At 33.7% G+C, this 72089-nt stretch overlaps 2 protein-coding genes across 3 annotated transcripts in view; one reads left to right on the top strand and one right to left on the bottom strand.

Annotated features, from left to right (window-relative positions):
- Positions 1-23279, top strand: part of LOC129216998 (ankyrin repeat and fibronectin type-III domain-containing protein 1-like) — a 168590-nt gene extending 145311 nt beyond the window's left edge. Inside the window, exons 13-18 of the mRNA XM_054851228.1 lie at positions 1390-1617; positions 4236-4402; positions 4724-4876; positions 4971-5125; positions 18931-19031; positions 19806-23279. Of these exons, the coding sequence (XP_054707203.1) occupies positions 1390-1617; positions 4236-4402; positions 4724-4876; positions 4971-5125; positions 18931-19031; positions 19806-20765 (1764 nt within the window). The 3' untranslated portion in view covers positions 20766-23279. The remainder of the gene's footprint in view (positions 1-1389; positions 1618-4235; positions 4403-4723; positions 4877-4970; positions 5126-18930; positions 19032-19805) is intronic.
- Positions 23280-46502: 23223 nt separating this feature from the next.
- Positions 46503-71743, bottom strand: LOC129222870 (protein disulfide-isomerase-like). 2 transcript variants are annotated; one of them, XM_054857439.1, is made up of 9 exons: positions 71499-71743; positions 70865-71062; positions 66706-66977; positions 66518-66622; positions 63250-63576; positions 60754-60874; positions 55631-55809; positions 51067-51156; positions 46503-46760 (listed from the first exon to the last, which is right to left on the bottom strand). In XM_054857439.1, the coding sequence occupies exons 1-9, from the start codon at positions 71638-71640 to the stop codon at positions 46704-46706; spliced, it is 1491 nt and encodes a 496-aa protein (XP_054713414.1). In that variant the 5' UTR covers positions 71641-71743; the 3' UTR covers positions 46503-46703. The 2 variants fall into 2 exon arrangements, with proteins under 2 accessions (XP_054713414.1, XP_054713407.1); XM_054857432.1 differs by lacking the exon at positions 51067-51156 and adding an exon at positions 50923-51012 and having other exon boundaries at positions 71499-71742.
- Positions 71744-72089: the final 346 nt, after the last annotated feature.

Here is a 72089-nt window from a genome sequence, read left to right as displayed (position 1 = left end):
AATACTTTTTTTTCTATATATTAGATATATAGAAGAAAGTAAAAAGGTGTGAAGCCATACTTCTTGTTACACAGTCCCTCCCCCTTTTCAAACTCATAATTTACCGAATCTTCGTAAAAGCGTGACATGATTTATGGACGCCCCTTTGCAGTTTTGAAGAGTGTGGAAACTCGAATGACAAATAAATGAAACTACAGTTTGGCTTTGATAAGTTAAACTCGAATGAACGAACAATTCCATTTGTTTTGATATAGGTGACGAAAGCCGGTTTGCTTTGCCAATAACGTACTGTAGTGGCTATTTCCTTTTTGTCAATATAACAATTCATCCTATTTCTCCCCCAGCAGAAATGAACTCGTCCAATGTCAGAAGCTACCAAAATACCAATTGAAAAGGAATTTTCATAAAATAATTGTTTTAACTGAAAAACAATTACCTTGAATCCATAATTTCTTAAATTGTGCCGCTTTCATGTAATAGTGAATTTCGTACTAAATTTCAAACACACTGATTTCCTCTAACTATCCGATTTAATCTAAATTCAATCATCAGGGCCCACGAGAGACCATATCAGCCTTGTCAGAAACTAGAGACGTAATCCTTAGAAGGGCCCCGCTCTTGAAAACTTTTTAGCCAAGGCAAATTAAAATCAAGCTCTCTGAAACGCAACCTACATACATACATACATACATACATAGTATAGTTGTTGATGCGTTGTTTTCACACTAAGATTTCGTCATGCATACATTTTTACCATTACAAGTGTCTTTAATTAGTAAAAAAAAGGTATTAGTCTGAGTTATTCGATATTTTTGATGAAAGCATCCTAAATTCTCCCTTCCTTCATTTATGACGATTTTAATTGGTCTTCGCGTTTTCAATTGAATTTTTAAAGGTTATTTAAAGCATTTTGATTTTCATAACAAGAAATCAGTACAACTCTTCGATAAAATAACAATTTGTCTCAACAATCCCCCCCCCCCCCCCGGAAACACTTCGTTGTTGTCAAAGTTACTCAAAAGTCATTTTTTCCTGAATAACAGCTCTTTTAGAGCCTTATTAACCCTTTTGCTCCCACTATCGGGATCTGTATCAAATTACCAATTGTGCTTCACTGAATTGCAGTAGGTTGATTACCGGTGGTTCTTTCTTGAGTTTATATTCTTTCTGCTATTGCATTCCTGCCTTTGCCTCATCTAATTGCGTTTAAACATTGAACTGTCATAATGTTCTAAGAAATTTTGAAGAATTTTCGACGGGCTACAATTTTAAAAGGTTCAAGTGGACGAGTTTCTGGTAATTTCAGCCGTTACTGCACTGACACAATGTAACAAATATCAAGAAACAAATTACTAATGTTTTTTTTTTCTCTCTCTTTCTCTTTTTTAGGCTGCCTTAGGTCTCCAGGATTTAGGACAATTGTACTACCTCCCTCTTAAGGACAGCGAAGGTACAACAGTACTGTGTACAGTGAAACAGGTTCGTGATCCCAAGACTATGGTCACGCTGTCCGTAAGGTGGATGCCTCTTTATAAAATACAGAGGAAGAGGGCAAACAACTCGGATAGCAACGGTGATAACCCTGGAGTTAGTGATTTGCTGCTGGACTCCCTACAAGTAAGCAAATAAGGCCGTTTTTTACCAACGTTAGGTCAACGAGAAAGTTACATCTGTTCAAGGGGATAAAGAATGCAGTTTTTAATACAACTTACAATACTTACTGCACGACATATTTTTCGTCACTGCTTATGACTTCTTGCCAGCGTGATCACAATTTGAAAATCCAATTTTTAATATAAACCTTGTCTTTGAGGTGGAAAACTCCTATATTTAACCTTTTGGGCTCATATCTGTGTCCTATGCATTCCCACGGTCAATAAACCAGGGCTGCGGAGTCGGAAGGAAAATGGCCGACTCCGACTCCTGGATTTTGAAACGCCCGACTCCGACTCCGACTCCGGATTTTTTTTAAATTGTATTTTTTCAACTCCCTCTCCCCCTTCAGGGGAAGGGGGAAAACCTCTAAACAGAGATTGAAGTATTAATTCCTTTTTATGAAAATTTCGCATTTTGTTTTTTATTGTAAACCCAAGACGCATACAACGTTAGAAATTCAATTTAAAAATCAAATTTTCCAATAGTTACGAGTTAAAAAGTGAGATGACTTAAAAATCCCTTTTAAAAAATTTGAAAAGGATTATCTGTAATTTGCTCCCCTTTAATGTTTAACAAATAGACATTGATCAAATCGTGTGCTTTTAATTTTTGAAGGGAAAACAAAAACCTTTTTTTCTAAATTCAAGTTCTTGAGAGGGGGTGGTTTGCCCCGGGTGACACCCATCTGGTAGATGGTAACCAAAGTTAATTTCAGAGTTTATAAAAAAATATAAATACTTTAATTCTGAAAATTTTCGCGAATATATTTTAAATTATATTTCATCAATAAAATTGCAACGAAAATAGGGCGCATATACATCAGGAGCTAATTTTACGCAAAATGCGGCGGTATACAAGTTTGTACGAATAGCTTTTACTATACCTATGTTTCTCATTCGCAAAATTTTCAATTTAAATTTTATTTGCTGCTTTAAAGTTAACCTTAATATGAAGATTTTAAGATTAACTGCAATTATTGAGTGTTGTAATCAAGAAATCATTTACACTTATTTTGTTCCATACTTTTTAGTGAGAATCAAGCTTATAAATAGTCTTAATAAAGAAAAAACCATTAGATTATTTCGTCGGATCTTTTGGATTCGTGCTTTCGCGCCAGAACTTTTTTGAATTTGCCGTTCACCCTTAAACGTTTCAACATTAGCTACGGGCCTCAACTTACTAATTTGTTATGTTTCTTTTACTATTTTACAACTGAGATCGAACAAAACACTATATTTCTATTTTTATTTGTAAGTGATTACTTGAAAATGTTAGGCAACAAAACCGTTTGCTGACAGTTGCTATTAGTTAAGTTAAAAAGCAAGCAAACTAGGGGACGGCTACAGAAAGTTCTGTAAGCACTCAAGCTAGCTGATTGCCATAATGGCAGTTATTTTCTCATTAGTATCTTTTCATGCATGTAATCGAACCAATTGGAAGTCAGTTTTTAAATAATGCAAGGAGAGTCAGCGAAAGGGAAAGAAAAAAAGAAGCCCGGAGTCGGAGTCGGCATGTTTTCTAACAACTCCGACTCCGACTCCTTAACCTCAAAATCAGTCCGACTCCGACTCTTCGACTCCGACTCCGACTCCACAGCCCTGCAATAAACTAATACATGCATTCAAAAATAACTGATAGAGCCGAAGGACGCTTGCGCGGGTCTTGAGCAAACAATCCGCAGTTGTAAAACTAAATGTTAATCGCAGCGTCAGCTCGGTGTCGAGCTACAGTTTGCTTCGAGCCATGCCGTCCCTTCCGCAAAAGATTAATGTAAATGTCTAAAATGTGTCAGAAAAAAAGTATGCCATGACAACAACATGAAAGGTATTTCTAAAGCTAGAACAAGGAATTAAAACCTTATTTTATGTGTTGTTCTAAACATGTCTTTTTTCATAGTTTGAGATGAAAGTTAAAAGAGATATCGAAATGCGATTTTACGAAAAGACAACCGTCCCGATTAGTTTTGGCGCCCAAAGCAGTATTGATGTTTATTATTCGTTTGGTTTCATTCATTTAATTTTTAGCTGTCATGCAAGGGATACACAAGGCTTGTCCCCGCGCCCCCTTTCTCCAGGAAGTTTTTCTTCCCACTTCTAACTACTAAATCAATAATAGGACTGCAACAGTTCCGTTGGTTTTCCTATTCGTCAGGCATAGGATGATAAAGTTTACGACATGTACGTTGTAAACCAGGAGATATGACTGCTTTTTGAAGTAAATATTGCTAAATTGCAACTACAGTGAAACCTGTGTATAACAATACTGTCTATAACGATAACCTGTCTATAACAGTTTTTTTTTCTTTTTTTTCTTTTTTTTTTTGGCCCCAGCAAAATGCCAGTATGAATAATCAAACTGTCTATAAAGATAACCTGTCTATGGCGAAAATTTTTTTATGTCCTTGCAGTATCGTTGTAGACAGGTTTTACTGTATTTCAAGCTGCATTTTATAGTTTAAAAAGGAAGGAGTTTAAATACTCCTTACTTGATTGCTGTCTCACCAGGGAAATAAGAGTTATGTGCTCAGTGCTCACTGTCCTACATAGGGCATTATGATTTCATGTATATATTTTTTGCAGGAAATGATACTGTACAGTCAAGTCAGTAACAGGTCACTGACGAGAGGTTTGTACGTAGGCTATATGAAGTTAAAAAGCTCCGTTGATGCTATTCGAGTTGTTGTGCCAAGGTTAACACCGAATGTTTTGCCTCATATTAAGATTCGAGATAATCCTCATGTCTCACGGTTAGTAAATATTTTTAAATATATTTTTTCCTTTTTCTCTTGAATAACCATGGAAGTAATTGCAGAAATTCTGCCAATTAAATTCCCTAAAGCAGAATAAGCTTTTTTTTTCTTTTAAATCTTCATTTACTAAACTTCTTAAAATACACTGATTTATCTCCATTCTTTCGATTTCCGTTTTTGCCTGGAATGCAATTAGTTGCCCTACAACTAAAATAATGTTGAAGTTTTCCCTCTGAATTGCGATTAAACTTTGTGATAAGACCTTTCATCCGTCAGGCTACGATCTGTGTTATTCATGTTTCATCTTTTCTCCCACAGTGAAGAATGGCAGTGGTTCAAAAGCCTTGCTGCTGGAAGCTTACCCAGCGGGCCTTCCGAAATTCAAATGAAATTCCAGAAAGCTTTGTCTGTAGCAACAAAGCAGCTACTGGCAGAGCTAGACATTCCAGAAAATGTTTCAGACCTTCACAGGTAGGTATCGCGTTGGATGAATTTCAGCAACCTCATTGCATCTTTTGGTGCGAAATCTTTTTAAAACGCTGTTGATTTTCCATTCCCCTCCTAGGTTCTACGACGTTGAAGTTATAGAATTGAGTAACGACGTTTCTTTTTTACTGGTGCTACCCCCTGTTGATAGCGTTTGTTCCGTTCCTGGTCAATGTGACGAAATAACTTCTAGACCCGACTGCATTCCACTACCAATACAGATATTTGAAATGAGTAAGTGATCAATTCGATCAAACTATCAAGCCCTGTTAGTGTACTTTGATTAATTTTTATAATGCTTCTTCGGCAACTACAACTCGAGTTTGAGCCCGACTAACACAACGAAATACCGAAAGTGCTTAAACCAGTGAAGCAGAAATCAGTAAAACATTAAGTCATATGCATGTAACTTGCAAACTGCAATATTTTTGCCTTTCTACCACACAGTAGCAGACGGTATACTGTGCTTTAATCAAAAAAATAATATAGTATAAGGATATACGCTGAAACTTCAGAGTGAAAGTGATGACATGGCAAATATGGGTAGCTTTGATTAAAATGTAGAAAATGGGGAACAAGCTCTATTTATGATTCTACAGAAGATATTTATTTGAAAAATAGCCGCCTGCGGCGATCAGCTGGTCCGCCTTTTTACTCCATTCGCCTTTTTGCGCCAGAGTTGCCGCCTTCGGCGGCTGCTTAGACAATTTAGCGACGGTATTAATCAATGTTTTTCTCTTTTTTCTCAATATTATCATTCGCCTTTTTACACCGATGTTGCCGCCTTCGGCTGCTGCTTAAACAAATTTCGTGGCGGTATCAATCAATCTATATCTATCTATTTCATTAGTAGTTTGAATGAAATATTTTCTAGATCTATCTCCAGTTCCGTCGTTTGGAATATTTTTAAAGGAGGGGGAGACACAAACGACGTACTCTTCATGCAAGTTTTGTCGAAAAATAACAAAAAGCACTTCCACTTTTATGTGAAAGCATTGTTTTTTCAAAGTCATGGTGTGTGTGGGGGGGGGGCACTAATACCCCGTTGAAATTCCTTAAATGACGGGCATGCCTCTTTCTTGCTGTCCATCTACTATATCGACCTCTATATTTGTCTATCTATCAATCTATACGATCTGTGCATATCTACCTCCTGACAGTACAATCCTTTTTTTATTTATATAATTATTAATTCGAAACCAAAAACATTTTTTGTCCACTCAACCTCTATCTATCTCTGTATCTACCTAACCTAACCGCCAATTCGTAACAGAAACGAAGATCATGCAAAAAATCGCGGGCTTTATTTATTTAATCAAAATAGCCCGCAAAAAAAAAAAAAGGCTCTGTGTTCCCCGTAGTGTTCAAAAAATAGCGCTTGCAAAAAACTTTTTAAAAAAATTTTAAAAAAAAGGTGAAGAGAAGGCAAACGATTTCAGCTGGATCACGTGATGAGGTAAGCTCGGAACTCTGCCGGCAAGCAAACAGCTCGCGTTATGTTCTGCCATTAAAAAAATTGTAAAAAAAAAAAAAAACTATTGCGTATTTTTCAAAACTTTTTTCTTCTGAAGGGGGCAGAATGTTTTTACTATTACCAACTAAAATTTTAGAATTGAGGGTTCAATACTTTTTGCAGGATGGGTTTCGAAAAAAATTAAACCCAGGAAAAAATGTAAAATAAAGGTTTTTCAAAAATTTATAAAAAATACAAAAATTGCTCTATCTTCAAAATGTTTTCATTCATCATATTTAAAATTAAACTTCCTACACTATAGTACAAAAAATATTTGTTTATTGCGATTGGTTCGGGGTCTGTGAGGTAAAAAGTACTAAAAAGTGCAAAAAAACACATAAAACATTAAATCACTTTTTTTCTAATTAAAATATCAAAAATCGAAGCCCGAGGTGCACATTTTCGGCAAAAACTGCATCTGTGTACCAAATTTCTTCTTTCTAGGCCTTACCGTTTTCCCGGGATGCGCACCACACACACACATAAACATCTTATTTTATTATATGTATAGAAGATAGATAGATAGATAGATAGATAGATGATCAGTTGGTGATCCAGTATTAATTAATCGTTCGGGTTGTCGCGCTGATTCGTGTATTTTCCCAATCGTCGTTCCATCTCCATCTAATCCGAGGTGCAGTCTGCTGACGGCACCAATGGTCGACCGATGACCAGGGCCGCCGAAAGACAAGGCAGGCCCCTCGTCAGTTTGATCACCGGACCCCCTCCCACTCCCCATAACATTTATTCAACTCCGAAGTCGAGACAGGCCCCTAGTTTCTAGACTAGACATCGACCCTGCCTGCAAAGACTCGAGTGAGTGTAATGAATAGTTCTATCACAGAACATTTTAAGCTCAGACATTTCTGTGCAATGTTTTAAACAAAATTATTTGAAAAAATATCATAAAAGTAAAGTATAAAATATCAAATTCTTTAAAAAGTAGGTGGCATGCTTTATTTTTCGAAACATACCAGAAGATACACCGTATATCTTCCAAAAGAGCACTGCTATCTGCGCTTGATAAAGTTACTTTGCGCATGCATAAGTCACACGTTAAAAAAATATTTCGAGTTATTTCAAAATAAGGATGTACTTAACATTATGGATCAGGGGCGCCGACTTGCAAAAATTATTGGGGGGGCTGGACATCACCGGGGGTTTAGGGTGTTATGTAATCCCTCGGAGGTCCCCCACTCCAAATAAAGGTCAGATTTTTGTGCCTTGAAAATGCCATATTTTCTAGTGTGTATAATTTTAACAAATAAACAGTATGTGACACGGCGTTTTCGAAGTAAAAGAATCTAAAAATTGGTTTACAAATTTTCTGGTTCAACTTTTAAAGCATATCACTTGTCTTAGTAAGAGATTTTTTTGTTCTATTTTATGGGGAGCCGTGCAGTGCCGTAGCTAAGCATTGATATTATAAGGTAGGAAGGACACTAGACTTGAATGGAAAGGCATTCCCAGAGACGCAGACTTTTTAAAAAATGTGGGAGGGGGGGGTAACCGGGGGAAATTTTCTAAATTTGAGATGAAAAATAGTGAGTTTTAAAGTTTTTTAAAGCATTTTAAAGTCATATATAATCAACATTAGAACCCCAAAAACTCGACAAGCCTGACACATATTTTTTGGCTTTGAAAAAAGGAAAAAATAAATACAAATACGCACAGTATTTTCGTAAAAAGGTAATTTAATTTACGCATGTTTTTTTTAAGACCAGTTTTTTCATTGGTTATACCGGCTAACATATTCAAGTGTAAACGCACTCTCTCAATGTCTAGGTTATTTTTGAAAACTCAATTGATTTTTCAAAATTTGTTTCACCTCTGTTTAATAAAAGCAAGCACTCTTGTTCAACTGCAATGATCTGTGCGAGACAAGTTGATGTAAACCGCCCAATAATGCAAGATTGCACCATTTCACAAACCTCAATGTAAAATGCCTTTGGGATTTTGAAAGCATGCGGTGAGGTGGCTTCGTTGTTTTCATACTTTGGTATACGTCGATTCCGAGGAAGCGAAGGATCATCATTTTGTGAAGGTTTTTCCTTTAAACACAATTCCCAAAAGTACTCAAAACTATCACGCCTCCCATTTAATATACAAATCAAATCCTCATATAATTTTTCCAGATCAGCAACACTTAGATGAGCTCGCCGCAGCGCTGCCCACCGGCAACGGATTTGACCCGTAAGTTCGCGCACTGGGACAAATTTTAAGTGTGCTTGCAGCACTATAACACCATCATTATTCACACTACTCCTTTTCAGTTAACCTGCTTACTACCGTAATAATTATTTGTTTTAACTCATTACTGAATGTATTTTACAAGGTAAACTATTTTCAAACAAGGAAAATAAAAGATAAATTTATGAGTTTAGAAAACATAATATAACTAATACTTTTCTTGATTTATTGGGGGGGCTCTGCCCCCTCAAAAATACTTTTGAGGGGGCTCGGGCCCCCTCAGGCCCCATGGAGTCGGCGCCACTGTTATGGATTCAATTTATTTTTGAAAAGAGAAAACAGCAAAGAAGTGCACATGCCTAAATTGTTTTTAATAAAACAATCCATGAATTGAAGTTTTAATAACATTTTGAATCTAAATACACATTAACAGAAAATATAAAATAATGCGAATTTAAAACAACAAATTGCTTTATAAGGAAGCATCCAAACTAGGATTTTTGACATTCGAAATTTTAGAAACTAAACAATCAATATTAGATACCTGAAATAGCATGCTTACAATTAGTAGTCTAAACTGATGAAAGGACACATATATAACCGTTATCCATCAGTATATGAGCCTGAATCAATGTTCCATATAAATTACAGACAGCGGAATTGTCTTAGTATTTGCGTTATTTACTATAGTAGAAAATAAAATTTATCCTCCGATATTTTGTGTTACTGCTATTATAAAATTCTTTATCAAGTTAATAAATCAATGTATGATGGAATGTATCGCAAATGCTACATTATTTAAAATCACGATTAGCTACTTTTTTATGCTTCAAATAAATGTATAATAAATTACGCATTTTCACGATTCTAAACATTCCTGAGCATTCGTAGCTAAAAGCATAGTAAATCTATAAAACGTGTTATGTGTATTTGATTTACAAGCTAAACCTTTTTACTGAAGCATAACAATTCAGAATTAAATAATTAAAACGATTGTTTAGGGGAGTACCTGGATTTAACAGGTACATTTCTACTTAAACCTTCAAGAATTTAAGCTCTTTTGTCTGAAAATAAAATTTATTTATTTCAAGTAGTTACTATAGGTGAATCAATTGACAGTTCAAACCTGTTTTACGCGTTTCGTGGTTAAGATTTTATATAACTGTTAATCAAAAGAATTTCTGAAACTGCTATTTTCGAACTTAAGATTTTTTAAAGCTCTTACGTGTATGTTTACTCCTCTGCTTATTCGTTAAGCATTTGAAGTAAAGGAACTACTGCGTTTGTATGCATATCTAGAATTTTTCTTTTGCCTTTCATACCCCTGCGCTAATGCTTTCATAAGAGGTATGTAGGAATCATCTGAAGTTTGCAATTGTTTCGCATTACCTTTGAAGGGCACATATAAATGATACTGTTTTCGCATGCATTTTTATCACCTACATAAACTAAGCTTAGAAATTACTTTAAAAACAAACGAATCATCATCTTTACCGTCAAAACTAAGCAACAGTATGTCAGGAAATTGAGTATTTACTTCTTTCTCATTTCATCAGGAATAATATAGGGAGATTTAAATTTATCAGCACATCTAGTGAATGAGTTAATGTCTTAAAGCTTACCTCCAAATCCTTTAGTGCCAAAAGAGATTCACCTTCTTTAGTTCATCATCACTCCAAGAACGGAATAATACTCTTCTTGAAGGCAGTCAGATCTGTTTTAGAGTTTAATCATATCGAAACCCAACCTGTGTCTCTTTTCAGGAAATCAGCTTCAAATCGCGTAAACTTAGCTTGGAACGTACTGCGTGTTTTATCATTTATCTTTCATTATATAGACGAGAACGAATCTGTAGCAGAAATGCAGAGTTTACACAATAATTACGACAATACAGGAAAGAATCTTCCTTTTTTTTCAACGCTTTTGTATAGATTATATAATCATGAATGAAAAATTCAATTTTCTCCACTACACACATCATGCAAGAGATTCAAACTCGAAAGCAACAAGACGTACTAAAAATGGCTGAAAATGACGAAAGGTTGCCAGCCACAAGAGAATTGGCGCCAACCTGGTGGAGCCAAGGAACCATTCTTAACAAATATTTCTTAACCTATAGCAATCCTTGTATATTATTTCTGTAGCCTGTTTTTGGTTTCTACGCCAGATTTTCCTCAATTCTTGATCGATTTCTTTGATTCACGCCTTATTTTAAAGCTTATGGTGCTGGCTACTGACGAAAAATAGACTCACGGTCTAAAAATTGTTTTTTTCAGCCGAAAAACCTGTTTTAAAGAACCAGAATGAGGTTTTTGGTTAAACTTATAACTTTAATTTGCGCTATGACCGACAGAGCTGAATAGCTTGATCAGCAGAGCGTTCTCCTCGTAACCAGGAGAATCCGTGTTCGGGCCCACGTCCGGACAATCTGCAACAAAAAATTAAGAGAAGTATCGCGCATTACATGAACACTTAATTAAGTGAATAACGACTATGAAGGAATAAAATAAATGAGAAGGAAACGCTCCTTGCTGATATGAAAACTTGAACTGACGTTGTGCTAAATTACTTCTGAATTGTACTTTTTTTTTTTTTTTTTTTTGAAGCTTTGGCTCTGGTAAGAAAATTAAAGCATAATGTAAGCGAAAATATAAGTAACAGGTTTAAGATTTCAGACTACAATAGAATTGTTTTTTGTTCAGAGAAAAAATAATAAATCGTATATTGAAATATATATTCTTCTAATGAGTTTTTGACTCTTTGTACAAATAAAAAAATTACTACCTGAATTTGAAGGGTAAAATATATATTTTTTCTTCTTTTTGCAAAAAAGCAAATAGCTTATCACATTTTTACTACATTCGAAAAGCTACGCTTAAAAAAGAGCATAGTTCAATTTATTTTGTATTTTAACCGTTCTGTTAAAGGATGAACACATGCTGCCATCTAAGTCATAACGGTTCAAGCAGCCTGCGGTAACAAATTGTAAAAATTTTCAAGAATAAAAAAGTGTTTCTTCAATGTCTTATCTTATATATTATTCCCTTCTCATTTTAAAACTTATCAGGCTGGCTAATGAAGAAAAATAGACTTATGGTCGAAAAATCAAGTTTTCGAAAACGCCCCTTGCTGTTTCAAAACCTTGATGCTGCCTGTAGTTCTTATTTATTTTTTAAAAGCAAAGTTCTAATGCTTTTTTCCATTTTTTACGTCGCTTTCAGCAAAAAAAAAAAAAAAAATAGCCTGTGTGTGTGTGTTCATATTTTAATAAAGCTTAAAAGCACTGGACTTAGTTGTTCGGTTAAATTGATAAGTTTTTTTCGGTAGAGCGTTCGGCTATAAACTATTCGAACTTCGGGCAAGTTTGGGCTGTCCGAAAGAATATCAAATTTATATTAGTATTACGCATTACATGTACTCATAACATACAAACGTAATAAAATAAATGCAGTGAGATTGCTACTTGGTGTTTCGACACCTTTATGCAGGCTACAGTTATCATTCGGATAAGTTGACTGTTAATCGAAGAGTGTTCTTCCTTTTTTTAAGCTTTGACTACATCCAGACCACTCAACATAATGTAAGCATAAAAAAGTATTAGATTTACTAAAAAGAAATCTTTTTTGTGCAAAAAAACATTTTCATTGTATGCTGAAATGTAGATGTTTCTAATAGCAGTGTTCGACCTTTTATACAAATGAAAAAATACTCCGCCAAATTAAAACTACGAGTTTCACCCAGTAAACCTTCAATTTTTTATTCGCGCGAATACGATAGAAAGCATTAAAATTATTATCAACTTCATTAGCAAGAAATCATTTTCTACTCCTCTGCTTTCTGCTGAAAAAAAAAAATACATTTTGTCTACGTTCGAAAAATTACACTTAAAAAACGGACTCAGTTCAACTGGTTTTGGTTTTGAATTTTAAGTGTTTGATTAAAAGAGAAACATGTGCGGGCATTTAAGCCGTAACTGTTAAAGCAATCTTCTATGTGAAATAGTTCAATATTCAAAGATAAAAACACTTATTTTCAATCTAATTTATTTCTTCTCTAGAATGTTCGTTTCAATCGTTACGTGAGATCTTCGTCATTCTTTAATCAAATTCCATGCTTTTCGAATAATTTTAAATCGTATCATGCTGGTTAATGACAAAACATAGAAGCATGATCTTATTATTATTATTATTATCCTTATATATTATTTCTGTAGCCTGTTTTTGGTTTCTACGCGAGATTTTACTCAATTCTTGATCGATTTCTTTGATTTACACCTTATTGTAAAGCTTATCGTGCAGGCTACTGACGAAAAATAGACCCACGGTCTAAAAATTGTTTTTTCGAGCAAAAAACCTGTTTAAAGAACCAGAATGAGGTTTTCGGTTAAATTTATAACTGTAACTTGCACTGTTGCTGACAGAGCTAAATAGCTTGATCGGCAGAGCGTTCGACTGGTAACCAGGAGAATGCGTGTTCGGGCCCACGTCCGGACAATCTGCATCAAAAAATTAGAAAAATATCGCGCATTACATGAACAATAAATAACAAATATAAGGGAATACATGAGGTAGAAACGCTCCTAGCTGTTATGAAGACTTGCTGCAACACGGAGCTAAATTGATACTCAATTGTAAGGTTTTTTTTTTTTTTTTAAAGCTTTGGCTCCGGGAAGAAAATAAGAAAATTAAAGCATAATGTAAGCGAAAATATAAGTATCAGGTTTAAGATTTCAGACTTCATTGGAATTGTTTTTTGTTCAGTAAAATATAATAAATCGTTTGTTCAAATATAGATTCTTCTAATTAGTTTTTGACCCTTTGTACAAATAAAAAAATACTACCTCAATTTAAAGGGTAATATATATATTTTTCTTCTTTTTGCAAAAAAAAAAAAAACAAATAGCGTATCACATTTTAACTACATTTGAAAAGCTACGCTTAAAAAAGAACTTAGTTCAAATTATTTTGTATTTTAACCGTGCTGTTAAATGATGAACACGTGCTGCCATTTAAGTCATAACGGTTCAAACAGCCTGCGATAACAAATTGTATAAATTTTCAAAAATAAAAACACTTCTCGGCAAGAAAAAAAATTTAAAATTACCTGTGGGGTTTTTTTTTTTTTTTTTTTTTCAGTAAAGCGTTCGGCTATAAACTGTCTGAACTTCGGGCGAGTTCGGGCTGTCCGATATAATAGCAAATTTACAGTAATATTACGCATTACATGCACTCGTAACATACAACAGATAACACACGTAATAAAATAAATGCAGTGGGAATGCTATTTGGTATTTCGACTTCAGATAAGTTGACTGCTAATCGAAGAGTGTTCTTCCCTTTTTTTTTTAAGCTTTGACTCCGTCCAGACCACTGAGCATAATGTAAGCATAAAAAAAAAGTATTAGATATACCTCAAGGGAATCCTTTTTGTGCAGAAAAACATTTTTATTGTATGCTGAAATGTAGATTTTTCTAATAACAGTGTTAGAACTTTTGTACAAATGAAAAAATACTACGCCAAATTAAAACTGCGAGTTTCAACTAGTAAATCTTTAATTATTTATTCGAATACGATATAAAACATTAAAATTATTATCAACTTCATTAGTAAGAAATCATTTTCTACTCCTCTGCTTTCGGCTGAAAAAAAAAAACATTTTGTCTACGTTCAAAAAATTACACCTTAAAAACGGACTCAGTTCCACTGGTTTTGGTTTTGAATTTTAAGTGTTCGATTAAAAGAAAAACAAGTGCGGGCATTTAAGTCGTAACGGTTAAAGCAGCCTGCTATGGGAAATTGTTCAATGTTCAAAAACAAAAACACTTATTTTTTCAACCGAATTTATTACTTCTCTAGAATGTTTGTTTCAATAGCTACGTGAGATCTTCCTCATTCTTTAATCAAATTCCATGTTTTACGAATAATTTTAAATCGTATCATGATGGCTAAAGACAAAACATAGACGCATGATCTTATTATATTTTTTTCGGCGAAAAACGTTTCTACTGTGTTCATTACGCATGCCTTCAATGAGTAGCATTCGAAAAGGAAGGCACAGTTGCTAGGTTTGTTGGAGCGTCGTACTGTTAATCAGAATGGCGCGAGTTCGAATCCGTGCCACTAAATATCTCTTTAATGTTTCTTTTTTTCCCGTTAGATGCTCACATGGGCAGGACTGTATTTGCCACAACCTGTTTTTTCACATGTCACTCAGTCACACTTTTAATGATATTTATATTTGCATTGAAAATACGTACAACCAAAAGGGGAGCGATGATCAAATTATCACAACGTTGTATTTAACGAGGTTTTGTTACTGATGTCTTCAAATTACATGCCTTCTATTGTGCGCTTACATTTTTCCGTTTCCTTTTTTCGGTTTTTCTTCATAATATTTTTTCTTTGAAATTTTTAAAGAGCGAAATGCCTTATGAAACGATTCGAAGTACAGTGCGGAGTTCCGCACGGGTTTCCTAGTAAAGGAATACTTTTGATTGTTTATGACGAATCCCCCCCCCCTCTCACACACACAGCAATTTTAAGCCATTCAATATTTGTCAGCACATCTGGAATAGAAAGATCGACTGACGCAGACCTTCTGTAAAGCAATATAACATACTAATCTACATCCCCTCACCTCCTCCCCACAGAAGCTGGCATGCTAGAAAATATCGTATGCCATAGATAGCATTTATATTGCTTTGGAATGAGCAACTAATACCTGAAGTACGACCAACGTTGAAAATCTTATGAAAAGAAAATATTAATCAAGACATAGAGAAATATGCGTCCAGAGAAAACCTTCAGTATGACCCTACAAGTGCATGTGTGCGTTCAAAAGAAGCTATCGGTGTGGACTATGGACGCAAATGCGTACTCGATGAAGCCTTTGGCCATACGGATTTCTTATTGTTTATCTCGTATGTTATGTATTATTATTAGTAACTATCTAACTATGGCGTATAAAACTTTATTATTGGGGGGGAAAAAGATAGCTTGAAAATAAATTTTTGAATCTGTTTTGGAGTGGACGAAAATATAGCAACTGGATAATCTATATAAATAAAAAATGATGTATGTTGGTGTGTGTGTGTGTGTATGCATGTTCCTTATACAAATCCACAGTTTACGTCGGATCTTTGAAAAATTTGTTAGAGATCCTTTGATGATCAAGAATTCAAATAGAGGGATTTTCTCACCAGAAAATCTATGAACCGGAATATTTGCCTATTAATAACAACGACTAAATTTTTGGGATTTAAAAAAAATTCAAGGTCTAAGTTTGAATTTTGAGTCATAAAATTGTTCTTTTCTACACGTTAAAGGGAAATTGTACACTATTTTTTTTTTCTTTTATTTAAGCCTGATTTTTGAACATGCGTCACTTGAGACAACTTTTAGTTACGAGGTAGACCGTGTAACGCCAGGCAACGCAGCCAGTATATTATATTGTTTTGTAATAACAGTTTAAAGTTAATATGACGACGACAAAATCAGTTTTTGAGCAAAGAAATATAATTGTGTCCACAGCAATCGCTACTGCTGGCTAAGGCTCCTATAGAGGTTCTACTGCCGGCAGCTCACGCGAAGCGTATCAATTTAGGATAGCTAGCAGTCAAAGGGTTAAAATTATACATTTATTGAACTGTTCAAAATAGGAAAACTTTAATCACGCATTTGAAAGGTTTACAATATGTTTGCAGATATTTATTGAAACCTCTACAAAAAATATTAATCAATAAAGTGGAAACAAACCGACTGATGAGCGAGCTCGTATTATCATACATCAACTAAGATTGACTTAATATGTTTAGTAATGTCACGAATTTCACCGTGTGATAGTGAAAGGATATTTTTTAAGCTTGGGTTTAGCAGTATGAGAGCAGTTGGTATGTGTTAATAAAAAACGCACAAGAGCGCACGAACAAAGAAAAAGTATATATGTTACCGTTAAAGTATATAACGCAGTTATTTTATAGAATACTTAGTTATTCCATGAAATAACTTATCGTATCCATTAAAAAGCGTAATATGTTATTAACTTGACACTTTAACTAGTTATTCTATCAAATAACTAGGTATTCTATAAATTAACTAATGAGAGACAAAGAGTAAAGTAAAAATATAAAAAACAATTATTGTACTTTAACGTAAGCAAACTAAACTAACGTAATAACAAATGACTGAATTATAAAACTTAAACAAATAAATATATCTCATTACCTAATACTTGGAAACAGTAGCCAGCAATGTACGTGCAAGCAATCAATTAGTCGGAAAGAACTGGCCCCAACACGCTAAACAAGTTCTCTCCCTATGGCCTGGAATAGTTCATAAATGCAGTAGGAGTGGAAGGTAAATGTATTATTTGTGCAAGATATATGATATTGATTTTTTTGCACTTTAGCGGGCTGCAGATCGTTTTTCTATGAAATAACTACACTGGTGTGCAAAAATTAAGGACGAGACGGTTTTTTCAATAAAACTTTGTTCAAAAGCTTTCCAAATCAACACATTTAATACCGTAAGGTCATGTGTAATGTAAGCAACACTTACTAAAAGAGAAATCAGAGGGATAAAAAGAAGCTTTATTGAAAATGTAGCATGGAGCGCAATGCGACTGAAGGCCGAAGCATCCCTGTGATGGGTAACCAGCAAGAAACATCCAGTCTTTAGTAGGGGATATGATCTCCCCTGACTGCTAGGCAGGTTTCACAGCGTCTGCCCATGCTGAGAATGAGGGTGTCAATGAGTTGTTGAGGCATTGCTGCCCATTCGCCTTGCAGCGCCAATCGAAGCTCCCGAATCGTTACTGGTGGTAAGGTACGAGCTGCCAAGCGTTTGCCTATAAAATCCCATACATGCTCGATGGGATTGAGATCCGGAGATCGTGCCGGCCAATCCATACGTTCAATATCCTCACTCTCTAAGAGCTGTTCGGCAGCTACTGTGCGATGACATGGTGCATTGTCGTCCATGAAAAGGAACTGCGGATCCACAGCGCCTCTAAAAAGACGCACATATGGAAGAAGAATCTCGTTACAATAACGGGTCCCGTTGACTGAACCTGCGTCGAAGATGTGAAGGTCTCTACGACTACCAAGCATGCTGCCTCCCCAAACGAGAACACCGCGACCTCTATACCTGTCCCTTTCAATGATGTTCGAGGGATGATTGCGGCTTCCCCGCTCTTCCCAGATAAGTATGCGATGAAAATCGCTACTCAGACTGAATCTGCTCTCATCTGTAAAGAATACTCGTCCCCATTCATTGTCTCTCCAATTCCGGTGTTCCCGGCACCACAGAGAACGCCTTCTCCGATGGGCTGGCGTTAGAGGTACACACCGTATAGGGTGTCGTGCAAACAGACCACCACCGTGCAGTCTTCTGGCCACGGTAAAACGCGATATCGGTCGTCCAGTCGCCTGTGTCGTGTGTCTAGCGATTTCTCCCGCTGTCTGCCGCCTGTTTCTTCTGGCCTGTAAGACAATATACCGGTCATCTGCGGGTGTGGTTCCTCGTGGACGACCACTACTGAACCCCCGGATAGCTGTTCCTGTAGTTTGAAATTATCTCCAAAGTCGTGAAACGATGCTGTGAGCAATTCCGAACTCTGCAGCCACACTTGTCACACTGCGGCCTTCCTCCAACTTCCCAAGATTCGACCTTGGGTAAAAGCATCCAGATGTCGTCTAACAGATTGATTATTCGCCATTTCTCGCTGAGGCAGCAACTCGGTGTGATTTTAACTGCTATACGGCGTGCAATCTCTTTGCCAGAAATACTGATCTTACACCGACAACATGCTTTATACTACTCAGACACTCCTCCATTACGTCTGCTTGCATATCTGCGCATGTGCTACGTACATCACCTTACTTAATCTCCTGATTGGTCTTTCTGTCCGCTCTGCCTCTTCGTTCAGCTGATATGCTAATTTTTCGACTTCGTCCTTAATTTTTGCACACCAGTGTAGGTATTCTATAAAATAACAGATTTCATACTTTAACGGTGACATATATACCCAAACATATAGTTCAATGAAATGAGTTTGATACTTTACCATGAGAAAGTCATATTGGGCTATATTTCGTCCCCAAAGATCATATTGAACAACCCTCAGTGTGCGAATTTTTCAAGTGCCGCCATGTAGTAAGATGACCGTACGATATTACGTCCGTGGGCAGACAAACGGGAAATCATTCTGCAATCGACCTGTCGATTATCATGTCTGTCTGTGTGTATTTCAGTGTATACTGATTTATCGAATAGTTATTTTTAATGCTATGAAGTGAAAAATTTTGAACATTAATTGAAGACGTCCTTTTCTTTTCAGTACACATGACAACCTATCAGTCCAGCTTCATAACTCGATATTCTCGGCTTTCATCTATATTAGAAATGGACAATATGCTTGCTCATCATGCTCATAGAGAGGTAACCATATTTCAACTTTCGTTTATATGTCTTCTTTCTTTGATTCGCTACTATGAAAATTTATTAGAGCATGGTTACACGAAAAGCTTTATTTTCTCTCTCGTTTATTTGGCTGTTCTCTTATATTGCAGTAGTATCTTGATTATAGAACAGGATTTCAAAATAATTACCGAAATTTCTTGCAACTAAAATATTTCAAGATAATTTATTCATAGGAAGAAAATCGTGGACCTGAGACTTGGAAGGACTATTGGGGAACTATATCTTTTACTTTTTATCTCTAAGCTCGTACAAGCATTTCACAAATGAATCTGTAGAATCAGAGTTAAGTAACACTAAATAAAGAATTTGCAACAACAGAATCTTCATTCTATAGTATATTAACTACACTAAGTTTGCATCACTCTTTATTTGAAATATTTATGTTCGTGCTTAAAATTTTAAATTTCATTCAGTTCTTAGAGCGATAGGAAAATGATTTCTTCTCCGTTGACAGTTCAGTTGATAATGTGAGAAAATGATGATTTTGCATGCATTTCCAATTTTATTTTCAAAAAATGACGAACATTAAGGGTGTTTTTATGCATGAGTTTAGTTTCCATTTTTTCCATTCGAAAAACGCGCTGAAGTTCCAACCGTTAAAAAGTGAATTAGAAGTTTTGGAGGAATTCCTTTTTGTGTGTGAGAAGTTTAAAGTGCAGTCGCGTATCCAATACCAATTAAGGTATTTATCATGAACTAATCATTAAAAATGTGTATATCGTTTTGTTTCAGGCCTTTTCATCGTCCGAACTGTCGGAGGCTAAATCTCGGCTAAGTCAGTTGCAAGAATTTCAGGGCCAAGTCGACAACGTCTGGAGAGCTGTTCGATGGATCATGGATGTGCTCACTTTCGCCCGAGACAAGCAAGGATCTAATGGTGTGCCTTTGAAAGACATCTGGACAAATGCCAGCACGCCGGACTCCCCAAGCATGCCTTTGCCTCCCCTGCTGCAAAAGCAAGTGAAAGAAGGCAGCCGCATCACTACCAGTCTTTCGGTGAGGTTAGCTCACACGGAGCGAAGGCAGATACGACGATGTTCCTCAACTTCCCGCTTGCAGATGAGCTACGCCGATTCCTGCAACGACGTCGACAGTATCCTCAGCGGCTCCAAAGCCCACAGTGCAGAGAGACTGGGAGACACGAACTTTGGAAAAGACCACCACAGAGACAGTATTCGCAGCTCATTCACAGGCAGTCTGAAGTCCTTGTCCTCGGCGGACATTACCCTGGACGACGACAAGCTTAGTATCTACTCGAAAGACAGCGCTTGTTCTAACGACGAGGACTGCCACTGTCACGGAGAAGAGAAAGGTTCTGAAGAAGCTTTGCAGTCGTCGTCTCCGGTTCCCTCGCATTCACACAGTTCCGATATCATCCGAGTGTACGCGGCGTACGACACGGGACTCCCCAGTGGTACGAGCATCAGGCTGCACGTGACGCCACGTACCACTGCTCGCGAAGTGGTGGATCTGGTTGTGAAGCAGCTTAATATGGCAGTGATACTCAAAGGAAGAGGTGGACCTATATATGGTAACAGCCAGCTGCACAATTTCTGTCTTGTTGTGACTGCTGGCGCAAGGGAAAGGTGCCTCAGCGATGACTTTCAACCTATGAAACTTCAAGGTCCATGGCTTAAGGGAAAACTTTTCGTGCGCAGGAAGAACAACTTGTTCAATCATAATGCTGATTAGTGGGAAGAGTAGAAAAAGATTTTAATAACCGGTTATTCGATTATTTTTACTACAAAAATTCAATTGTTTCAATTGCCCGCCGAGTACAAGTAAGAGATATTAATGATTTTTTCGCTTACAATTTTTAATCTGACGTTGGCAAATAGTAGCTGATAATATCTAGAGTAAGACTATGTGTTAGGATACCGAATTTAAAATGTTGAAGATAATAGATATTAACTATTTATTCTTAACTCATTTCTAAATTATGCAGGCTAAAATTTTTTTACAACTAAAAAAATAATTCAGTTATATCATTTTCAAGTATTTGCAACAAATAAACTTCTTTTGTTTCCGTAATTTCTTTCATATTGTCAAAGTTTGTTCCTTCTTCACCATACAAGTTTTTTTTAAATGCCTGCTCTTTGGGGATTACTCTCTCTCTCTCTCATCAAGCCAAAATCATGTATAATTTTGAAATGGTAATCAGTTATTAGAAGTATAATAAGACCGTCCTAGGAAAAATGTGCATAAAGCTACAATTTCTTCGAATCTTTTAAAAACCATAGCCAAAAATAAGGACTGAAATGGAATTAAAATAGCGAAAAATCAACTTTTATACATAATTAACTCGAGGTTACGGATTAAGTGCCTTTACAGCAAAAGTCAACACGGAAGTGAGTTTTTGAAGCTTCTAAGTAAGGAAAATTTACTTACTGAAACATTCTAAAAAGAATTGAAACGTTTTGAAAGTAGTTACAAAACCAATTTTTAGGGTCCAAGTTTGCACTCAAAGTGAAATTGTACGTTTAAGATCTACCTTGCTTTGGTTAAAAAAAAAAAGAAAAAAGAAAGAAAGCACTATCTGCAACAGTAACTATTTATAAAAAAAGAAACTAAAATTTACACCCGAATCCAGTTTTTGTACTTGACAATTTCAAAAGTAAAGGTATGCATGAAACAAAATGTTTGTTCTGACAAAAAAAAAAAAAAAGCTGCAAAGATGTTTTGCAACGATGGGGCATTTTGGATGCTTGCGCATAGCTGGGCAGTAGTTATTAATAGAATTACAGCTGAGTCTTTTCATTTTATGCCAGAGTTAGAAATGGGTACTTGAAGAAGATTAAATGAGTCTTGTTTCTATTTTCTCAAGAGGATTATCATATTAGCTAAGCTTACATGATAGCCCTTTATATAAATCTGAAGCTGTTTAGTTTCATTCGTCATCAGAAGTACAATTGACTTAATCTTAATTGAACAATAAATCAAAAACAGCAGCTAACATTTTGATACTTATTTATTTTTCAACCGAGGTTGACTTGAAACATTTTTGCATATCAACCCTTCAGAGGTTTAAAGACTGTAAATAGTTGCATTTAGTATGTCATATTAAGGGTGCATTTATTTTTATGTTCAATGAAGCTTGGAAACGTCATAAGTACGCTAAAATTGCCAAATGAGCTTCTTCTTATCTGTGCATTTTTAAAGTTCATCTAATGTTAATTTTCAGCACAATTAAGCATTCTCAATTATACCTCTGAATACTTAAGAGACTGTAATGTCATTCTTTTAAGTAGTTTGTACATAAGCGATTCTGCACCTCTTTTTTCTAGACATGAATCATTGAAATAAGTTAATACAAGTACATTTTAAATTGAACCAACAGCAGATTCTTTTTGTAGTAGGCAGGTACCAAAATAAACCAAAGCCTTTTATAAATAGTAAATTTGACGTTAAAAATCACTGTCAAAACCAAACTCTAACACAAAAGTTTCCGAAATTATTTTTGCGTTTCGTGCAATCAATACTGCAACACTATTCCATTCAACGCTATTGATTCGAGGAAACGATCAAATAGTTAAATTAGATTTGAACAAAAAAATAGTTCAGATAATCGGCTAACTGGTTAAAATAAAGTCTGCTTGAACATGTTTAGTGAGATGAACTGGAATGTAAATAGAGGAATTAGCAAGCAAAAGTGATACTGATGCCAAATTTTTCAGAACACTATTAGAATTACTTATAAATCAATGTGTACACATTGTGCTTTTCATTTCCTTTTCACTTAGAGCGTCGTATGTTCACTAGTTTGTAACGGCACATTGAGTGTATTATTACTTTTATGTACATTTGTTTCATTTGTAATATTTTCCTTTTTTGGTCATTAATGTCCGAAGTGTATATTTGTTCATAATTTATTTTATATTAAGTTAATCAAAGCTAGTTTTATTTTCAGCTGTCAGAAATAGGAAATTGTCCCATAGTCACGCTAATCTTTATACAAGACTTTCAAGCTGAAAAAAATCAAAACATTTTATTAAGATATTTCATAAAATTTCCTAAAGAGATGAATTAGATTTGAAACATAAGATTTTCTAATGAAGTTTAGTAATATTTAAAACTGCAATATTTCGAAATATTAGATTTTTAGAATGTGAACAAATTGATAAATTTTATGAAAAGAAATTATAAATTAAAACCCTCCATTTATTGTATTTTGCTATGAATCAAAAATATGTACAGCTTGAAATTGAAAATATATTTCATGAAAATATTTGTGAGATTGCTTAATAAAATTATTTAAAATATGTTTCTCTTTTTATAAATTGTTTTGCTTTCTATGATTCTTTACTTAAACTGCACGATAGAAAATCATGTGCATGATGAAACTACTGTAGCAACTTCAGAAAAAATGCATTAGTTCAATAAGTTTAAGATTAATCAACATCAAAAATCAAACGTAAAACAAATCTGCTTATACTTCTAATTGCCTGGAGCAGAATTTGTTCAGCCATCTGCAACTCAGATCAAAAATAGTCTGCAAGAAAAACCGACATTAGATCGCACCCAAGAAATGCTTTAAAATATTATATCACCAGAAAATACGGTACAAACCATCATTAGCTGAAATTTAAGATTTGTTTTCTTTAAAAATTTTGGGGGGGTTCTTGATCCTCGAAGGAATAGTCTGCCGACTCTCAAGCAGGGTTCGTACGCTCCTTAAAAACTCCTCCAATACTCCTTCATTTGGGACATTTTTTGAAGGGCCCTTTAAACTCCTTCATTTTGGTTTGACCTCTTTCTTTTTTAGATGAAGACTACATAGTCTTCCTCTATGGCAGTAATTTAAAATACATTCTTTGATCAACAACTTAACTTTGTCACAAAGGAAGGTATAAGGATGATGAAGGGGTAAAAATATTATTACATTACTAAGACATTTCATAATTGAAGTAAATCATGCTTAAATGGGGCTTGACTATTTTTCAAGTTTTATGATTATTGCATTTCCTTCCACCACACTCTCAGCTGCAAAAGTCGGTTTCTCTAATTATTACTTAAAGATACATAAGCAGATGTATTATATTAAGTGATTGTGTTAAACACATAATTGTGTAGCAAATGGCAGTTATAATATTGTAAAATGTGTCATCTACAAGTGATGACATGCCTTGAGGGGAGACTGATTCACGAAATTGTGACAAGGGGAAGAGAGAGGGTGACAAAAAATGACGTCACACAGCTATTATAACAGTATGTTTATAAAAATGACATGTGACAAGAGGAGGAGTAAGATGAAATGTGACACTTTGTGACAAAGAGGGTAGGGGGTCAAAGATGTTGAAAAAAAATGCGACAACATTTAAGGACAGCCCATTAGTATTTACTCCTTCAAATCCTCATTTTACTCCTTCAAAACTCCTTCATTTAATTTCTGAAATTGAGTACGAACCCTGTCAAGGATCTGCAACGCCGTTTATTCTGAGTTCAAATTATTGATCATTTGCATTTCTTTCGTCTGACATGTTACCTAACATTCACCAACAAGAATGTCCCATTTTAACCAGGGAAGACATAATACACACAGCACCCAGAAACAAACTGAGACCTACCTGGCTACTGGACTCAGGACGACACACAGTGTTTCGATTAGTACAAGCTAGGTGGACAAAAGTCATGTTCAAAATTCTAAACTTTGGTACTGGGATGATGTAAACAACAGCATTTTTTAACATAGGTAGTACGCGACACTAATGTCGCGTAGTGAAAAAATTCTGTCGCCTAGAAGATGCAAAATCAAACTACTGGGCGACAATGGAAAATTCAACAATGATTCCACTCCTCATTTTTGTTAAACCGATTTCAAACCTTTCTTTTTTTTTTCCTCTTGAGCAACAGACATCGGGCATTTTCCAGCGGTCAACCAAAAGCAGTTTTTCTCTTTTTTTCCTACTCGTTTAAAATCGCCCGACTGGGTACAAAAACATGTCATCCCCTGAGGGTTAAGGGGTGCTAATCGTTGTCGCCATCCAGTCATCATTCTACCTCGAGCAGACTCAGTGGTGTAAATTCCAGACTAATCAGTGATTCACTCGCGGTGTGATGATTTTTAGCGGGAACTTGAGGGCTTATAAACAAAATGGGCAGTTTAGAGTATAAGAGTTTAAGAACGAAAGGCGTTTCCGTTGACAGAATTTTTTTTTTTTTTCTCGCCACCACTCAGTATGAAACGTTGTTCTTTCCTTCATCAAAAAGGTAAGGGAAATAAATGATTAGGCTTTGATTTTAATTTGTTATTTAATTCAAATACATTCGCTTTTTGTTTTAATATATGTCTGGATAAATAAGGAGAAGAATGTCGGGATATGGTTTAGAGCGGGGGTTTTCAACCTTTTTTACTCATGGGCCATATTGCAAATTTTTGGAGATGAGGTGGGCCAACAATACTTTAGTTCATGTGGTTTAGTTCGCCCCCCCCCCCCCTCAACCTGTCACATTCATGCGTAATTCTTTCTAGAATAAACGCTCAGTAGCATGGGGTAGGGGCGGATACAGAAAAATCTTTTGAAGGGGCCCGGTAAATTGAATGCCCCTCCCCCACACACACATTCATTCGATGTTTCATAACAAAGTTTTCATGAATTTATTTTAAAATGTTTTATTTATTTATTTGTTTATTTTTTAAATATTCCTTCTGGTCAATATGAATCTACTTCTATAAGTTCATGAATATTATTTGCTAACTAGAAAATCACCCGTCAAGGTATGACGGGTGAAAATTGCTTCTACATTTGAACGAAGCCGATGCCTGTTTGGTGATATTTTGATACTTCAAATTGTAACCCTAACTCCAGTGGAGTAACCCAAAGCTCCAGTAGGTAGCGTTCATTGTTGACCATTTTTTCTTTTCTTTATTCCCCTGAAATGACACAGTCTAACAGTAAAACTGTTAAGTTGCCGGTGCCGGATCGAATTCAGCCTTGTCATAATAAAGTCTTTCCCTGCATGTTAAACATTACCAAAACATATTATCAAATTATCATGCCGTGGCGCAAGTTTCATTGTTGAAACACGCGGGTTACTCGATCATTTGCTATTATATATATGAGGATATGATCCCTCCGAAACTGAAAGCTGGATAAAACCATGCATTTATTTGACTTCTAGAAAGTGGTAAATGCTAGCCAAACGTTCGCTTGTATCGCGACTCGACAGATTTAAAAAATACTAATTGTTCTATGTTCCTATTTGTAACAAGCACATCTGTTTCGTTTCAAATGTGCATATTTGATGCGTCTGTTCTTTGTTATGCATAAATAAATCACCAGGGTCATTTTCCAAACTTTTGCCTGAACAACATTTGAAAAATTTCAAACCTAAATATCATCAACTGTTTTATTTCTTTCGGGAAAAATTTCTCGTAATACATAGTTTATTTTTAAGGGTACAATCATATTTGAGGCAGTGAAAAGCAAAGGGGTGCAAGTGGCAAAATTAAAAATTTGGAGATAACCAGTGCAAATGGTAGGTGAACCCCTTCTGTGTCTTCTCGCAAGAGATGGTACTAGTAGAGTACCCTGGTAGGTGCTGCTGTATAGCATGATTTAGAAAAAAAAAACTCAATGAAAGCCTACCTAGGACGTCATCTTTATACGTGCTTTACTCGAAACTTGAAAATGTCCACGTGGATCCTTTTGCTTCTCACTGCCTCATTTGAGCTTAGTATTTCATGAAACTAGAGATATTTTACTTTAAAAGTAAATTTTTCACCTTCAATGTCATGAATGTTACTGGACAACATGACAGTATTTCTACGAAGTATTTAAGTGTTTATTTTTACAAAAATCATACATTTTATGAATAAATTTGTCCCTTGAATCGCATTAAAAAAAAATAATTTTTTTTAAATAAAAATGCACAATATTCATCATCATGAGTGTTACCAAGTATCATATTTTCACTTCCTGTCAAAATTATAAATGAAACGAAAAAAATATTTTAAAATAATATGGTTAGAAAGATAATATTGCTTTTAAGTAAGCTACAAATTTTTATAGAGTTATTTTACATTTCTTTTGTTTTTTTTGAATTGAATTTTAGAACTTGTTTTCTAGGTAACACTCACGACACATATGGTTAGACTTTGTTAAGATGTGCCGTTTCCGTTCATAATTGTGGTTTCTCCAAGAAACTGCCATATGATTTCTTTCATTTTAACTACACATTAAAAAATAAATAAAAAATATATTATTGATTCCATCAAAGAAAAATTAGTGAACGAATCGCGATAATACGTTCCTTTGAGTTCGAAACCAGTGAGTTAAATGTATTCTGCCACTCTGGGCATCTGACTCCAGCATTACTTCTTTAGCAAACAAAACTGCTTTTGTTCAAAATATGTTGTGTGTTTTGTGTTCATTTTAATTATCTATATCCCTAACCTTACCAAAGATAGTCTAGAATGCGATTTTATGTTTACAAATTAGAAAATTTTCTTGAGATGGGAAATCTTCTGGGATGGGAGGCCTTTCAATCTCTCCTCCTCTTAAATCACCATATATCGTTTAAAACAGCATTTTCAGAGTTACAATTTCAAACAATTTCTGAGGGAGCTCTCCAAACCTCTTCTCCCCTACCATTACCAAAGATAATTAGAATGCATTTTTAAGGCAGTAAGTTAGAAAAAAAATTTCCTAGTGTGGGGCTTCTAGTCTTTCCTTCACGTAACATCATGAAAATACGGTATTAACCTGCGTTTTTAGCACTACAATTGCAAAAAAAATTCCGCCGGAGAACCCCCGAACCTCACTCTTCTTTACATAATTGGAGGTAATATTTGCATTTTTAAAAGGTTTCAATTTTGAAAAAGGAGCGAGAGAGGGACGTGGGGTTCTCCGACCCCTTAATATTACGAAAGACAGTTAGAGTGCATTTCTAAGATTACAAATGAGAAAAATTTACAGGGAAGGGCCTTGAAATCTCCCCAAAGACAGGGGAGCGCCACCAAGCCACTTCTCCCCTAACATTACCAAAGATCGTCTAAAATGAGTTTTTAAGACTACAAACTTGAAAAATTTCCGGGGGAGAAACCCCCAGACCCACTTATTTCGGAGTTAATATTATAAAGCAACATATTCTCTTTTCCCGGTAATCTAATAAGCGAGCTCGACTACTTACAATCAGGATCTTTTTGTCAATATTTAGATCTATTAAAGGTTTACTCATAAACCAGAAGCTGAAACTATTCTCTTTGTATGTATTTAAGATACGCTTGAAATAATTAAAGGGCCGTTAAATCCATACGTTCTCTACGTTTTTGATCTCACGACGGATATAAAAAGATATTATAGCAACAGTTAGACATTTAATTATTTTCAACTTATGTCGCCTAGTGAAAATTCTTTAAAAAATGCTCTGGTAAACAATAAACCAAAGCATGATACTTAGTTGTTTGTTTATGTCTAACTTCCTTCCGTCACGTGAGTAATAAGGTTCAAAGATACGTATTCGTTTGTAATTGAATAAATTAGTTGAGTTCCAGACGTCATTTCATCACACAAAATTAAAGTGTTCCTAATTTCATATGATTTTATTGTTCAAGATGAGTATATTTTATGCTAGTAAATGCTTTTTTTCCCTAATTTAATTAATCTATGTGATAGTTGAACAATATTAAAAAATTTTTTGTCTGCAATATAAATGGGTTGGAGAAGTCCTGTGCGTGTAAAACTGGCTTACTGGAAAGTTTTTCTTTTAGCAAGTTAAATGATTTATTACATTCCTCACTCCAAACATTTTTTCCCCTTTTACACTTCCCTTCAAATAGATCTGTCAGTGGAGCCGCTATGATAGAGAACAAGGGTACATACTGCCGATAATAACCAGCCGAACCTAAGAAAGCTCTAATTTCTGTTTTCGTACTAGGAACAGGGAAGGTTTGAATAGCTTTAATTTTTAGTTCAGCTGGCGAACGCTTCCCTCTTCCTACTATGTGACTTAGGTACTGTACCTCTTCCTGAACAAACTTCCACTAAGATGGTTTGATGGTCAATTTTGCCCTTTTTATCCGCTCCAGTATGTCTAGCAAATGTTCTAAATGCTCCTCCCATGTGTCAGAAAAAATTGCTACATCATCTAGATACGGCATGGCATATTTTTCGCACCCTGATAAGATTTCATTCATCATTTTACTAAAATAAAATGGCGCGTTTTTAAGCCCAAAGGGCATACGCAAAAGTCTATATACTCCGGAATTTGTTGAAAAAGCAGCGAATTTCTGGGTTTTTTGACTCAGTGGTATTTGCCAATAACCCTTAGTCAGATCTATCAGAGTGATAAATTTGGCTGCCGCCACAGTTTCTACCCGTTGTTCTATATTGGGTATAGGGATAAAATTGGGTGCGCGTTATTTCGTTCAACTTTCTGTAGTCGATGCATGGCCTAGGGTCCCTACCAGGTGTCTCAATAAGGATCAAAGGTGAAGTATATTCTGATGACCCTGGCTCTATAATATTGTATTTTAACATTTTTTTCGATCTCAGCCTTTAATATTTCGTTCTGCCTATTAGTCATCCTATATGGTTTACTTTGGATGAGTTTATCACTAATTAATTCTATATCATGTTCAACTAAATTTGTTTTCCCCGGAATATTAGAAAATATTGCAGAAAACTTAACCAACAATTTTTTTAGTTGCAGGATTTGCTCGTCATTCAATCTTTGTCTTAGGCCATTTTGTTCAATGATGTCATTGAAATCAAAAACATTGGGGTCAATTAACATGTAAGGGAAATCCTCCTCAATTTCTGATGGTTCAGATAGCTCCTCTTCAACTAGTTCTATTATGTTTAGAAGTTCAACCCTTCTGTGATATGGTTTTAACATGTTAATGTGATAGACTTTATTTCCCTCCTGATTCTCTTGAAAACTTACTACATAATTAGTTTCTGATAATTTTTTCTCAATTTTTCCTGGTCCTTTTCATTTTGGAGCTAATTTATGTGGCTGGTTTACTGACAAAACCAACACTGCATCACCCTCCTGAAATTCTCTTTTGATGGCATTTTTGTCATACCATTTTTTTCTTTTGTCTCGTTTTTCTTCCATTGTTTGAACCGCTAGTTCCCTACTACGTCTTAACCTATTTATTAAATCAAATACGTATTCTACAACCGTATTGCCTCCCTCTGGTGGTTCCAACCATTTTTCGTACAATAATACAGAAATATCAACCGGCGGTAATATTTCCTCAACCTTGGAACTTTCCTCTTGTTCCCCTTCATTAGCTTCTAAATCGGTTAATTCATGTTCTGAACCCACTTTGTTCAAATTTTCGGTTTCCATCTGCTGTCGAGCTACCGATCGCGTAACAACAACATTAACAGTCTCTACTGGTGAAAGACATTTTCCCCCAACTTCTTTGAGAAGCTCGGCAGTCTGATTTCCCAAAATATATCTCCCTTGGTCCAAGTGGTTCCCAATAACAGCTGCTTTGGTTGTTACCATGCCCAGCTCACATTCCACATCAATTTCGGCCACAGGTAAGCAGGTCATGTGATCATCCAGCAAATGTTTAACCCACACGTGCTCACCCTTCATCCTACTTTGATCTACGTATTTTTGGGAAACTACATCCACAGTTGCACCGGTGTCCCGAAGAATAGGCAATTTAAAACCATTAATTTTCCCACTAATGGTATAGGGATCTAACACTTTTTTCCGAAGTTCTCCCGATTCGATTTATTTCCGATTTTGGCTCTCTATGTTTAGGACTTTGGAGATGAAAGTTGGGGCACTGTGGACGCAAATGATTGTATGAACCGCATTCATAACATTGTAATCTCTTTCTTTTCTCAAAATTGTTCTCACACTTTTTTTCGAAATTACATCCTTCTTTATTAGGTTCACAATATTAGACAACACATTCTATACACTACACAAACATAAACATTTAGAAACAAAAGCCGAGCCAAGGACATTTTCTAGATCGTTAAACAAACAAAAAGTCTCATCAAGACCTTCTCCGTGGATCATGGCGATCCTTCTCCTCTCCGTTCTCTCATCTCTTCTCTCAGAAAAGTTCTCCTCGCCAAGTTGACGACAGTTCTTGGCGAAGATGCCACACTGTTGCCAGTTTTCCGAATTGTCTCTTGAAAAAATGTGACCGTTTCTTCATCTTCCTCTTTAGTTGTTTTCCTCTCAGTGGGATCTGTTATGCCCAACGATTCTAAGTCCCAAATTTTATGTATCTCTGAGTGATGCATACATAGCGATACCATATTTATGCTGCTCTTCTTTCCTGAACCTGAAACACTCCATCCAAGTTTCGTTTCTACGGCTGTTATACCAGATGGCAAAACTTCTATTCTTCCTGCTAATATTCCTCCAAGAAAGTCCGCACCGATGAGCATGTCAATAGGAGGAGTTTCTGGACCGATGTCTGTTAGTTCAATCTCTCGACGTTTTAATTCTTGTACTAAATCTGGGTCACGTATGCAAGGCAAAGAAGAACATATCTTGGGCTGGTCCAAAATTGACATGTTGCACGAAAACCTTCTATCGATACTCTGAACGTTGATGTCATAGCGACCATGTTTAACTTCAGCTGTTTGCTTATCACCGAATAGTCCTAGAGACAATAACTCTGTACCTGAAGGTTTTAACCTTAACTCTTTAACTACTTAATTGGTCACGTAAGATCGCTGTGATCCATCATCAAGGAGGGCTCTGACGTAAATTTCTTGATTTCCATTTCTTAAACGTATCAATATTGTTTTTAAATATATAACCTTCTGAGGTGTAAGCTCCGTAAATAAAGTGGATGTATTCACTTCTATCTTTGATTCAGTAGGGAGTTGAACCTTATTTTTTCTAGGCAATTCTGGGCACAAGATTACGTAGTGTCGCTTTCCACATACAAGGAAATGAATATTACTGCGACAGTTTTTCGCCATGTGTCCAATCTTCAAGCACACCAAGCAGCAGCGTCTACGTATTACAATTGATTTTCTTTCTTCGGTACTCATTGAGGCAGCTTTATGACAGTCTTGACTGTCATGACGTTTCTGACAAAAAATGCACTCAATCTTACAAGGCCTTTCGTAAGAAGATATTAAAGTCATTGCTGTTGGTTCATCTTTGCTTGAAGATTCCTTCTTACCTCTTGCGGGCTGACCAAAGGCTCTTTCGGCTAAAGCCCGATGCTCTTCCCCTTCAATCTCGCGACGAAGAAATGACATCAACCTTTCCAACAGTTTCTCTTTCGTAATTTGGACGGTTTCTTCATCATCCACCTCACTGTTTAATAAATATCTATCCCAAGCCTTTAATACATCATTCGGAAGACACGACTCCACAACCGGATACAACATGGCAGCATAATTGTGCGTAGTGACGCCTAATGTTTCCAGAGCTCTTAAACACGCTTGTCGTATAAATCAGAAAGCTTAATGTTCGCTCGGTTGTTTACCAATGTTAAAAGATCTCGTATAAACAAGTCAATTAATAAATCACGTCTGCCAAACCTGGACTCGAGATGTTCGATAACCTTGCCATAATTTTTCTTAGATGGTGGATAACTTTCTACTATATTGCGTGCTTTCGAAGTAGGCTTCAATGATGACAGAAGATACTGAAACTTATCCTCTTCTAATATACTAGTATCTTCGTGAATACGACTGTATTGCGCCCAAAAGGCAACCCAAGTCCTTGGCATTAGGTCATATTCTTTCAATTCAATTTTTGGAAGCTTCAACTTCCCAATTGCAGCTGTATCAGTTGGCGAAGAAGCGCCAATTGTACTACGCCGTAAACAATGCTCATATTCTGTTTTAAGTTCAATAAAGCGATCCCTATACGTTTCCATTTCATCATATTCCTTATCGCTTTGCTCGTAAATTTCCAATAATTGAGCATCAGCACTAAATAAACGCTCGGCTTTATCCGCCAACTTATTAAATATTGCGCCAAGTTCATTACCTCCGACTTCTTCTTTCTGTGTTCTTTCAAATTGATTACAAGTCGTGGTAAATAACCTTCGTAAATTAGTTCTTTCTTTCCGTAATCTTTCAAATTTGTCGCATTTCTGAGTGATAACGGCATCATCTTTGTCTTCGTTGTCAGACATATTCGCTATTCGAATCAGAAAATACAAAGTTCAAATGTCACAGACGCCACTTGTTGTTACTCAAATGAAACTTCGTAAATCCCGGGTATACAATTTATTGTAGACGACATGACCTACACAGGATATAATTCTTAAACATATTGAGCAACTTAAACGTATAATAATCGTATATAATTAGCTTAGAACCGTAGGACGTATAACAACAATTCAAAAGAAAGGAATTCCAAACATTTTCCGTTGCCAGGTTCACTAAACATATCTATAGTAAAAACAGTGTTGCCAAAATATAAAATGAGTTTCAACAATTGGTAGCAATTTCATAGTCGGAAGATAAGGAGAAAAAGCTTACTGATTTAAAATTTTTACCTGCTGTCAGATTACACATTTGTTAACAAATATGAACTGACTCGCGAAATTAAGCTTAATATGAGGTTGGCTCTCTGGGACATGTTTTGTTTTTTTTAATTTTATATTAGGTTTTGTTATTAATTTGAGTTTTCTGTTATTCTTCATTTTTGTTTTTCTCGGCATCCTTCAAAAAAAGTGAAACTAAATTCTCTATTTACTATTTGTAAAGGTGTTCCCGGCTCTGTATTTCGTCAGTCGAAGTAAGTTGGGTGGAATGGGTCAGCGCTGCATTTATGCTGAAATAAAATGCGAAACATTATTTCTAGCCTATCCAGTAGCAGCTTTATACTCTTGCTCCTGCATCCTACATCTACCGAGTATGCTAGAAATAATTTTTCACATTCCATCTAAGCATTAATGCAGCTCTGGCCCATTCCTTCCAACTCTCCCTCAATTTTAACGGAGATTTCTTTAAAGAGTAAATCATAGTCTTGATTATATTTTTGCCGCAGTTGACATTTTTTTGAAGAAACTGCCATTATTCTGACGGGAATACCTTCCGTAACAAATTTTACACTTGGATAGTTGAATTGGGTAAAAAAAATTTGAGATCCGTATCCGCGGAACTTGGCACTAATTATCCGTATCCGCGGATCTACTTTTTTAACGATCCGGTACATCAGTACTTAAAATCAATCAACGACAAAAATGAAAAAAAAAATTAAAACTTTGCAGATACTGGACTTTTTATTCCCACGGCAGCTAAGTTTGGCTTTAAGAAATATGTCATGGTTAAAAATTCGGAAATTGAGATTACTACTACAGTGAAACCTGTGTAAATTGACCACTTGCGGTGCAGTACTTTGGTGGTCAACTTAGACAGGTGGTCAACTTAGAAATTTTTTTTTTTTTTTTTTTGTCATTTCATGCACTCATTTTTTGACTAATTGACACTTACTCTTTCCGTTCAATTCACTTTTATTGTTTAACATTACTATGAAACAATAATTTAAAATGTTATTCAAATATTTTTAGAGGTTATTATCTCAGAATGACGTATAATGTGTCATGTAAATTTAAAATTTCAGTAAATTGATAAACAAAAAAAAATCATTGTTTATAAAAAGTTATTTGATATTAATAGTTCCTAAAAATTCGTCGCTAATCAAAAATAACAAATTTTTCGCTTATTTTTTTTTCTCATCTACATTTAAAACATTTATAACCATGATGATCTACTTTTCAACAAAATAACTTATTGAAGTTTGGCGCACTTATTAGACATTAGTTTTGAAAATTCCATATGTGTCAGCTAATTTTCTCTGGATTTCTGCCCTTTCCATTAATTTTAATATTTCATACTTTTTATCGATCTCAAGTTCAACTAACTTTTTTTTGAAGCCATTTTATGAAAACTATAATACAAAGAGCAACAAGCTGGACTCGCATAGTTCTAAAAGGCAGTTGAAAATGAAAATGTCCTATTTCTTAATCCCTTGCACCAGAAATACTGCAATGCAATTAACTTTAACTCTAGCACAATTCCAGTGTTGCCACAAAATATTGCAACTGGAAAAAAATACTTCGTATACTTTTCTACTGATATATGTTTTCATTGAACAGAGAGTACAAAAGGTAACTCTCAAATAGAACAAAAAAAAAAAAACAAGTTTGGAGAATAAAAGGGTTCTTAGTAGTTTTCCAATGTGGTTCAACTTACAAGGAGGTTTAGTTATACTGCTGTTTTATTTAGTTGGTAAAATGCTGGTCTGGCATCAAAAATATTCTTAGAAAGCTATAAAAAATGATAATAAAAATTAAAATATTTTGCTAAATTAAGTTTTAAAAAATAAACCAAGTGACCAACTTACAAAGGGTTTTTTACAATACTCCAAACCAAATTTGGGGTACATTAGTGGTCAAGATAGACAGGTGGTCAAGATAGAAAGGTGGTCTACAGAGGTTTTTCTTCATTATACAAGATAGGACTAATTTCGTTCCTGACAAAAGCGGCCAACATAGACAGGTGGTCAACTTACAAAGGTGGTCAACTTTACAGGTTTTACTGTATTACTTCTTTATACAGTTAAAAAGCTACAACTTATTCAAAGGGGAATTAGTTGTTTTCTCTTATGAGTGATAAACAATTCTTGCTGCTAGTAAAAATTAAGGAAATTCAGTGAGAAATTGAACATTTCCCCACAGCTTTTGCGAAATGCAAATTTAAAAAGAAAAATAAAATAAGCATCAGTTAGAAATGACATTTTCATACGTGTGTATGATAAGGTTTTGTTTTTACAACTGAGCATTTTACTGTAGGAATTTTCTCCAAAATTTGAAGGATTAATAAATCCCTTTTTAATGGAATTTTGTTGTTTTGATGAACATTAGGAAGAGATTTACTTCTTTGGAAAGTTTAGGGGAAGGTACGAAAATTCAGTTGCATTCTGAACAACAGGGATCATCCTAGGGTGTCGGCCGCCCACGTGCAAAGATCTAATGTGCCGCCCCTCAGGAGATATTTGCATTTTTTGACTAATCTTTAACGTCCATATAAATCTTTCTTCAAATTTCTATACCAAGTTCTAATTAAAAAAAAAAAAGAAGAATGATGAACTTATAAGGAAGAAAAGTTTTATAGTAGGAAACTCCTTAGGTACAATTTAAATCTTTGAAGAAAGTAATAGATGCCAAAATTTACTAGTCGTAAAAACGCATTTTATAGTCTGTTTTCAATGACATCAGAGGAAGGACGGAGGAGGGGGGATTGCTCCGAGAAGATTATTGAAATTGGCGTATGAAAAAAAGATTTAGTTTATCTTTGATTGTGTTCGGTTGCAAGGACAAAAGCATTGGTTTTATTCAAGGTGCATGGAGAAATTTTCAAAGTTGACATCAAATATCGCAATTTCAGGGCTCCCAACACATTTTAGCCATAGAAAAGGGTAAAAGAGGACCACTTTGAATCAAAAAGGGGACCAAAGAGGACCAGTTACGATTAAAAAGAGGACCTTGGGAGGACCATTCATAGTTAAACCCAGAGTAGCACCAAAAAGCAAATTAGCTGCCTGGCAATAAATATGTGCGGATAATTCATTAATTAACCATAATAATTATTTTTAATGATAAATCCTTATCACCTTCTGTACAACTGAACTTCTTATCCATTGAATTATATTATTCACACAAACATTCGGATGGGGTGGGGGGGGGGGGGTGACAAGCAAGCATGTAACTGACCATCTTACAGAGTAACTTTAATTGTAAAATAAATTTTCTACTACTTAACAGGTAAAAACTGGCTAATTAAAAATAATCACCCAAGTGTCCGATCAATAAGTGCATACCTAATAAAGACCTTTTAGATACAGTTTTTGCAGTAAACACCTTAGCATATAGTTTACAAAATTTTTCACATAACCAGTTTAAAGAGAATTCATTTTGATATAAGGTACGGCAAGACAAGAAGATATAGTTTGGAGGCCAGGAGGTTGCCCTCACCCTCCACAGCCCTTGGTTTTTACACATATTTCCAGCCTAAATATGGTAAGTTTATATACATATGAGAGTTTATGACCTAACACCAAAGCAGGAGGTAATTTCTGGCTATGCTACTGACTGACTAAGTTCAAAAATATTAGAGGTTTGCAAATTATTTAAGTATGCTAAGTATCCAAATCATTTCTTCATATGTACGTATTATTTGTTCGGGTACCAACAAATATTGTAACTGTCTTCAAGTATGTATGAAAATTAGTGAGAAAGAAAATTTTTTAATTAAAGTCACCACACCCAAAAATATGCAAATGCGGCTTAAGCGATAAATACACTGAATGTAAATTTGAGCTTGCTTTTACTGGATAACTTAATGTAATAAATAAATGTGTAAGTTTAGATTCATAGAGCTATATTTTCAAATTGAAAATACTCATCAAATAAAATAAATAAAAAAAATTGAGGTAGCACATGTCAAAACAGCTTCCAATTTTAAAAAATATTAAAATAATTGCAAGATGCAAAAGGATTGAAATCTTGAACACGAGAATCAAATTTTCGCGAAGTATATTCATTGTTGGCATAATTTCCAAAAAAAAAAACTCTCTAAAACTAAACATGACTAAAATTGAACATAAAATATGCTAGTCTAGGATAGCATATGCGAAAATAACATTCAATTGCGCAAAATATCAAAATATGTACAAGATGCAAAAAGATTAAAATCTCAAAGACAAGAAGCAATTCCTCGCGAAGTTCGAGTAAGTGCAATGCTGCTATGGTTCCAAAAATAAGAAGGTTTGTTATCTGTTAAAATTAAACAAAAAATAAACTAATCTATGATGGCGTATGTCAAAATAACTTCCGATTGAAAAAAATATCATAACATTAACAAGATGCAAAAAGATTGAAATCTCAACACGACAAGCAATTTTCCGCGAAGTAGTTCAATGTTGCCATGGTTACGAAAAAAAAGTAGTTTATTACCTATTAAAATTGAACAAAAAATAAGCTAATCTATGGTGGCGTATGCCAAAATAACTTCGATTACCAAAAATATCAAAATATTAACAAGATGCAAAAATATTGAAATCTCAAACAACGACAAGCAATTTTCCGCGAAGTGCGAGCAAGTTCAATGTTGCCATGGTTTCGAAAAAAAAAGTAGTCTCTTATTTATTAAAATTAAACAAAAAATAAGCTAATCTATAGTGGAGTGTGTCAAAATAACTTCTGATTGACAAAAATATCAAATTATTTACAAGATGCAAAAAGATTGAAATCTCAAACACGACAAGCACTTTCCGCGAAGTGCGAGAAAGTTCAATGTTGCTATGGTACCAAAAATAAAAATGATTAATTGTCTATTAAAATTAACCAAAAAATAAGCTAATCTAAGAAGGTGTTATGTCAAAATAACTTCCAATTGCCAAAAATATCAAAATATTTACAAGATGCAAAGAGATTGAAATCTCAAAACCCAGCAAGCAATTTTCGGCGAAGTCCAAGAAAGTTTGATGTTATCATGGTTCCGAAAAATAAGTTTATTATCTATTGTAATTAAACATAAAATAAGCTAATCTAAGTTAATGAATGTTAAAGTAACTTCTGATTGTCAAAAACATCAAAATATTAACAAGATGCAAAAAGATTGAACCCGCAAACAGGAAGTAATTTTTCGCGATGCTACACATCGGACACAAGTTCAGAAAATTACACTGATGAAACATTCTTGATTTTTTTTCAAGTGCATACGAACCCGTGAGAAATATCGGTAGCAAAATGCTTTGATTTCACGTCATAACTCTTCCCCCAAACCTCTCCATTTGCTAGATTTCCATGTTACAGCGATTGAAGGAGGAGTAATGATGTCAATCTGTAGCGAAATAATACCAGAAAGTCAAATTCAATAGAAAAACGGCGCCGCAGCAGCGTGTTCGGACTTAACATACGTCAGCACAGTATCTTTTAATGTAATCAAAATTTTAAAAATCTGATTTTTTAGTAAAAACAAGATAAAAGCGGACTAAACGGACCAAAATGCTAAAAAGCGGTCTAAAGCGGACTTCACCCTAAAAAACGGACTTTGGCGGGAAAAGTGGACCATTTGGGAGCCCTGCAATTTTAGGAACTTTATCGAGACTTCCGGGGAAAGTAAAGTTGGGGCTCTTTCCTAAAATTCTTTCAAAATTGAAATCAACTTGAAGCTATTTTTGGTGAGCGTAGCTTACCAGGAAACATCACGATCAAGAAAATTCAAAAAAATTCCAAATTGGTGGCATTCGAAAGAGCATTGGAAAACATGTTTATGGCACTGAAACTACGTGCCCTCGTGACCACGGTATCGAAATATGAGGTCTTAAAAATTGCCGAAATTTTTAGTAAAGTCGCCAAATTTAGCGAGTTTTGTTCAGAAATGGAAGGTACGGCGCGAATTCAACATCTGCATCTGATAAGATATTTCACTTCCATTTTTGGTCACCACCAAAGCGCATGAGAGATAGCGCATTAATTCTTTACTCGGGGTGACTACCATGGCGCGGGGTGTCGTGGCACAGACTGCACCATTGAAATTTTTAGGGGCTTGTGTCCTGGGATATTAACGTGCAACTGTATAGGGGAAAACGCCACCGCCCGAAATATTTGTTTTATTTTATTGTAAAAGCAATGGAAATATAATATATATTGACTTCAAATCATATTTTCTTTTGACGAATCCCCTAGACCCCGAGGGGAGTTCCTTCAAACATTTGATTCCAACTACAGAAATGTGAATGTGGGTGTGTCTTTTGTTGCTTTTCGAATAACTAAAAGTAATTTTCTCGAATAATTAAATTTGAACCTCCCCTCTGTAAAATGTTATGGAGAAGGTCAAGATAAAAATGTCTTTTAGCATTTTAGGTAGTAGTAGTAGATGTAAGTAGATTTTTCTTCACTATTTTTCGTGGTTATTATTATTGGTGAAATATATTTTATTTCTAAACAAGGTTCTCATAAGTATTAATTATTTTTTCTTTTAGGTTCTGGGCAAAGCTAATTTGTTCTGATTTTTGACATTTTACTGTAGTAATAAAGCAAATTAAAATATACTGCAGTGAGAGGTTCCCCGAGCTTAAACTTTTGGGAAAGCAAAAATTCTCAATTTACCGAAAGAAAATTCAAATTTTGCCGAGCGATAAAATACGAGTGTGCGCAAATAATAATGTATGAAAAGTGACTTTCGGGAGTTAAAAAATTGTAATTATGTCTTCTAACTTGCCGAACTGTCAGACGAACTTTGTCGAGTAAGGAAAATTTTTGGGAGGTCACAGTGCAATCCCATCAGTGCGCTCCTAACTGCAGTCAACAAGAACGACCTCCTATTACTGCGACCGATCTGTCATAGGGTTCGAGCACAAAATCTCGTTTAAAATTCCACAGATGTAATGATAATTTAGCATCCAATAGAACGTATTAACTGAATACATTTGAATATACCGTTCAAAGTTTAAACTTTTTTGTTATTCTTAAGACTGTCTGTTAAAAAACTGATGTTTAAAACTTTTATGCTTCTGCGGGTGATATATTTCCACTGAAAGAGTTTATTCGACGATGAAACTGTTTTGAAAAAAATATGATAACCGTAGAGAAACGATAAACACACTTTAAAGTCTTTTTTTTTTTTTTTTTTTTTGAAAAGTCGTAAATCTGAAGTCTTCAACAGTATCTAAATACGAAGAAAACGACAATTTTAAAGATTGTAAACCATGTTCTCAAATTTAAAAAAAAAAAAACGATTTCTGTCAGTTATTTCTAGTGTGTTTTTCGTTATGTGTATCGTTTTCAAGTTATGTGTAAGCCCTCTAACAAGTCAAATAAAAAAAAAACTGAATAATTTTTTATTTTGCTCGTATTTGAATTCCCTTTTAACTTGAAACATAATTGGTAAAAGTGACTTCAGTATTTTTAAAAATTACTAAATAACATGCAATATGATGTGCATTTACGTTATAGCGACTTTCAGTTGCAGTGACAGACTTTTTCGAACTACAGGGGTTGTTAATGAACGTAGACTATAAAATTTTTGATAAAAATCTGTTGTGAAGTAATTTCCGACATCGCTAGTTTTGCTGTGCAAATTTTTGACATTTACTATCCGTTGTTTTCTTTTTTTTTTTTTTTTAATTATTATTATTATTATTATTTTTTTTTTTTTGATTTTAAATTGAAAATCAAACATTTCCGCTAGCAGTGGTCAGGCAATAAAATTTCATGAATAATAATAACTTTTGAAAAAATAAATAAGAGCTGGGATACTACAATCCATGATCATTTTCTTTCAACATCAAAAACTATCCATTTTATTTTTCAATATATAAGCTTTAATAAGCATGTTTTTTTATCTTATTCATCTTAATTCTCGTACATAATTATTAATTACTTACAACACATTTCATAACAAGAGTACAAATTTAAATTAGTTAAGTAAAACACACTTGAAATGCACTTAAATTCTGAAATGCATTATTATCACGATTACAAAGTTAAATCCTACGTTCAATTTCGTTATAAAGTTGTAGCTCCTCTGGATAAAGCTCTCTAGTTTCCATTTCACAGGCTTAATTGTTACATTTTAATTTTACACACACAAGTAAAGGATTAATTCGAAACATCGTTTACGCGCTTTGCAGATGACCAGAAATGGGAATGAGAGTCTTGCTAGACGCAGGCGATGAAATCACGTGATATTTTCCATTTCTTGCCAAGTCTTTAAATTTGGCGAATTTTCGTAAGATTTCGACAAACTTTGACCCCCCATATCTCAAAAACTAAAGGACGAGGGCACACAATATTTGGGTCAAATTTTTTTCTAAAGATACTCTTTCGAATGCGACCATTTTTAACTTTTTTTATGATTACTGAGCTCGTGATGTTTCCTGGTTAGGAAGGATCACGCTCTTCCCGAAAATTTTCCGAAACTAAAGTTTTCAACACGCAATTTTGGGTTACCTTTGTTGACGTTGCTAGAGGGAGGGAGATTCAATCGTCTCCCATCGAAAATTTTCGAAATTGAAGTTTAAAACGCAAATTTAGGCTGTCTTTGCTTACGGTAGGGGATCTGGCGGCCTTCCTCCGAGTGTTTCTCGGCATTATTGTTTCAAAAACCCATTTTTGGCTATATTTAAAAACGATAAGGGTAACGTGAAAATGTTCTGAACCGAAATATTTTTTGGCACTAAAATCCATTATATGGGCTATTTTTGGGACGAAAGGATTTTGGGGCTCCCAAGCACATATTTCTAAAAGCGCATATTATATATTATCTTTGGTGACGTTAACGAAACTGGGAAGCTTCGGTGATCTTTCGGATATTTTTCGATATTGATATCTAAAAAATACAACTATTTACCTTTCGTCCACCTCACCTCGACCATTGATGGGTATGCCCTAGCGCCGTAAAAAGTTACATAAGCCAGGCAGTTCGAATCCAGAATTTCTTAGAAATTTAAGTTCCAAAATCATATTTTAGGCACTGTTTGAGAACGATGAGACTAAGAGCGGGCAGGGTTCAGTGAGTCCTCACGAACTGTTTTTTGAGACTGAAATCAATTTCAGGCTAGTTTAGGGAGGAAGGGTTCTGTGGCTCCACGGAACAGTCTAAAAACGAAATTTTGAGGGGTATAGTGATAGGGTTGGAGAAAAGGAGGATCCGGGGTCCTTCTCGAAAGTTCTTGAAACTGATGTTTGAAAAACGCAATTTTAGTTTGTTTTTCAATACGTTAAGTGAGAGGGGGTGGGATTAGAGGTCTATCTAAAGACACTAATTGAGACTGTCTTTGGTAGTAATGTTCGGCAATGGATTTCGGGGCCCTCCACCGCAAAAATTTCGAAAAAGAAATCCGGAAAATGTCATTAAGTAATTTTTGATGACATTAGGAAAAGCTGTCGTCTGAAAACACATTTTGGATTTTAGAGCCTACATTTTTAGGCTATGTTTGATTAAGTTAAGGTTGAAGGGGTGAATCAGAGACTTAATTGGGTCCTTAAGATCGTTGGTTCAAACAGCGAAATCTTCCGAAATTTAAGTCCTAGAAACGCAATTTTAAGCCTTTTTTAGTCTCGTCAAGGATGTCATGGCATCCTTTTGGATCTTCGTTTTGGAGCTACATTTAAACTTGCTTACCGGGGCAAGAGCCCTGTCCTCCTACCTGATCAGAAACCGGGCAGTTCATTCGGGATCTTAATTAGAAAAAATTGCCGTAAAGGGGAAAAATTACAAAATTTTAGTTCGTCATTCAAATATGTTCGACTCCCAGGGGAGTCGCAATTTTCCACTTTCTCTCTACGCATCCAGGATTGTTGAACACAGAATTTGTTGTTGAAATTCTTGCGAGAGTATCTAATCAGTATAGCTTCTTTTTTTATATATATAAATAAAACATGTCTTCATTGTTTAGATCTATAAAAGTTTGGGGGGGTCAATATTAGTGGCCGCCCTTGGTGCTCCTTTTAGAAGATACCCTTTCAGGCTTTAGGAGGGGGGCCGTTCCTTCATTCTCCTCCCCCGTATCCATGCCTGATTAACGGTTCTGTCACAAATTTTGCAACCAAATGAAGCATGTGTGTAAAGAGTAGATATTAATGGACAAGAGACCAACAAAATGTTCCCTAACATTCTATTTTTCTTAAACTATGCTATGCTGTCGGAAAATCGACACTTACGTACTTTGATAATTGAACATTTAAAATTCAGCATATTTATTCGACTTATTACAAGTTATCTTGTGAGAAATTCTTGAGGAATTTTGCTTGATTATAAGAATATGATGCGGCCCGTGGCCGCCCCTTGCTTTGGTCACCCTTGTGCGGTGCACACCCTGCTAGGATCGGCCCTGCTGAACAAATCGATAGCGTTGGCAGCTATGACATGGTATAAAATAGAAATGATATGCAAAATCATTAATGTAAGAAAAAAAGCATTTTTTTAAACCAAGTTAAAACTTCTTTAAATTACTTACTACCACTTTGTGATATAATGAGTGGTAATTTAATAGTTCTAAAATAGATTAACTAAACTAAATTATCACCAAAACATCCATTTTATTTTTTTAAATGTTAAGCCTTCAAACCAAATATTTATCATTTGGTAGAAACAGACACAAAAATTCATCTTATTTTACAGAATATCTCAATGAAAAAAAGACTTATTCTAGTCTTCACCAGTGTAGGAAATATCTTTTCCAATTGTGATCCCTGAACTGAACAGTAAAAGAACTTGTTAAACGCAAACCAAAACTATAAACCAAAACGCGAACTTTCAAATGCAAACTAAAACTTTTAAATTCACTTCTGTTCTGCGTTCATCTTGTAAAAACAGGTCGACCCTCTCGAACCATCGTAGCATGTAGACATATTATGTAACGATAGCTAATAAAAGTTGTTCCTTTTTTATTAGTTCAAGAGCAATGACTGCATAACAGCATGAAACCATTACAACATACCACAATTAAAGAAATATAATTATAGAGAGGAGCTTAACAGTGAACATAACAGATGACCCAATAGAAGGTACGCTGTTTGCTTATCAATTATCTTGTATTATTTAAATTGAATAAATATGAAATAGATAATTATGCATTTACTCTTGGTTAAGATCTAAAAAATCAATCAAAATATTTATCTACATTATGTAAATTCACCTGTTAAAGTGCATATGCATGCTTCATTTCTTTTAGAATTCAAGACTGGTCATAATTGCTTCAATTCTTTGAAAATTCCAAAGCATTAATTGGATGCCTCACTTGCAAAATCACTTAACTCCATACAACAAAAAGTAGAGAAAAGTTATGAAGAAAGTGGTATCCATAGGAGTAAATAGGATCTCATGTTACATTTTGTGTCATCACATGATCAGAAATGTACTAAACCAAAACTTGAATATAAATTCATATGCTAAGCACTAATAAAGCACTATTAAAGTACAAATGAGGATTTTTTTCTTTTTTTTAAGTGGAATTAGACGATTCGGCAATTGAAGCATCCAATTGGAAAGGGCTTGATAGTTTCAAAATGCTATTTTTAATAAATAGCACCCTTTTTTTTTTACTTTGGCCCATTGATAAAGCTGAAAAGTAAATTTAAGTTACCTCCCCTCAAGTTATACTACTTACGAACACAGGAAGACATTCCAAGGACACATGTTATCCATTTCCAATCAGAAAAAAAATGTCCATTCTAAATAAGAGCTGAAACGAACCAAGGCAAGGCGACTGAATGATTTTCTGGAACCCCATTTGCAAAAAAGTACAGTAGACCATCGTTTGCAAGTTTATTTTACCCGGTTTCTATTATACACGGTTTAAGATTAGACACATTTATTTTATTTTACGCGGATGAATTTCAATTTTACGCGGATGCAGCAATGCAAGCAGATTAAATTTTCCCCTCTTTCAACATCCAAACTCCTAAAGATTGCAGATTACACATAATAAACTGCATTTTGGAGTGCTAATAATAGAGCTTGGGCCACTGGAGACATTCATGCGATTGTTTCCAGAGCTCTTTCCAGAAGTAGTTATTAAACTCACACAGTTCAGAACTCACTGGAAGAAGAGCTTTTAGGAGTGACAAGGAGGCAAAACCAACGAGGATACCAACGTTGGTGACGCAAAACCAAAAACTTTCACATTAAAAGATTTGAACCATTCCTAGACAACAGAAATGATCTTTTTGATTTGTTAGTGAAGGAAGATTCTATCATGGAAATGGACGCAAGGGATCATGGATGCGTTAATGCTCTGCAAAGAATTAGAGAAAAATTCTTAATGACTGCCAAAAGACTATCATAACCAGCTCTTCTTTATAAACAGAACACAAAATTGATTTATGTTTTCTTTACACACGTTGTGCATAAAAGTTGATATAGGTACACATCAAACTTATTATACAATTAGTCATCACTAGAATGGTATTTTGTTATCTACGGAACCAAACCCCTATTTTAACACTATTATTAGATCTCAATTTACATGGTTTTGATTTACGCCGCATTTTCATGAACGTAACCTCCGCGTAAAACCAGGGGCTACTGTTACTACATCCACTGAGCTACAGGGATATCAATGGTCATATAAGATAAAAGGCTCAGTCCATTGTTAGCAAGTCCCAACCTCCAAGTAGTTCATCCTTTCTTAGTTACAACATTTTAAACAACCATTTTCAAAACAGCAATGTGAATGCTCTTTTTAAATCTTAACAGGATTTAGATATGCACCAAAAACGGTTTTAAACAGGAATGGCACAAAGCCTAAAAGCTCATTGAGCAGCTTAAATGTGAAGCTCAAAATGCAAGTAGTAACAGTTGTATTTTCAGTTTTAAGACCATGTATTCATTTCTAAAATAACTGATGCATCATACATGTATTTCTATCCTCAAGTAATTGATTTTCCCCCTTGCTGGGATAAAAAAACAGTATAATTACAACAAAAATTATTAAAATAGAAGCACAGCAAATAAACAAAAATGCCAGTTAAGTAAAAAAAACGAACACTTTATTAGAACGCATTCGGCACAAATATCGAACAAAGTTCTTGATTTGTTACAACCCCTGGAATTCAGCCGTTGGCATAAATGACAGATGATTACTTGGAGATCTGATCACTCGAACTTTGGTACACAATGTTTATGAGTATTATGTTATGGAGATGACAATTAAGTCTTGTGACCATGCTTAAAGCTCGTCACGTTTTGCCTGTTCGTCATCTTTTTCTTCCTCTTCATCCTCTTCCTGTGAAAAAAAAAGGCAAATTAGAAGTCTTATTTTCAAAATAACTTTCGCTGCTTCATACTTTCTCAGTAGTACTCACAAAGCATAATTTTTAATGTTCATTTCAGAGAGTCTATATTGAAAATAAAATCTTAATAACAAGAGCTGCGTAACAAGGTAACTACAATAATTTAAAGGAAAAATCAAGTAAACTAATAAGGATTCAATATATGCAGGACGATAATTTTATTGTATATTAAAAATTGCTGTGTTTGGAGAAAGCAGCAACAAGAATTTTATATTCAACTCCCATTATCTACAGGGAGGCTAATAAATATTGTAACACTCCAAAATATAAGAGTTGATTTTAACCGTTTGGAAAAAGTTTATTTCTGTCATTGTCAAATTTTTGGAAAAGCAGACAATTTTTGTTTACGCTAAACATTAAAATATTTTTTTAAGATGGAAGCCAAAAGGTTAGTTGTTAAACAGATTTGTTAGCAAATTTTTAACAGGTAAAACATTTAAGCAATTAAAATGCCTTAATTTTAATAGGAAGTTTATAGAAAGGACTGTAAATCTATTATTGGAGAGCTGAAAAGATTGAGCATGGTTCAGTCGTCCATGTACTATTTGTACAAAAGAACGTATCAAAAGAATTTGTGAAAAGATAAGAATTCCACAAGGTTTTGAAAATAAAATGGCTGTAGAAGAGAACAAGAGTAGCAGAACTATGCAACTTATAAATTAAGACCTGGGTTTTCGCCCTCATCAGAAAAAATAAGTTCAAGGTTTGACTATTGCACAAATCATAAAAAGGTTAAAGATGTAAGAAATTGCTGAACTGGCATGGTAGAAAAAGTGTTGAAAGAATAATTTTTCAGATGAGAAGCCGTTTTTGTGCGGAGCAAAGTTATAATGCTAAAAATGATATCTTATATTCAGCAACTTTCGAGGATATACCTGAAAATCTTTGAATTGTTAAACGCTTTCAACATGATAAAAATAAATGCTGAATATTACGACCATGAAATACTGGCTACACATATATCACCACATGACCAACTGTATCTGAAAAAGAATTTGATATTTCAGCAAGATTCTGCACAATCCCACCAATCCAAAACAATTCAGGAATTGATCCATGCCAATTTCCCGAAGTTTATCAAGCAAGAAAATTGGCCTCCTTTACCAGATTCAAATCCTCTAGACTATTGCATTTAAAGGACTTGAGAGTCTAAAGTAAACGCTAAAATTTCTTTTGAACTCCCTGCTCACAGGACAGCTGTTAGACTTTTCAGGCAGGATAATTATTTTCATAGCACAATACCTTTTTTTTTCACTTTTTCAATCCTAAAAACTCGGCACATGGGAACTTATTTGGATAAACGTTGCTTATCAAAAATTTTAGACCAACAATATCATTAAATACATATTCAAAGATCCTTTTAGCTATTTCTAGCCAGAGGCGAATATCTTTTTCAGGACAAAAGAAAAGTCTCATTTTTTAAACAGGGAAAACATCAATTATAATGAAACAGAAAAAGTTTTGAGACAGTTGTTTGGAAAAACAATCTTTAAAACAGTAAAACCATGATGCTGTACTTGAATCTTTCTGAAGCTCTTTTGGAAATCTTTACTCCCGAAAAGATAAAGGCATTGTAACAATATTGGAAATTTAAGAGTTTAAGCTCAGAAACAAACTTTTACAACTCGTCAAATGTATTATTTTACTCTTCTTTTAACACAGGGTAAACTGTATATAACTTTCCATGACTCACAGGATGCAATGGCATCAGAAAAAATACATTTTTCGCAAGAATCATCTAAATTAGTGTCTTATAAAAATTAAATTGCAAGCATTTAAGCTAGGCTGTGCACATGTTTCTGAAAGTTCAAACTAAAGCAAAATATAATGAGACTTCAATAACTAAAAACAATTTATACAGCATATTTTCATGTTCTATTGCCATCCTTAAATCTTTAAACCAATTTTATTTTCTAAAAACATTTAACTCTGGAAGAAGTTGATAATTTTTTCAAGTGGCGTGGCAAAATGACAACCATGGGAGTCTTCAATTACAGAATAAATAAGGTTTTAAATACTGGTAAACAAAATTATTAATGATCATGTGACTGAATCACATGGTAAACAAAAACAAGACTAATTCAGGAGCTGATGCAATGTTTCAAAACGCATAACAAATCTGAACTTGCACGTTTTAAAAAAAGAATTTATTATACAAAGAATATCTTAGTGTTTGTCTTTTTTTTTAAAATATAAACTTGATATAGAAACTTGTGGGTAGATGGGATGGATGATAATTTTGAGTTTATCAATCGGAAAAATCAAAGCCTTCCTCCAATAGCTTTGGGCTTAAACGTGTAGATCTTATATCTTATTGGTAAAATTAGGCAGTAGTACATGCTTCCGAAATAAAATCAGTGACCAAATGTCAGTTCGCATGACTTGAGAGATCTTCGCTGAAAATTATGACTTTTCATGACAAATTTTAACCATGTTGAAAATTTGACTATCCAGTTGCTAGGATACCAGTTTATGTCTGCAAGTTATTGAAAATTGGTACAATTTATATGTAAATAACGACTTATCTCAACACTATTAAGAAAACCAGTTTTCTTAAATAATTAAATTATTTTTCAAATGGTAAAATTTTAGACAAAACCTTGTACAAATATACATAAGAAAATTGTTTAAAGTATGCATCAAAATGTCCATTATTGAATTTGAGCACATAAAGCATCAGCACATACAATTCAAAAAAAAAAAACTTCAACACTAGCAAACATTTTCCATATCAACTTTTCAGACATTAGCATTAGGAATAAGAATTTTATTTCAAACTATTAAAGTGCTACTGAGGTACAGTTAAACAATGATACCTGAAATCTATGTCTTTAAACTTAAAATTTGAACTTTCAAAAAATTGAATTAAAATTTTCATTTTTTAATATAGCTGTACAAATTTTAATTTTTTTAATGGCGAATTATTTTTAATTTATTTAGGATTTTTTTAAAAAAATTAAAACTGATTTTGTTTATTGTAGTCCCTACTAAAAAGAGAAATTTTTATTTCGTAACTAGGCCCTGAAAGAGCAAAAAGTTTAGCTAATATTTAAAATACGCCTTTTAACAAGTCAATGAAGAAAAAAGTCAGCTGTATATTGATCAGTAAAAAGAATGAAATAATAATTTAATTACATAGATAAGTAGAGAAATTCTTAAAGTACATAATGCTTATTTAAAAGCAATTTGCTACACAAAGAAAAATTGTATTTTCTGTTCATTTTAACATGCTGAATTACATATATATAAATAGCATTCACAGAGTATTTAAAGCAACTAAATATTTGTAAAATCAAACAAATATCAGCCTAAAATTTGTGAAGCATAAGTTACAGCCCCTTTGAGGCAAGTTTCGAAAATTAATACTTATCTATTCTCATAAAATTTAATCTTTAATTAGCCTAACTATAGAGAAATAAAATTTCTGAATTAAAATAAATCAATAGTCAGGATTTTGAAAGGATTTTTAAGAATTTGAAATATCTATGAGTTGGTATTCCATGTTGCCCGAAAGAGAAATTTACGATATTGGATGATGTTTGGCACTAAATTCAAAGAAATTGTGTTAAACTGATTAGTGGCATTTGAAAATAATTGCCTCCAGAATAGTCATATTCAAAAGGGAGGGGGGTGCTCAAACTCAAGAGTTCAAAATGATCTGCAAGGGGAAGAGGGGGTCAAAGATGCTAAATTTCAAAATTTACTCACAAAAATGTGTTGTGTTTTAAGTAGAAATATCTAATTGGGGGCGGGGGCTCTGTTTAGAGTTTAAAAGATTGAGCTTTTTCAGCACAATTATAAAAGAAAAATTTTTTGGAAAAGACATTTTTGCAAATTTTTCTATTAATTTTGATATTTCCTACAGTTTCCAACTTACATAACTAACACCCTTAAAACGGATCTTGTTCCTTTTTAAAATAAAAGTCAATAGAAAACAGGAAGCAAATGCAGAAAATAGCCAGTTAATCAAAGAAACATAAGGGTAAGTTATAAAAAGAACACCATAACCCAGGAAACATTGTAAACTTTAAAATAGGATAAGGAGACCACAACCATAAGCCAAGTTAGAGAAAATAAGTTTTGTTAGTAGCTGACCTCTTCTTTAACAGATGCCCCATCAACACCACCAGACTCAATAAACCTGCTCAAGCCTTCAAGTGTGCGTTCTCCATTGTAATCTACCACCTAAATAAAAATAGAAATTTAGCTATTAGAAAGCATGCATATATAAAATAGTACCTCATCTGGTGCAGCTTTGCCATATTCTCCATCAGTTTCAATGAATTGGCTTATGCCCTCAAGTGTGCGCTCACCATTATAATCTACGACCTAAAGAAAATAATGTTAAAGAAAAATTCCAGGAAATATGATAATACTTCAACAATTTTCGGAACTTGCTGGGCATAACATTAAATCTAAAGCAATCAAACCACATGTCCTAAGCAAGAAGAAATCAAATTTGCTTTTCTCTTAGGAAAACTATAAGATTAAAATTGCAGCCTTTAACATAATGTTTTAAAAAATTATTTAACTTAAGATATGCAATTTGGTTTTAAAAACTTGATATGTAAGGTTTTGGTGTCAGATTGCCTCAAACAAAAAGAAATATAGATTTAATCCACTGCCTGAATGAAAGTAAGCAAACAAGTTTATTTTACAATGAAAATTCTTAAAATACTTCAGAACTAATGGTTCATTTGGTATAAAACATTTTTATTTTTCCATTACTAAAAAAACCATTCCACTTGTTAATCTGTTGTAAAACTGTTCTATTGCAAAATTTGAATCCAATAGCTTGATGGTATTTTACTCGACACTGTAATTAACATTTGAATAATTGAAATTACAACACATTAGTTTACACATTCAAAAGCATGAACAGAAGCAAATTGACTAAAAACTGTAAAAAATCAGACGATAAAGATCTGAATGCTGAGTATGGGACGTAACATTTAAAATAATTTAACTTTTATTAGACTATGAAGAATTTAAGATAGTATTTTCTGACCGTTTAAGATAAAATATCTAAACCTTATTCAGATTGATAGCATAAAAACTTTGGAATCAATAAAGAATTCCTGTTAAAATTTAATTTTAAAATTGAAATATTTTGATTGAAAATTCATTATACTGGGAATTAAAGAAAAATCACTTATTGTTGGCAGTAGTTTTAGTAGACGAGGGTGTGGCACCTTGGACATGGCCCACCTTGGGGCACAATAAATTTCAAGTTTAATTTTGTAAACAGAAATTAGTTCTCTTAGGACATCATGACTCTACTCTTCAGCGTACTTTAAAGTTCCTCACATTAACAGGTAAGCACCAATCTAATTTTCTGTTTTCAAAGGTTCAGAGTTATATTGCTGGGTGCTTTCATTATTAAAATTTTCAAGTAGCAAATGAAATAATTTAAATCAGAGTATTGGGAATTTAAAACATATCCTTTCATAATAATTTAAAGGTTAAAGAAATGTATTGTACTGCTAAGTCTAACTTTTAAAAAGTTGATTTTTACTAACAACCTAAGTGGGGTAGGTTTGGATACACATTGGTGGGGCAGATCAGGACACTATCCCACCCGTGTACTGTGCAGAAAAAAACTATTTCATTGTACTTAATAAATTTGATAAGGGTTTAAATGAAGTAAAATCGAGAAAAGGACTTCTGCTCTTAAAACAGCAGCAGAAAATGTTCTTAGTAATAAGATTTCAATTAGAAAGGCTGCTAAAATATATGAATTCAGTAAAAGAACTAAGACTGTATATCAGTCAAGTTAAAATGAATACGGAACCAAATAAAATTTGTTAGACTGTAACTTTGTAAATAATTTTTTTTTTTTAGCCAATTAGGATTAGTATTTTTTTTATTCATTTAAGTTTTTTTTTTTCGAGTGTCCCAAGGAATGCAACCTAGTGGGGTACCTTGGGACACTTGAAAAACTTGGTTGGGACGTTTTAATGACTTCAATTTTTTTTATGAAAATTGAATTTGATGAATTAATGGAGTAAAATAAAATTTAATTGAAGCAAAAATGTATAAGTTACATGTTCAGCTAAGTTTTTTAAAAATTGATTTGAAAATTGAAAAAATTCTAAAATTCATTGTCTAAAAAGTGTCTTAAGGTGTCCCACCTTCCCTTATAGATAATAGCTTTAATTCTATACACAAAAATATTTAGTCTAAAAAACAGGTGTAATTCAATATAAACATCAATAAAATTATCTTATACAGATTCATGCAAATTATTCAGAATGAGAAACACTTGAGAATTATGAATAAGTCAAAGTAAAAAACATGTAAGAATTCAATGCTTTTATAAGATAAATTGATTTGTTCAAAGACTGACAAAAAAAAGCAAAAACAGAAAATATCATTTTAACTCCTTTCATATACCACAACACTCGAGTTAAAAGTTAAAAGTAATTAAGCACTTCATTAACCAATTTTTTAATAGAAAAAAGGTCAAAATAAAATATTTTTTCAACAATATCTACATGTCATACTTGCTTTTTTTTAATCGAAAGTTCCCAAAAGTAAAACAAATTGTCATCAATATTTTCAATATAAAACATGAAATATATTTTTCAAAATAAATGATTGCTCAAAATGTTTTTAACTATGATCATTGTCAACTTATCTTGATTAACAAATTTTAGAGGATTTTGGGAAAAATAAGTTACAAAATCTATTTTATTGAATTATTGAACACTTGCAATAAAGTTAAGGCTTATTATGTTGGTGATCAAACTAAATGATTTAATTTTAACTACAAAAGTAGAGATACCATTAAAATAAAACATGGAAAATATCAACGGTTCGCACAGCCACTAGCCAGACTTATGATAAAGGGAGTATAATTTGATTTAAAAAAAAAAACACCCCAGGACCTTGCTACAGGGTCTTTCAAAATAAGCTTCTTAAAATGTGATTAGTCTTCAATTTTGATACGTAAAATTGTTACGTAAATTTACTAACATAGTAAAGAGTTTTGTACACTTTTTTTACCATGTTTTTGTTTCTAAAAAATATACCTAACTGCTATTATACGAAGCTTATACATCAATTGAAGGCCTTGGTGCCAGAAGGGGCCAATAGACTTAAAAATCTTCAGGATTCAAAAAAGCTTTAAAAAATTAATTCAAGATTTTGCCTTTATATTCATATCAGAATTTGCCTCAACGAAACCAATTTTAATGGCATTTTAATAAAACACAACTTTAATTATGTGTAATTATTTGCTATGTGCTGAGTTGTGTTTTGTTCCTGCTACATATACATATATCTAAAAGAAATTTGGTGTTTTAATAAATATTCAAATCTTTGGTTTTAATAAAGCAGCAATACAAGTTGTGATACAAAACTTGGAATACAAAAACACTTGAATACAAAAATATTTTTTAAAAACATGTTATATTTTTCTTTAAACATTGCCTATTACAGCTCCATTCCTTCAATATTTTATGGAATTTTGGTTGTAGATGTCTCATTCTTTTACAAAATAATTTCAATGTAAAACACAAAATCGGCAATAGTAGAGACGCACCCATCTAGCACCAAGGTTTTCAATAAGAATGCTTGCAACTTTTTTTAGCGAATCAAAATAAGATTTGCTTAAACTACTAACCCCCCCCCCCCAGATGGTTCTTTAAAAGGATGTTTAAAGACATGATTGAACTTTGTTTTTTGAAATTATAAAATATGATTTGGATTTGCCAAAGCTGAGTTACATAAATAAATGTAATATTTTTTCCATAATATAAATATTAAAACTAATATTTAAAATTTTTCATCATTAAAAAACATGCTTTTGCTATGTGGGTGTTAAAATAATATGAAAACAAATACTGACAAATTCTACATTGTGTTCGAAAACTTGGTTCATGCAAAATATCTTTAATGTATCGATTTCTACGATTTTATTTGAGCAAAATCAAAAAGTCAACAATTAGTCACATGAATTGTAAATAAAACTTGTGAAAATGAAATTAATATTTGACACATACTAATCAATTCAGGATGGGACTCTTAAAGGTTCAGAGTTTCAAACTAAAAAGAATCTAGGCAGGAGAGTAATGTGCACAAAATATTTATCCAAGCTCGAACAATAAAGATTTCTACAGTGGAAGTTAATGATAGTTTTTGAATTACATTTAAGCAGGTTATTTACCTATCCTCTTCCCAAAAAATAAGAAACAAAGTTCTATTAAAAGCAGAATCCAATGAACAAGTGGACAAAAAGGAAAATATATATATCAACTTTTTGTGGCTGAAATATGCTAAATAAAATAAGATTATAATTTTTAGTCTTAGTTGAATTTTCGTAATTTATTTTAAGTAATACTATTTCTCACTTTTAAACAGAAAACTGTCTTTGTAACTAATATTTTAAGAATAAAAGTTGGGTGGGGGGGGGGGAGATTTTTTTATGTTGTTCTTCACATTTAGAAAACCTTCTAAAAGGGAAACAAAAATATAGAGTATGCTTCTGATTTTTATTCATCTTTTAAGCATACAAAAGGTTTTTAGATTGAAATTGAATGAATTAACAATAAGTTTGCCAAAAAAAAAAGAAAAATTATTTTCTAAACAATGCAAACTGACAAGTTCAATTTCAAACATATCTAATTAGTAACTTTCCAAACCAAATTTTATGACTGTATGACACAAAGCAGATGTAATGGAAATAAATATTAAAACAAAGACAAAATGGAAAAATACAGTCCCAGATTATGTATCAAATCTTATTCAAAAGAAACTTAAAATTTCAAATAGAAATAAGAGAAATATTAGATCAATTTCTTACTTCATTGCTCTCCTTTTTGTATAATTTAATAGTAGGAAAGCTGGTAATTTTTGTGTGTTCAAGTTCATTTGTTGTAGCATCCATTTTAGCAATAACAACATCATCTCTGTCCTTGTATTTTTCACCAAGTTCATCATAAATAGGAACTAATTGTTTACAATGACCACACCATGGAGCATCTGGTAAAAAAACTCATAATTAAAAAAAGATATAGGTGAAGATAAATCTTTTATGAAGTATAAATTCAATTTCTGCATTTGAGATTTATATTAATACCAAAACAAACTGATCTCTTCACATAAACAATTTAAATTAATACCATTAATCTTCAATTATGTAATCTATGATTTCATCTACTGTTTTTGAGAAGACTTCAAAAATTATGTTCAAAAGTAGTATTGAACGTGTTCAAAGAATAAAATTTCTACTTTTAGAGCACTTTTTAGCTGCGGGTTTGAAGTCTTTTTCGAAAATTTTTCGTTCTTTTTAGAGTAAATGTACATTTTTCAGAAATAGTATGATGTCATCACAAAACTTCACTTTATTGTTCCTATAATGCTATATTTAAAAAATTTATGGTAAAATTTCAAGCTGATTGGCTTTAAAATGCAAACTTTGTTCCTCTTGGGGATTTAATTATAGGCAATTTAAAAATATTTAAATATTACCAGTCTCTAAACTAATTTATACTTCAAAACAATATGAGCTACTCTTGATTAAATCCTACATAATTGGTCTCATAGTTTATACTTGCGCTCATTATCTGTAATTGGCATTAGATGAAGATAAAAATACCATAGAACAATGACAAAAAATTTCACGTTTGCTTTAGAGAAGCCATTATTCAAAGCTCTTGTTATGATTATTTTACTAAAAAAATTGGCAAAAGAACATAGCAAGGTGGCTTAAGCTAGAACCTGATTATCTACAAAAAAAAATACCAGATAAAATTTTTTAGAACTTTTCCAAACATTGTGTTTTATATAGCTTAGTAAGCTTTCACTGAGGAAATCTGCTTTTCAATACAGTCAAACCTCATTAACACAAACTCAACAGGGAAGCCAAAATATTTGATGTTAATGGAATTTTGCATTAACCATTTCCACGTTTACCAGATTTTGTGTAAGCAGCTAAGTTTTTTAGGTGTTTTTTGCTTTTGTGTTTCAAAAAATATACAAGCCAAAGTACCTTAGCACAAAAATTTAAACCCAAATATTTATAGTTGAAGTAAGAAACACAATTCGAACAAGAGGCAATGGCTATTTTCTACGACAGTGCATTTTCAAATACAGTAAAACCTGTAAAGTTGACCGCTATTCTCAGGCACAGAATTAGATCTATGTCATAATTCAACCTCTATAAATTGACCACCTGTTTAAGTTGACCACCAAACTAGTGTATCGTAAGTGGTCAACTTATACAGGTTTCACTGTATCTGATTTTTCCTTGATCGAAGAACTGGATTTATGTTGCAGTGTTCAAGGGTTAAAAAAACTATCGCTTTCAAACATAAAACCTCTACATGGGCAGAACAGTTGTCTAGAATTAGACAAAAAACCCATGAAATTTTAAATCTAGGTTTGACAGCCACTTATTGAAGACTTCTCTTTTCATTCGAGCTTTTTTACTGTAAGCATAGTCTACAGCTAAAGTTCGAACTTTCTTGAAGCAATCTGGTTTTCCCAATTTTCTTACACGAGGGGGTTTTCCTCGCTGCCATCCGTGTCGCTTACGTTGAAGTGCAGATCTTTCAACTTTCAAAAGTAACTTCGCGTAAAAGTTGGGGGATTTTATTTTTCCCTTTTTTCTTCAAGACCTTAAAATTTTCTTTGCCTTAGGCGGGATTTCGTCTAAATGATCTTCCTGTTAGAAGACTGATTTAACACTAATTTGTAGCATTATCCGACAGGGAATAGCATTTAATTCTCGCTAAACGAAATTTCGCACTAAGCGAGTACGTCTTAATGGGGTTTGACTGTACATGGAAAATTAAGTTTCAAATCACTTCAGAAGCTATATATTAAGATTAAATACCTTTTATTTCAAATTATTAAAAGCACGCAAACATAAATGAAGAATTGCAGACTTCAAACAATATTTCGGTGATTTTAGGTCTATCTGATTCATTCACCACCTTATGTGGTTTAATCAACGTTTAAAAAATGCTTTTGCTTTCTTCTTGTTAAAAAACTTCATTTTTTAGTGAAAAAATTGTTCATAAGAAAATTCAGAAAACTGCATACTTTCATATGATGAAGATATGAACGTATAAAGTGACGAAACTTCAAAAAAACTTTTAGAGAATTTCATTTATATTTTTACTAAGAACACAAACAGAACAGAATTTTCGGATGAATTTTAACTTTCACAAAGCTTTAGAAGTAACTGCCAATTCTCAGTCTTAATTTTGTCACCCTGCAGCATTAACAATCATACAAGTCACCAAACAAATTCAGGGTGTGCGAGGGTTTTACATAAATTCGTGGGGAGGGGACAACTTGTATGTAAATTCGGGTCCTGGGGACCCAGAAAAACCAGATAAGAACCAGAAAAAAAAAATTGTGGAAAATGCTAAAGATCTATTTAGTAATTGTTTTTAAGCTTCAATGACCAGAAGAATCAACAGAAAAGAATTAAAACCATCCTATCTCTTGATCAGCTATTCAAACACATTGCTATTGTTCAACAATCAATGGAGTTTTCGTGATAAGACTCCACTTTACAGTGACATCCTGGGCAGAACTCAAGGAGTAAAAACTTGTATATTCATAAATAGCCCATTGTACTGTATTCTAAGAATAAGCTCGCCCTCAACTTTAACTTGGGGAAAGTCCTGAAAACAGCAGTAAAAACTAAGAGTGGTTTCAATGATATCTTCAAGATTAATACAAGACAACTGTACAGTAAAATCATATCTATTTTGCATATAACCAGAATTACATTTGAAAATCATTATTTTGCATACCAAATAAAAGGATGCAAGAAAAAAGTGGCAAACATTTTCTGGATCACGCTAAACACAAAGTTCTGAACTTAACTTTTTTTCTTGTTGAATTGCTTATAAATACTTGAATTTTATACAAAAGCACTTTAACCTTGTTCTCTTTCTAATAATTCATTTCTTCAAGATGGGCAATTTTTATTTGGATTTTTAAAAGTCAGACTGTAATATTTCATGCCATGGCGCAATTTTAAAAATAGCACAAAAGTCAAAACAGATATTTTGAAAGAGTCAAAATAAAGTCAAATATACTAATTTTTGATTGGAAATGAGCAATTTTCACAGCCATGTGAGAAAATGGTTCGCTTTTGCGATCGCGATTTTTGCATTGGGTTCATTCGCTTGCATTTTTACTTTCTTCTATATCTAATATATAGATGAAAGTATTGGATTCGTGCAAATTTTCGAATTTCGAATTTTGACGGATTCGAACGTTTTGAGGTGTGCCGAGTCCATTTCGACTATTTTTGGAAAATGTCTGTCTGTCTGTATGTGTGTGTGTATGTGTGTGTGTGTGTATGTGTGTCACGTCTGTGTGTGACCAGTTTTTTGTGGCCGCTCTACAGCAAAAACTACCGCATGAAATCGAACGAAATTTGGTACACATATGTGCCCCTATGTGAACTTGTGCCCATTGGTTTTTGGCGCGAATTCATCCAAGGGGGGTGGAGCAATGGGACGTTTTTTGAGTTGCGCGTGATTGCTATTCCCCAGGAAGTAACTGGTGGAATCAAACAAAATTTGGTCCATATGTTGCCAGTAACAGGAACAGGAGCTGATTCAATTTTGGTGTCAATAACTCAAACGGGGGTTGAGCTATAGAACGTTTTTTGTCGTCAATTGTGACTGCTGTATCTCAAGAAATAATGAATGGAATGAAAGAAAAATTTATCGGCAAGTAGCCCTTAGTGGGTATAAAAGCTGATTTTATTTTGGTGTCAACAGCTAAAAAGGGGGTAGCGCAATCGCCCGTTCTTTTTTTCCATTGTGAGTGCCCTATCTCAAGAAGTAATGCTACGTTCTGGTTGAAATTTGGAATATATGTGAATCCATATGTAAACAGGCTTTGGTTCAATTTTGGCGCCAATCGCGCCAAGAGGTGCTGATTTATTTGTATTATCATTATTTTTTAGCAAATAAAAATAGCTTTATTAATGCAACAATAAGAAAGATAAATCGTAATAGATTGTCGTCTGCGTATTTCTCGTGATTTTAATTGTATGGAAATGATCGGAAATATTATCTCAATGATTTGAAATTTTTAACTGTTGCCAACTTATGTTTGTTAACAAATAAAATATTTGTAATCAATTCAAGCAAGGCTTTTAAAATAACTTTCAATTTTCGCTCTTTGCTTTGCTTTTGCAATAATTCAGACATTGGGATGGTCGTCAAGTTTTTGCATGTGTAATTTTGTTTTTGTTGGGAATATTGCTTCCTCGTCAAGCATGGGGAGGGATCAGAAAAAGGAAAAATATAGAAGAAAGTTTCGTGATGGCCACAACATACTAGTTTTCTTCTATTTCTGTGCAATTGCCAATTGTAAATAACTGAATGGGGGGGGGGGGGATTTGTCCGGTATTTTCCACTAGAAAAATTCTAGGAAAACTAAGGTTAAGGGAGTGCTTTCTGTCTGATCAATCAGAGGCACTTTTAATCCAACTTTTATACATATAAAAGTAAATTTTGAGTGTTATATAATCTCATTGTAACTGACCAAATAATTTCTCACATAAGTGTTGCAAGTGTATTATTCGAAAATAATTTTATATTGATAATTGCAAAAAACAAAGGTAAAATTAACCAATTTAGTTTAATTCATAAGTTTTTAAAATCACTATGTGGATAGTTTTGTTCCCCGAAGTATAAATATTTTAGTGTTATTGATTTATACGGTAAGATTTTCTGCTTAAAATTTAAGGGACTCCTTTTTTCCACCAAAGGACCTAAATCTGTTTCATGAAAGGGTCCCTGAACCCAGGTTACGGATACTTGAGCCTGAGTACTGCAAATTTCATTCATACACTCAGTGTCTCAAAATATAATGAAAGCAACAGTGAAGTTAATTTAATTAAATTTTGGCAACAAAACATTAAGAATGAGTTATGATGATTTTACTTACAAAATTCAACTAAAACATTTTTAGACTTATCAAATGCTATTTCATCAAAGTTCTTGCCGACTAAAACTTTAACAGCTTCTTTGTCCCAATCTTCAGGTACGTCCTCAGATAATAGATGTTGCTGAAAATAAATTATACTTTTAACATTAACATGTAAAAACAAGAAATTAAAATTAAATTGTCTTTATTTCATTAAAAGAAATAAATTTTCAAATCTTTTTCCATACATTGAATGCCAGAAGGTAATTCAAGGCAGTTGTAAATCTGTGCACCATTGAAAAGTTAGTACAAAATACATCAATGTGTATTAATTCTTTATTAATATTTACAAAACAGGCGAGAACTTCTGATCATAACACTACAGAAACCAACTTTTAATAGTAAAGGTTTGATTTTGTTTTTTTCGTTGGCAAGTCATCTTAGATCATGGATGACCAACCTGCAACACGTGAGCCACAGGGTGTCATGGGACAACTTGTTGAGAAATTGAAAATTAGGAAAATGTTGTTAGAAACTTTGCCAAACTCTACTTCCTACTCATGTTCAAAGCAACCTTTTAAATCTTACTTTTAACTTATTTAATCATAAAGATGACATTTATGGCAAATATAGTCGCTTGATCCAGAAATCTGCAAATTCTCTTAACTACTCAGATTTACTTAGAAAAAATGCACTATTTGAGTAAAAATCACATGATTACCCCATAGTTAACTTTTAGTTTTCAATATATTGAAAAAATTGAAAGTGGTTTGCAGAGCTTTCTTTTTCCAGAAAGTGGCACTCTGCTCACAAAGGTTAGCCACCCATTTTAGATGAACAGTTGGAAAGGGGAAAGAGGAGGATTATGAACCAATTTCATAGTAGTTAGGACAAATGTAGAAACTGTAACATGACTTTTGCCAAAACTATTTAATTTACTGCATAATTAGCCCATTTTAAAAAACAAAAGTTTTATTTCTGTCGAACACCCTCTTATATTTTTTTCTTATAGGTCAAAACAATTGTAAAAAAAGTTTCATATAATATGAACAACGTCAATACGTGTCGACTTGTGCAAGAAAGTGTTAACCAGCCTTGCGTACTAGGCCAAATAAAAAAAAAAATTTGTTTTGGAAATTAGAAATTTCATGTTGATGAAACATTGCCCCTATAGCCCCACATGTACCAAAAAAATACTTATATAATTTAAAAACTTATGTAGCAAAAAGCCTAAAATTTATAATTTTCCTCAAAAAATTTATATTTTTTAATTTATCCTTTAAAAAATTATACATTTAAATAAAATATCAAGTTAAAAAAAAATTTAAATAAAAAAATTAAAAAGTTACATTCTTAACATGAAAAGTTCAACTTAAAATTGAAAAAATCTGTATTTTGAATCTAGGTGGGAGGCTTAAATATTGCAAGAGAGCAAAAACTATTTAATGCTAATTATCAACTTTACTGTTTATATTTTTCAGCTTGATAACTTCATAAAATTTACTTTACCTTTTTAAAAAATATATATGAGGGTTTTTTTTTTCAAGGTCCGATCGATTGCGAAATGAAGACCACAAGACAATGTGAAAACTCTTATTTGAAATATTTTCATACACCTTCCAACTATTCTAGACGTAGTCGACGCTTCAATTAAGACGTTTGTCATAGAGTGGTACCATTTTTTGATACCCTCGTCCTGTGCTTTCAGCCAATTCTGTATGCTGGTCTGCAGCTCTGCATTGAAGCCAAACGTCTGTCTTCCTAGCCAGAGTTTCTCCTGCAGGAGATTTTTGGTTAAAGCAGCAGTGTGTGGGCGCGCATTGTTGGGAAGAAGGACAATGCATGATGACAACATTCCTCTATGTTTGTTCTCGATTACCCTTCCTTCAGCATTCAGAAATCCTATTGTAGCACACACTTCACGCTTAGCAGGTGACTCGATTGTTCAAGGCATGTTTCTTCGTTCACTGTGCTTCGAAATAACCACAGCGACCTGATGTACCGCACAATCTTACTTGAGAGACTGCGCAACAAATCTACGCACAGCGTCATCAGCTTGACTTTCTGGTTTTCACTTCGCGATTGATCGGACCTTGAAAAAAAATAACCTTTGCGTAAATATAGAGAGAGAAATCAGTTTTTTTGAAGAAATTTAAATTTTAGGCCTCCTGCTGGACACTAATATTTTTTGATTTCAATAAATATTTTTATGGTACATGTGGGGCTATAGGGACAACGTTTTATAAACTTGAAATTTCGAACCCCCCCCCCTAAAAAAATACGATTTGGCCCAGTATACAGTGCTGGTTCATACTTTCAGGCACAAATCCACATGGGATACTGTTGTTCAAATTATATTGGAACTTATATTATGAAAAGTAATCAATCCATTAAAAAAAATATATAGTATAACATACTATTTTTTTCTATAGGAGTAAGTTATCTTGAAAGATAAAAACCTCCAAAAACCAGTCTAATTTTACAAACATTCTAAGAATTAAAATTAAAGATACATACTTTTATTTTTCCATCTAAAACTCCACTGACAAAGCTACGAATATCATCCTCTTCAATACCAGTGGTCAAAGGCTTGAACTTTGTCATTTCATCTTCTAATTTGATTAATCTCATGGTTGGTGCTTCCTCTTTCTTTAAGCCAAAGAATTCTACAATTCTTTCATGATCTTCATCTTCAATATTAATGGTAACAAAGAGAACTTTGCCTTTGAATTCCTTTGCAATTTTTCTGAATGATTCCAGTTTACTTTCATAATCAGGGCTGCTTTTACCAATGAATAACAAATTATGTGCTTTAATCTCTCCACCAAATATTTTCTGGGCAGTCTAAAATAAAACATTTATAATAATTTATAAATATCCAAATTCGAAACATTATTAATCTGAGAAAAACAGATACATTAAGAATTAAAATAATTACATATTTACTTTCATTAATGCACATTACTAACAGCAAAATTTTAATGTTACAGTAGAACCTCATTTATTTGGATCAAATTTGGAGTTAATAACATTCACTTAAACCTAGTTTTAAATTAAGATTGGAAGAATGGAACTACAAGCATGTCAAACATTTGTTTTTTATTTTGATTGAATTAAAAACTCCTGCATAGATGGTACAATAAAGGATAGTAATCTCACAATCACGGCATACTTGGACCATCAGTCTGGCAACTGAATGACAAATGAATTGTTTGCACAAAATTATCCTACACAATGTTCTTTAAGCATTGTTTTTTGCTGTAATAAAAGAAATCTGCTACTTGAAAGTTTTGCTTTTGATCCAGATTTTTGTTTATCCAGATTGCCTTTGGTCTGGATAAGGCAAACTTGTTCTAGGCTAGTTTGCATAAAAATGAGGTTTTGTACGGTACATACAATTTCAATATGGTAACATGGGGTAAAATTACCATGCTGTTCTAGAGTCCACTTTACTTTCCATATTATCAAAAAGGGAAAAATTACGACTCATAATCAGTACAACCTCCATTTCTTAAATCTTCTCCACAGAGAAAAAAATATGAGAGATGAAACAATATTTAGCGTCTAGTGTTTTGCCTTTATACTTAACATTTTTGAGCTGGATATTGTTAGCTGTTTCAAAATAGGTAACTTCCAAAATTCTAATTTTGTTACAATTTCAACCATCCTAGTTTAACTCAATAACTTAAAGGTTTGCTATTGTAGAAAGTATACTAGAAGAGATTTTGAAATGAGCAAAAATTTTGACTTTCTTTTTTAATTTGTTTCCACCCACAAACTTCAAATTTTACCTTAAATCGATAACATTCAATTTCAGCTTTTCACAAGCCATTTTGTAGGAACTAAAAAGAGGAATAAGGAACATGTTTTGCTATATTTGCTTGAAAACTGGTCAGTTATGAAAAATTGATCCCCCTGTAGTTAAAGTGGGCATGAATTCCAAAGCAGAAAAAAAGTGCAAAGAATATACCATCTGATGAAGTAACAGCACCCTAAGCGCACTCCCATTATCACGCCCCAATAAGCAACTTCTTTTACGTTCCAGGAAAAGGGATGAAAGACAACAAGCAGCAGTCTCCAGAATCAGTGCTGCGGTTAAGAATTACCAAGGAAAAAAGAATTTACACCTTGCTTATGTGCCAAAAATGTCAACACATCGAGGGATTTGAGATAACTTTAGGCAAGGATGTATATGAAAATTATAGCAGGAAATTTTTTAAAATATCAAGGTTAGAGTATAAGACTTTTTTGTTTTGTTTTCTTCTACAAAAAACATTTTTTTAAAAAAAGATTTCATATTTTTGCGAGCTACTTTCTGAATGTCAACTTATTCAAAATCTATAACTAATAATTGAAGCTTCATCCAAATAAATGAAATATACTTTTAAAATAAATATAAACAGATGAAATGTTAGCATGTGTACTGCTATGATCGAGAAAGTAATAACGAGCTGATGTGTGCATCACATGACTTCTTTTTACTCCAATTTAAAGATAATAGTGCCTCGGAGCGAGCAAAAAAACTTTAAATACTTTAATTTCAAGTCTGTTGTGAACTGAAGCAAAGAAAACGTTTTATACAGATAAATTTTCCCAATATTGGCAATTTTAATGTGATTCAATGGTTAACTCTAAATATGGCTAAATTAAAACCAGATTAAAAAAAAAATACGCCAAATTTGCCACAAAGTTGGCAAAAAAACTTGGCGACCAAAAGCTTGGCGATATATTGCCAAGTGTTTGCCAAATTATAGCACCACTTGAGTTGACATTGAAATTAACAATGATTTTACCCAAAAAGGTGTAAAAGACCCCTTTGGAACATCTGAACCCAACCAAAAGAGAAGGTGCAAAACTAGACCTTACTTGGAGTCTATGTACCAAATTTTAACTTTCTAGGACGTACCGTCGAGTTATGCGAGATACATACACAAATATGCATACATATGTACATACGGACGTCACGAGAAAATTCATTTTAATTAACTCTGGGATCGTCAAAATGGATTCTTCAGGTGTCTATACGTTCTTAGGGATGTATTCACGTGTGGTCGGGTTGAAAAAAAATCAATATTCATTCGAGGGCGAGCAAAATGGAAGTTAAGGCTGATTTCCGAGTGAAATTTTTTTTCCCAAATACAATACTTTCTTTTTTGTAAAAGGAAGTAAAAATGTATGAAGTCATTCTCTCATGCTGAACATAGATTTGTAATTTCTGCTCATTTGAGAGATTTAAAATTTTGAAAAATGACAAAAATAAAGAACTGAATGACAAAGCACATTAAAATAGTTGAAGTAATGCAAGTGTTAACCTGAAATTTCATATTATTTAACAGATGAGACATATTCACAGTTCAAAAGCAGATTTTTCCTAAATAGTAGGCATTTTTTCTAGACTTATAACCTATAAGATGCACCTTTTCCCTCCAGCATAACAACACACACATTCAACATTTTTGCAACCAACCTATTTTTTCAAGTTCTTTTTACATTTCCCCAATGACTTCCATCATTCAATGCCTGAATTAAATATGAAACCTTCCAAGACATTTTGAAATATTAGTTTTCTTACTGGTGAAAGAGAAAATGTTATATGTGCAACAGGATTGTTCTTGTACAAAAAATAAAGTTCCCAAAAACAGGAATGCCTGCTTCAAAATAAGTTTATAAAAGAACCTAAATTTGGCCAGCTAGGTACTTTAACTGCTATTAAGTAGCAAATAATGAAGGATTATTTTCATAACTAGATTAAGAACTTTAAATAAAGTAAAAATAGCTAAGTTACCTCGTGATTAAATTCCACAACTAGAGGCAAGCTATTACTCTTAAGGAATTTCTTCAGGTTATCTTCAGTCAGTTCGCCTTCGTATTCATTACGTAATTCATCAAACTAAAAATAGAAAAAAATTAAAGCTAAGAATAAATACAAATGACATTTGCTTTTGATTTTTTATAGATTTTTTTTTTAATTACCTTCTTGAACAGAATAACACCATCCTTTGTTGCTTTAAGTTCAGAATATACAGCATCATCTGAAGAGATACCAAATGCAAAGTCATCCATTTCAGAAGCGATGTTTTTGAAAATTTTTGCCTCGGCTCCATCTTGGTCTTTGAAAAATCCAACAACGACTACATCAGCACTATCAACAAAAGACTTAGCTGCTTCCACAGAGGCCAAATCTGCTGCAGGAGGTCCAACTTTCTTTTTCAACCAACGTATTATGCCTTCAGCAGATCGATCACCTAAAATATTAAGTTATATTATTGTTTTAATATGAACTTGTTTAACACACTATCAAGATGGGAAAGATACAGAACAGAGAAAAGATAAGTCCATTATACAATGACGTACTACAGGGAGGGGTTGCAGTCTGCCCTGGGTATCACCCACCTGGGGTGGGGTGGGGGGTGACACATAAAGTGGAATTGAAAGTACTTGAAAAATATAAAGTTAAAATGCATTTTTAAGACTACAAATTTGAAAATTTTATGGGTGGTAAACCCCTAGACCCCTTCCCACATCATGAAATGAATGTTACTCAGGATTATGTTCAAATTATCAATACTCAGATTTAGCAGTGTTTTCCTCTTAAAAAAAACTAAATCCCATTACCTTTCATTGCGTTTAAAATAAGTAAGGCGCCATCAATTTCATATATTCCCTTGCTTTTTTGACCTCGCGACAGCCCTATACATGTGCGTCTAGGGCAAGTAGTTTTTGTCTTTTGTACATTGCTCACTTAAAAAATTTTGTTATATCTCAAATGTAATTGTTTCTGAAATTATCATTTGTACATCAACTCCTTAAAATTTTGCTATATAACAAATGTAGTTTCTGAAAATTGTAGAAAATTTAAGGTTTGCATAGAACATTAAAACCTTTTCTTAATGCATGTTTGTATTTGTGGGGGGGGGGGAGGGTTACACCACACATTACGGCCCCAGGTGTCACCCATGCTGCAATATATAGTGTCAATTTCAAACATATACGAACTTAATTCATAACTCTAACCTCTAACGTAACAAAAAACACATTTAAATATCTAATTATTTGGATGATCTAACTTTCAGTCTAAATAATTTAGAAAGCTATATGGAAGAAAAACAGTAATATTTAGATATAAAGTGTTTTGCTGCAAGATAGAGCATAGCAACTAGGGGACAAAGAAACCATTTTAAAAATACATGCAGCACAATGAGAAAGATCTATAATTTCCGAAATCTACAAGGGTCAAAAAAATCAAAAATGTCTCTAATGTAAGTGGTTAGAGTAATTTGAGTATATATTATGTTTTATTAAATAAACTAATTTTATACTCTTAAAAAGATTTATACTTTTGTACATCATAATTATATGCTGAATATGTTTGCAGCACTGATAATGAAATGGTTAAAGTACAGTTTAGCTTTTTGAAGATGACTATATAAGTAAAGGTTTTCAAAGAGAACAGTTACAAAACTGCTGCTATACATTTTACAAATTTATGAAGTTGTATATGCGTACAGTATTTTTTTTAAACTGAAACATTGACATCCTGAAAACATTGGCTAATTTGAGTTAACAAAGGTACCCCCCAGGGGAGTCAAGGTGCAGACTGCGCTATTTATATTTTTAGGGGGCTCTTGCTTTTTGGAGGTCTTTGATATTTAAGGAGGGAATGTTTTGAGGGATATTTTTAGGGGGCTCTTCCTTTTAGGGGATCTTTGATATTTAGGGGATGCACCCTTGCTCTTGGGGGGGGGGGGGTACCCCTGGTTACTAATACCTTGTAATATTATACCAACATTCAAGCAAAGCTGGAAAAGTGTTTTGCTTTCTGATGTACAATGCCCAAATAACTTCATTCCTGGCTTAATTTGGATATAATGAAATTGTTGGCCATTTGTATGTAAATGGAAAGTGGCATTTGTACAAAAATATTCTAATCTCCATGCTGAATTTATGAAAATTACAAAACTAGATACATGAAAAACTAAGTTGTGCTATTTATATTCCTTGTTTTGTGCAACTAAAATTCTGTTAATAATGATTTTGCTTAAAAATATTCTTGTTTCTTTGAGTTACGGATGTCTGAGTGGAGATTGACTTTTGACGTGTTAGGGCACTTGGGTCGAGATTTTAACACATATTGAAATCATAGCCTTTGTTCCCATTAGAGAAAGGCAAGCACAGGTGCAACAAGTTACTAGTCTTTAGTTGTCCTGTCTTACTAGTGTAAAACTCTGGTAATTGCTTGAAATAAACTCCCCCGCCCCCTAAAAAAATATTTTGCTCTATTTTTGATCAGATGGGACAAGAAAGACAGTTATGTGGCTCTCCACCATTTTTTTAAATTAAGTACTAAAAATCTAATGTTTAATTATCTTGGTTGACATTAAGGAAGAGCGCATGAGAATTAGATGTTCTTTTCTAGGGAGGGTAGATGCCCCTTCCCTGCCACCTCTGGCTACGTCCATGTTGCCAAGACGCCCAGAGCCAAGGCGGGTGGACTCTTTTCAGTTTGGCTGTCGCATGCCTTTCCCCTAATAAAGCTTGTCAAATTTCTACTACTCCTGTTTGGTGCTGGGTTCGCTTATGGGGAGGGGGCCTTGCCTTAGTTTGGAACTCTACTGACTGGCCTTTTGTTGGTCCTGTTAACTTTCATTCCTTAAAGATTTGTGAAAAACTCCTTCAAACAATCTCTTTTTGCTGAAGTCACAATTTTGCAGACTTCTACAAAGAATGGTTTAACAATTTCAAAGTTTATTTGAGAACTCCTAAAACACTAAACAGATCCTCATATTTCTTACTATGTTTCTTACTATCTACAAAAATGGAACTCTTAAAATCACTAGAGCAAATGCAGATACAGTAAGGGATCACTTGGGATCATGATCCCTCCACCCCCCAAGCAAACAATTATAGCCTAAAACTGAATTTTTATGCCTTGCTATTTTTGAAAACAATGCCCCAGATGTAACTGTGCCTGAATGTTGCACTTTGATCCTTTCCCTTTTCGAAGAAGGTGCCTTCCAAACAGGGTTGGCTTTCTGCAGGCAGAAACTAGTTTTTGCCATGCCAGTGGCAGAAACTGGTTATAACCGGTAAAAACCGGCAGAAACTGGCAAAACTTAAAAGCATCTTTAATTACTTAAATGAATATCATTTAGCAATCACTTAAGTAAACTAAAAAATTAAACTACATTTCATCATTTAAAAAAATAAAATCCTATGCTAATGCCCTTGATTTAGTTCGAGAAGGGAACTTTTCAATTGCAGATGCTCGTAATGTTTGGATTAATCTAACAAAGGACGAAAAATCATATAGGTGCTCAGGAAAGAGGAGCAACATACAAAATTAAAAGGCATTTCTGATTTTAATTTGCTCACTCATATGCTTCATCTAAATTGTTTGTGATCAAAATTATCGCGTGTTTCAAGAAGAAAGTGCCAGAATTTTACTTGCCAATAAATATTAAGATAGATTTTGTACCTAATGTCAGTTTTGCAAAATAAATTGGCCCGAATTCTCGAAACTTATTTTTCCAGTTAAATTTCTCTCACTACCCCAGTTACTATATGGTGGACCAGTTAAAAAAATATATACAATCTATGAAAGTTTCGCGAACATTGCTTGTTTCTTCATGAAGGCCTGCTAGCTCTTCTGTTGAAGGAATATTCTAAAGTTTCTCGTTTGTACATATTAGATTGAGAAACTGTTTAGATTTTAGAAACCATCTTTACTAAGAAGCAACTGCAGGGTCCAAACAATATAACATTTGATTTTAAATTGTGGTATTATCGTAATTAAATTGTGCTTTAGTTAATAATTATTTTTTCCATGCACTTCCTATTGCATGTCAATAATTTAATTTTTTTTCATTTTGAGTTTTTGCCAGTTTCTGCAGCAAATGTGGCAGACAGTGGTTTTTGCCATGCCGGTTTTAACCGGTTTCTACCAGTGGATTTAACCGCCTTGGCAGAAACTTGCCAACCATGCTTCCAAAAGGAAATCGGGATTCTGCCTTGCATCAGAGAGGGCTAATTTGTGAGACCCGGCAATAACGAGTACTTAGAATTAAACATTCAAACACACTATTGAGCAATTCACAAAAGAACTTAAAATATATAAAAGCAAACTGATCGTTACCTGAATACTCTATAACCTTGCCTTCACGGAAGAATTTTATAGTTGGATACCCACGAACTCCATGTTGCTCAGCAAGTGTTGTTTCGACAGTTGCATCTACTTTTGCAAGGTACAATTCGGATTTTTCTTCATTTAGTTGTGTAGCAGCTTTAGCAAATTCAGGCTCAAGTGCTTTGCAGTGACCACACCATGGTGCATCTGCAAAATTAGTTCAAAACAGGAAATTAATTCATGTGCAAATTATGTGAAAGAAAGTATGCATAAAATAGGAACATATGTTACAAATTTCGATGCTCCAGTAGGCATCAATACTTTTAAATGCCCATATGGCAGGCCCTTTTCTAATGTACTTGTAAATTTAAATATAATTTCACGAAAAATCATAAAAAAAAGATAAACTTACTAATGAAAGAAACACTATTTTTGTCAGAAAAAAACTTCTTAAAGGATTCATTGAAACACTTGCGTCTATCATCAAGAGGTTTTAACAACCGGTCTCAAAACAGATCTGTCATTAGCGGCATATACAAAGAACATTAAAAACAAAACTTTTTCCAATATAAAACTTGAAATTACTTATTATTTTTAATAAAATATGCGTTTGAAATAACATAAACCAAAAATTAACACTTACAAAATTCTACAAGAACGTTTTTGTTTTTCACTGCTTCATCAAAATTGTCTTTGGTCAAAACTAACACATTGTTTTCTTTCGTGATTTCATCGGCAATACTTAGAGCTATACATAAACTTAATAGAAAAAGTTTAGTATACATATTGGCAAGTTAAGTTAATGCCGGCACAGGAAAACCCAGCACTTGAACCGAAAATACTAACACAAACTACAGTAGCCAGACGTGGCAAAAGAGCAGCATCAACGGAGGTGCAGACGTTTATAAAATACGTATCCTTCGTGTGTACAGTTGATTGGTCGAAAATATATCACTCTCTTCGGTGGTGGAGGAGGAAGATATTGCTTACGTTCGACGAGCACGACCGGCAGCACTCGGTGGTTAATCACGTGACGACAATGACGTCAGCGGTTACTACCGGTTGTCCTCACTTTCGGTTGATCACCGGTTACTTGCACAGACATGACGCAAATGAATAACCCGCAGGTAAAAATATACATATAATTGGTCAAAAAAATCACTTGGTTCCATCAACCAAATAGAGTTGCGGTCTACCGGTAGATCAACCGGTTAGGCTCATAAAACGACATCGG

Source organism: Uloborus diversus, chromosome 1 (genome assembly GCF_026930045.1).
Source record: "Uloborus diversus isolate 005 chromosome 1, Udiv.v.3.1, whole genome shotgun sequence".
In the NCBI taxonomy this organism is placed as follows: domain Eukaryota; kingdom Metazoa; phylum Arthropoda; class Arachnida; order Araneae; family Uloboridae; genus Uloborus; species Uloborus diversus.
The sequence above is the reverse complement of the archived record's forward strand: the minus strand, read 5'-3'. Positions and strand labels throughout refer to the sequence as shown.

What these genes read in the sequence shown, in the direction of transcription:
- LOC129222870 (XM_054857439.1), bottom strand. Translation starts at nt 71,640, where the DNA reads ATGTATACTAAACTTTTTCTATTAAGTTTATGTATAGCTCTAAGTATT. An exon ending in AAACGTTCTTGTAGAATTTT is followed by an intron (nt 71,063 to 71,498) that starts GTAAGTGTTAAT and finishes CTAATTTTGCAG; the next exon opens with ATGCACCATGGTGTGGTCAC. An exon ending in ACAAAAAGGAGAGCAATGAA is followed by an intron (nt 51,157 to 55,630) that starts GTAAGAAATTGA and finishes TATTTTCTTTAG; the next exon opens with GTCGTAGATTATAATGGTGA.